Raw genomic sequence first — 56,008 nt, 5'->3', positions numbered from 1 at the left:
AATAACAAAAAATCGAACCAACGGTTTGGCTCATGGTATAATATAAATTCCGTTAAAACCGAATTGTGAACACTCATACGTAATATGTTAATTTTTTTTATATGAAAATTTATAGCAAAACCATACCCAAATTAAAGACGATAAAATGCTCATTTCTTATGGTGCAATTTTGTATAAAAAAATATTAACGTATGAAAAAGTTATGGCCTTTGAAAAATCGTTGGTGGGAAGTTATTTACAATTAAAATTAAAAGAAATATATGGGTAAAGATAAAGGTCCAAAGTAGTAATTATTTCTTAAATTTACAAAAGATGAGTAAAGTTGAGGGAACTATGTTGTAACTATTTCAAGAGATATTTTCTAATTGTCAAGTTTGTCTCTATCTTACATGCTATATAAGTTTTATCTTAGGTATTTAAAGTTGTAAATTACTTAAAAATGAGGTGTCTTAATTTGCCCATATCTCATGTATTATATACAGTACAGATATAGATAGATAATAAGCATGAAACTATGAAAGAAATTAACGACTGGGATGAGTTTATAGTTTATATGACATGATGACATATACATACATATAAGGCACTTTTACTATAATAATAATACTTATCATGAAAATATTTACTATAGTAAGTGCATTAAGTAGAAGTTATTACACTTATTATATAAACTAGATGGGGCCCGCGCGATGCAGCGGGAACACAAACCGTTGATAATGGTTTGGTTTTAACTTTAACGGTTCTGTTTTGGTTTACGATAATAAAAAACCGCTATCCAAACCAACACCGTTACGTAATGTTAATTTTTTTAACTAAAAAAAAACTAAGACAATATCATACTCAAATTAAAGAGAATAAAATTATTGTTTTTATGGTGCCGGTTTTTTAAAAAATATTAGCGTATAAAAAAATTAGGAATGGTTAAAACTCGTGGATAGAAGTTGTGTTAAATGTGAAATTATAAAGAATATATGATTAAAGAGAAAGTGTTACGGTTGTAACTACTTAAGTTTACAAAAATGAATTAAAGTTCATGGGGCAATATTGTAATTATTTTTAAAGAATTGAAGTTTACTTGATATTTTCTAATGGACTATCTTGCCCATTTTCAACATGCTATGTAAGTTGTACTATTTGTTAATTAAGTCATAATTTACTTTAAATCTAAGTGTTTTATATAGTATAGAATAGATAACATGTTTGTTTAAGCTCGCGGGCATTTATGGAAGCTAGGTATATGTAAGTCGAGCCATGTTTGTTTATTAGACAAGCTTCAATCAGTCACGAGCTCATTTACACTCTCTCTGATTTTAACTTTATGCGAGATAATATTAAGTGACCCATGCGTGACTTGGCTTGTTTACACCCCTAATCCCTTAGAATAACGATAAACTAGTTATTATGTTTTTTGAAAGGCAACAAACTCCTTAAATAAACCAACAAATAACCCTTAATTAATTACTGTTTTCCAAACTCATCATGTTAAAATATATCTATGTTCAATTCACGTGATCAAAATATTGTATAGTTAGCTGTATGTTTTAATTCTAGTTCTTTGTTCCTGTGTTGTACTGTTGTTAAGGGGCTTGGAATCTTTGTCTAGAAGCCCAGGTTAAAGTTAGAGGCTATGGGCTGCATTGAGGAAGCTTAACCGATGACCCGCTGCAGATTAACACACGCGCCATCGGTATCCGGTGGTATTATAAAAGAAGTTGTTTTCAGTAGGATAGAATTTGCCATTCAAAAGGGGGTGGCGGCGCAGCTTTTTCTAACCAATGACAGACAAGATATTATTAATTTTTAGCCTGTTCAATGTTCACCATCTCTTTTTATAACCAATTTGGCTATGCTGCAGTGTTTACTTTGAATTTTATACGCACCATGAGTCACTTCTCGCCGAATTTAAATGTTTTCATAAACATACGGACCATCAAATTAACGGTCTTATTGGTGCGCACTGGTGGGATGAAGATTTCAAAACAATGAAAATTACGAAAATGTCCCTAGCCCATCCACACCGGGCGAGTCTTTAGCCAAGGCGCATCGTCCATTGACACAGGATCGGGGTCAATTGTGTGGAGTCAAAAGTCAAATGGTGTGGCAGAGATTGATTTGGATATATTTCTCTTTTAAACCTCATTTATGTTTCAAATTGTTTTGGCTGTTGCTTGACTTGTTAATAGTCAATAGTTATATCGCGTTAAGTTATAAAAGAACACGATATGATGCATTTGACATCAAGTCATAGAAAATGGTTACCTATATAACAACAATGTTGGTTCCTACAACTCTTCACAGTGTTTCAAGTACTTAAAACACATATGCAACACCTCTAATCATTCATACATCATCAATATCTTTTGCGTTTGCATCCGATGAATGGTTTCCTTGCTGGTCAATGCATATCTGCTGACCAAATAGTCTCATATTTGATCTGTCTTTGTTTTGCTTCGACTTATAGCTAGATCAGTTTCGACATGAATCAAATCATCATGACTTTCATTCTTAGGTGGACGCAACCCATCGGGATGTTTATTGAAGAGGTTTAACTCAACTTTCTCAGTCTGCCTGGTTCCCTGTATACCTGCAGGAAAACCACTGCTGCTGGACATGTTTGACAGTACTTCAACCAGCCACGGGCTTACACGAGTCACATTTTGCAACAGATCTCGCTTATCATCCCAATTAACCTATATAATATAATTATATCATTACTTTAACTTGATGCTAATAAACTTGAATTTGCAAGGTTTTAAAATGTTAAAATGTTAAAATGTTAAATTACCTGTAGGCGACGCCATGGGGATTTAGGCCAGAGCACCGGGTCAACGTCCTGAACAGAAGATACAGTTCCTGTAAACCAGCTTATTCGCGACAAACCGTCTGTTTCAAAAGCCATTTTGAACCTCATTCCAGCACACCAGTTAACACAAAATGCAGCATTTACAGAAAGCTCCTTTACGACAAACTCTGGAGTACTCGCGTGAGGATAACAAGTAATCTCAAATGGTTGACTGTTTACCGCAGACGATAGAGCTTTAACAACATCTTCAGGCCTCACTTCTCTCCTTCCACCAGAACCAATATTCATCACCTTAGCGCGTCTAATCCCAATACAAAGACCACCATTTTCCGCTCGAGTGAACACAACCGAATCTCCTGCAACCAGACTTTTCTTGTTTACAAAAGTATTCCATCCAGTGGTCAACTTGTGTTTCCTAGGTACTACCCCTTGATGAACATGCTTAAATCTCCAAATCTCACCATGAATATCCTTAGCTAACAATGTTTGAAACGGGAGGTTTCGTGAAGAATCAAATTTAGGAAAAATCGCCTCTGCACCGTCCCAAGGCACAGAAAGACTTCCACTGTTTACATCAACATCAGACTGTGTCAATGTTTTTACAAAATAAGGGAGTTTATCAGATAACACTAGACTTTTTTGTCGACTCAACATTACGTCATCATAGACTTCGACACTGTTTCTTAACGGGCTCAGCATTATCTTAGCGTAAACTTGTTCTGGTTGAGAATCTGCCATGAACTTGACATCAATCACCTTGCAAGGAATCATAGGAACCCTAGGCGTATCACCAAAATCTACATTTGTGTGTGTGTGTTCAACATGACCTTGTGGAAAATAATAGGCATACGAATCCGGCAAAGGCATGTGAATCATATCACCAGCACACGCGTGCCATAATCCAGGGTCTACACGCTTCTCTGCCTCGGTCATACTTGTTACTTGTTTTCTAGAATCAAAACACTGAAAAATTAATCAAGTCAGATTCAAAAGTTAAATCATACACATAACTTCTTGTTTCAAACGAATATTATAAAATCACCAATATATCATCAAAATATTTTATACGAATATATATAACGAATGATATGCAGATAAGTTGTTGTTGTTTCAAACATATATAGAGAGAAATTAAAGAGAGTTAATTACCTGCAATGGAAGCTCCATTGTAATCTAATAAAGCTGAAGAACCTAATTAACCTCTCGAGAAAGTAATACGTACAGTACTGTTCAATTGCATGAGCAAGTTAATAAAACTGTGAGATAACAGCTATAAGTATATGTAGTGATTTAAAAGATGACGATTAAGAGGAAAAAATATTAAAGTGATGACAGAGAGTAGCCATGGCAATGGCAGTTACCTTAACGATATACAACTAGTCAACATTCTCTCTCTCTCTCTCTCTCTAAAACAAACGGCTTTTAACGGTTTTCTTTAACGATATACAACTAATCTTTTTTATATAATAATAATAATAATGTGTGTTTGTTTAATTGTTTTTGTTGACCGAACTAATAGCAACTAACTAATTTAAAATAACTACTTTATTTGTATATATATGTACATCTTGTGTAAACTTTTAGAACATCCTCTATGGTGGGGGCTTCGAAACCCTCTACCGTGTCACGTCAGCGCCACGTAAGTACCAAGGGCATCGAAGCCCCACCCCAAAGATGCCCCGCTATGGTTTAATGCCCCAAAGGCGCCCCTTATATATATATATATATATGTGTGTGCATATGTATGTATGTGTGTGAGAGAGATGGAGAGAGATGCTGAAAGGGGGCCCACCAAAACTCAATCAACCGCGCCGACCATTGTAACGACTGGATCTTCGTCGCCCCTCCCCCGTCCGCGCCCCACGCCGGTGTTCGGCGTTCAGAAAAAACCCCGAAGGGCGCCCCATAGCGATGGGTCTTATTGTAACATCACTGTAGTTTGTCCAAATCTATGATTTTAGTACAATAGTTTTAAATTTGCGATTGTCGTCCATGTGTTTTCATTTCACTTGCAATTAAACCCGGTCCCACTATTAAGTCTGGTCATTAAACCCGTCAGCGTGCCTCTTACGTGAGGGGCAGTTTTCTCCCTGAATAAACCCCCACCCTAATTGGCAAACACCCTCACGTGAGAGGCTGGGGTGTATTTAGAGAGAAAAAAGGACAAAAATACCCCTCATTTGAAGGTCACGTTGATGGATTTAACAACCAGACTTAACGAGGTTGGTGAAATCAGGTTTAATTGCAAGTGAAATGAAACCATAGGGACGAAAATCACAAATTTGAAACTATTGGATTAGAAACGCAGATTTAGACAAACTACATGACCAAAATCGGAGTTTACTCTAAAATCAATTATTATAATTAAATTTCATAATGAAAGAGTGTACTTTTGTTAATTGTTTGCTATCCAACTACAGGAGACTGATATTTTGGTATACACCTCTCTCGAACGTTAATATTCAATATTTTTTAATACTAATTTTATATTATAATTCTTTTGTTAATATATATTGGTTTATGTCAACTGATAGTTGCAAAGGATTAAAACAACATTAAACTTAAACAGCTAATTGGTGGTATAATATAGGTACGTATTAATTAATTAACATGTACTTTCACACACAACAATTCGACTACGTACAAGCCACTTTTGAGGTATCAATATGGCTCATACGACACGTCCCAAGTAGATGCTCCGGTAGTTCTTCTGGTGTATTTCCTTGTATTAGAAATGCCGCTTCAACTATCAAATGGTTGAAGCTACTCACAACTCTGTTGGCCACCTTCTTTGCTATCACAGATGAACCGACGTCTACATCCAGCTACAATCATAAACATACTTTAGATCTATGCATCAATATCATTGAAATACTTATATAGTGTGTTTTTACCTCTAAGTAGTTCTTTCCACGAACGTATTGAATTTTTAGAACTTGCCCGAGTAGACAAGGTCTATTTCCAACACTTTGTTTTACAATCCATGGACCCTAAAAACAAAACTTGTAATTAAATCGATTTACATTTTACGTTAAATAATAATATGGGATTAGAATATACCAACCTTAGATACATGAGGTATGAGCTTAAACCTCGCATTCCTATAAGCATCATCACCTTCTACAAAGTTCTCTAGCAATGGCACGTCTTTGATCGGAGAAGTTGTCGCATAATAGAAAGCAATATGAAAATTCGTTGTTGGACCCGGGATCTAATTTGTCAAAGATTCATAATAGTCAACTACACCATTTCTGGTTGACTAAATATCTTAAATTAAAATGAAATATTAAACTTGTTTACCTGCATATTTACAATGAAAAAGAAATCTGGCTTGTTAGCAGCTGCAAATTTCTGCAAAAATAAAAAATAAAAAAATTGAGTTAGTTTTATTAACCGTATAAGTTGTATTATATAAGTTTATATAAAGGATACTGAACCTGACAAATGCTGCCAGGTCGGCCAGCGAAATCATCTTGTTTATTAGTTGATCTCAGCATATTTGCGGCAACAAGTTGCATCAATGTGTCTTTTACCTTGACCTTTAAGGCAGACAAATTGACAAGAATTACGGTTACAAATCAACAGTTTGTTAAAGAGAACGAATAAAGTTATACCTTCTTACGGTCTTTCAAATAAGTGGCGCCACGAATTTGAAATGACGTGGCCTCTGCAGCCCCCCAACTATTATGCAGCTCACCGGTTGGATCATTTGGAAATGATAAGTCATTGTTGCTTAAGAAACTATCTTGCCACTCCATATCCTCAAAGGCTGCACCACCGTGCTTCTGCACTGTATTATGCACCAAGTGTAAATCGTTAATTTTCTCGGTCAAAATGGATAGTTTCGTGATTTTCGTTAAAGCAAAACTAGCCCAAGTGAACTAACTAACCTACTAAACCATGCAATCTTTTCAAAAAATCAACAGCAAGTGAGAACTTGGGAGGAGGAATATCTTGAAACTGTGACAACATGTCAACATATTTAAAAATAAGCCAAAAAAGAGCAAAATAATAACAAATAAATAATTTAAGTGTTAAACAATTAAGTATAACCTGAGGCGATGAATCAGACCAGCTATTTTCGGAGCGCAAATCATCGACAGAATCAGAGTAACTGTAGTAGTCATCTTCTTCATCCTTTTCTCCGTGTACCGAAATGCTTGAAGGAACCTTTTCAAACTCCCCCATTGTATCCTCCTTTCTTTGAGCTTCAACAGCCATGGTAGCTAACAATGGAACTATCTTAAATCAATCTACACATATATAATAATAATAATAATAATAATAATAATAATAATAATAATAATAATAATAATAATAATAATAATAATAATAATAATAGCTATAATGCAGTAAGAAAACATAATCAGAGTATTCATGTATGCAAATAAGTCCATCAATAAGATAATGTTTTACATATGTTTGGCTTACGAGAGCTCTTTTTCTAAAGCTCGAGTTCAACTCTTTTGGAGCTTTTTCTCTAAAGCTTGCACTCCGATGTGTTTTAATTACCAATTAATTTATTAACATTTGTAACTATTTTTATTCCTTCGAGAAACTTTAAGCGAACCTAAGCTCGAGTGGAGCTCGTGTGGAGTACCTTAAACGAGCCAAAGCTCGGCACGAGTTAGGTTGTGTAGTGTGAAATTAATATATAGAAGTCCAAATATGCTCAAATTTAAAAATACACCAATAATTAAGGCTCAACAAGCCTAACTGATCTTCCCATACAAGCTAGGCTCGAACTCAGGCTCGATAACTAAAGAGCTTTACTTGAGTCTCAGGCTTGGCTCGGGCTCGATAAGGTATAAGGCTCAACTAGTTTCGAGTTTTTTATCAATCTGATCCCAAACTTTGGTTTTACAACATCTAATTACAAACCAATTATGTATTTCACATCTATGTTGTGATATATCATCAACAACAACCACCAAACAGAATAACCTAAGGAAAATGATATATCACATAATTCATATAAACTTTGCTCATATTTCAACAAAAAAAAAACTAAATCAACTAGCTAAACAAATATTAGAAGAAGCGAAATCAATTACATATTGCGTACATGAAAGGTAAACAATAAACTTAGGGCGTATTACGAAAATACACACACGGATATTCATGTTCTAATTTATAGGTACGTGAAATCGAAAAACAAATTAAAACGATGATCCAATAACTAATAAGAAACCGTATATCGTGATCATGACAAATGAAATAAGCAAACAGCAAAGCTACATATTAATAAGAAATTTTATTGAAATAAAACAAGAATTTGGGAAAGAAAAGGAGAGAATTGATACCTCCGTGGAGTTTGTTTCGTCTCTCGTCCGGCACAAAAACGTCACCGGAGAGAGTAACCGGAGAATGTTGAGGTTGATCCTTAGAAGAAGAAAAGTTTTTTTGAGCAATGAGGAATTAATTTCATGGAAGGCATGGAGTTTGAAGTTATGCATGCGCCATATTTTTCTGTTGCCGTAAAGCGCGCTAAATTTTTGTTTTATTTCTTTAAACATTAATGGTTGGCTGTATTACTATTAACGTCACCATTTCTATTCATTAAGTTAACTGACAACCAAATTACTAACCTTTTTTAATAAATCAATATAAAATTTATAAGGTAGTGATTAAAATTGAATTAATCACATATAATGAGATAAATATAATTTGATATAAACCAACGTTTATTCCATGTTTTGAAGCATTAAATATAGCTCAAGAATAACTGTAAACATACATAAAAACAAGTCTAAGTATTCACAAGTTTCCTGAATAGTATTTTGTGTTTTCTTCTTTACTTCTTTTATTATTAGTCTTCCTTCACTCATCTACAGAAAAATCAGGCTCCTCCGGCTTTTGCAACGAGCCGCTGCCATTAGTTTTCGAGCCACCAGGCCTTCTACTCGCACCCATCCCACTAACATACACACCATAACCAGGGTCGGGTGACGCCACATTGTTCCCACCATGCAACGGTGAACTAAATCCCATCTCGTAATCAACACTCTTGAAGCTCTCATGCGCCTGAAGTTCCCGAGCACTCTTCCTCCTCTTATACCTTCGCCACGCCGCCTGCACAAAACAAGCGGCCCATGTCCGCCACTGGTGGCTGTAAAACCGGAACTTGTGCCGTAACTGCTTACTATGCAACCTTCTAAACTGTGATGCCACAAATTTCAAATCATCGGCTATAAGTGCGAATGCTTCAACTTCGGATATCGCCTTCACGGTTCGGGTGGATGATGGAAGGATGACACTCGGACTTGGGTCCAGCGCCCACGTCAGAAGCTCCTCACCACAAAAGTCACCCGGACCGATTCGACATGAGTTGAAAAATCCGGTTCGACCACCGTTAGTGGTGTAAGAATCAAGGTTTCCTCTGACTATAAACAACATTTCATTCACCGGGTCCCCCTCGCGAACTAAACATGTCCCTTGAGTACATAAAGCCGGTTTTAGCCTCTCGCATATCGCATCCAACATTCGTTGGTCCATTTGATCAAACAATGGAACCTGTCAATGAAAAAGTTTTTAGTATAATTCGAAACCTAACACGGGCCGGGCCAATGTGGCCCAGCCCATTAACTTTAAATAAAACTTAAAACGGGTCGGGCCAACCTGACCCGGCCCTTTAACTTTGAATAAGACTTAAAACGGGTCATGCCGACCTGACCTGTCCTGCTAACTTGAACAAACTTAAAACGGGTCGGTCCTGTGACTTTGAATAAACCTTGAAGCGGCTCGGGCCACCTGACCCAGCCCGTTAACTTTGAATAAAACTTGAAACGCGCCAGGCCAACTTGACCCAGCCCGTTAACTTTGAATAAAACTTGAAACGGGTCGGGTCCGATAACTTTGAATAAAAGTTGAAAGGGGTCAAGCCAACCCGACCCGTTAACTTTGAATAAAATGCTTTCACATAGAGTGTGAATTTGCAACATAATGGTAGATAAAACCACAACCCGAAAGTGAAACTTACTCGGCGAACAAGATCATAACAAAGATGACGTTTAATATCGCGACGAAGATCTAACGGAAGGCCTCTGAGAAGAGATTCTTCATCCACCCCTCGAGTTGCCACCCATTTATACTGATCATATCTTCTAACCGACTGGCGGAGTTCTGGCGGCAACTGGCGGTGATGCATCCACTGTTCTGTATCAGTTCTCCTGATTCTCCATTCCTCTAATCGAACTGTTGTCGATTGAAGATACGTCTGTCAACAAACTATAAACCGTCAACAAATATCAAAAACCCTTATAAAATAATATCACAAGCTGCATAAAATTTACCTGCATATTTCCGATCAGCAAAGCGAAAAGAACTAAACCAACAACCGCGACTACAATTGCAAACATGATTTCACCGACATAAGTGCTTGTAGACAGATTTTGCCCTAAAGAACTGCATGATTCAAACACTTAAATACTTAATCACCAATATTAATTTAATCGGTTAAGATATAAGATTAAAAATAGAATCTTTTGAACTACCTTAGATTCTTTAAACCGAACCAAAGACAATAGAAGTACTTATTGAAGAACAAGGCTGAAGTAACTTCTGATTCCAATGACTCTCCATAGATACCAAACGGATAAAAACCACTATTCGGGGCACACTCATTTGTCACGTTACTCGTTTGGAACCATGCGCGTCTAGCTGATTCGTTAACTCTTTGACAGTCGAAAAAGTCGTCTTTGCAAACTAGATTTTCAAGAACACATATGCTTCTCCAACAGGATTCTTGTCTTTCAATGGATAAAAGATACCAACTAGCACCTACAAACTGTAAAATTAAGATTAAAACAGGTACACAGGTCGTGTTCGTGTCAACCCGACAGGTACGAGGGTTGACCCGTTTAACCCATTTGTTTCAACTTTTAGCTTTATAAGATGTGTTTGTATAATAACTTCAACTGTTTGGACAATTTTTATGCCACAATTTATATAAAAAACTGTCGGTAGCAGGGGACTTATGCCAAAATTTTAATTTTTTAAAATAGATTTGCACAGTTAAACATAATTTCTTCAAAATAATAAAAATAATATATAAATGTCGAATTTTAGAGTATTAATATGTAAAACAAGTTAAACTATTACATTTTCTTTTTCGGGTTAAACAAGCCGTGTTCGTGTCAACCCGCAAATATGCGTGTCGTGCTCGGGTTCATGTAAAATTTTCAGGCTTGTGTCGGGTTCGACTCGCCTACCCACGAACACAGCCTGTTTAGCAGCCTTAGTGATCGTATCGGAAACACAACTCAATTCGCATTCAGCCCGTTTACATATAAACGGTCCTAGACCCGTATGAAAAAACACGACCCAATTAGGATTTCAGCCCGTTTACAAACGGGTCGAAATCTCCATATCAAGTTAAAAACTTTAGACTTACATGGCTTGCCAGCATGTAAAGCATCAAGTTATAAGCTGCTCCAGCCCACGCGGTTTCTGTAACAACACCCGTAGCTTCGACTATTTGCGATGTAAGGGGAAAAATAAGGTACAGCCTCGGGATGTATTGAAGAATAATAATAAACCGAAGAACATTCTTCGTGTTGGTCATTGCTGAACCGCTTAAACTTGGTATAATTATCCAAATTAGCAGCTTTAACCATCAAGAAAACAAGAAAATGTTAATTTTCTTACAAGAAACGATTTTTATAACATTTTATAACGCATGTACCTGCGGAAGCGGTAATGCAGCTACAAAATCGATCCAAAGATCACCTTTTATGTATCTTTTCGCAATCTTGGCAGAGTCTATAACAAGCTCACCTCTACCAAAAACACGAGAAGATGGCGCCACATAAGCTGTCATGAACTTAACATATATCTGAATCATGTAAAACACGTCTGCAATCGATCTCATAACCGTTAAGCTAACTTTAAGGGTGGATCCCATATCGATACAAACGCTTTTCCTTATCGACGGCAAGTAAAAGAACAACGGGTCTACAAACAAAGAAACTAAACATGCTACCAAGAAAATCTTGTTCCATTTTCTTATGGTTAAACCTCTCGGATCCAAGATTTTCTTGTTAACCCGTTCGTAATCTTCCGAGAACACTCTCGACAATACTTTCGATTTTAACGAGGGTCCCAGGTGCTTTTCGGGTTTTCTTGATTCGGGTATTTGTTTTCCATCAGTGTTGTATTTAACAACCTTGAATAAACTGTCTCCATTGATTGGCTGCAGCTTTATTTGTTCAACATCATCTTTAAATCTGCAGATTCATTTTGTAAAAAAAGATTAAAAATTTAAAACACCCATAAACCCTAAGCCTAATTTCATGCTTAACATGATCACATATTCACATATACTAATTTGACCACAAAAGTCAACACAACTGAAATTAACTAATTAAGCGATTTTAACTACCTTACTGATCTTGAATTGGGAAATGACATGATGGGTCAACAAAAAGATTGAATCTTGACTTAAAACAATTGAATTTAAACACCTTGATCTGTATGTGAAGAACAAAGATGAAAGTTAGAAGAAAATACATTGGAAAATTGACCAGAGATTAGTTGCAGACCAGCCCATTAATTAATGGTTTTGCTTCAAAAGATATAAGAATCACGTGAAGCATGAATTGAGGTCAAAACATGTGACAATCCTTAGAAAACAAACTTAATATTTTTATAAAATACAAACTTGTTTGTTGAAGTAATATAAGTGAAAAGTGATTGATCTGGCAAGAAGTCAGGTTTTCAAAAAGAATGAATTTTTAATGCAACCAACTTGAGATCTGACAGAGAGTGAGATACCCATCAAGAAAAAAGTCTAAAAGTGGAACCTTTGCTAACGACAAATCAATCTTTTTTTTGTTAGTTCACATGCACAGAAGGTGTTCGACGAAATGCTTACAAGAAAGAAAAAAAGAAAAAACATGAAGTGTGATCTTTGCAGGACTCTTAACATATATGGAAAATATTTGCTTCTCTCTTCATGTCACTTTCGGTTGATTCTAATTAATTTGTACTTTTAAAGTTTAAGTTTAAAAATGAAAACATTTCTGTTTTTTTCTTGTCTATTAACTAATTATTATAAATATTAATTAATCACGGTCAAAAAGAAAACTTGTTAATTAATTATGTTATAAAGTTGTGGATTTATTGATGTAAGTAAAGAATACATTTTATTTTTATATATTTTTTATAAGATCCACCGGCAAAACTTGAGAGAGGAATTCTCAATTAATATATTTATTTGAAAATAGAAATAAACTAATAAAATTTATTTATAGGAAATAGAATGATGCAGAATTTTTTTTATTTTTTTATCAAAACAATATTATTAAAGTGTGTATTTACATAGTCTTTTGATGTATTGATACCAGGGAGGCATGGATGTAGATAAGGTTTTGTCTTTCTAATGTCTCGTGATCGTCAAATAAAAGATCTTATTTAGAAATAGAGTAGAGATCGTAGGAGTTTATTTAAAAAGGTAAAGTTTGTATTTCTATATATCAAGAAAATATTAATTAAGAGCTTTTTTACGGTCAAAAATGACAAATTATATGAAAGAATTAGTTTGTAAACACATATTCGCTATATTATCGGTATTTGATGTTGTAATCTTGGGCTCGCAATATAGTATTTTATGTTTGGTTAAGTTATTATACCGACAACAATGTACAAGACAAAGTATAATGTATGATGATGTTTAATGCCCTTTTGAAAAAACTATTGGTATTCGATATTGTAATCTTAGGCTCACAATACGGTATGCTATATTTGGTACTTAAGCTATTATACCGACAACAATTTACAAAGACCAATTACAACGTATAATGATATTTAATTTCGTTTTTATAAAAAAAATAGAAAAATGACAAATCAAAATATCAGTGGATACTAGATATCCTATGGTTCTGGCCTTCTGGTCATGGTTTATTGGTTATGATCTATAAGATTTGCTAACCAATAAATAAAAATTTAACTTTCTGGTTATTTTTTTAGAATGTCGACTTTCTTGTATTTAGGCTATCACACTCTTCAATTTTGAAGAGCCCTGATGCGTCACTCGGGTCAGACTAGGTTGTCTTAACCGGACCCGCGTTGGCTTCAGAATTTGGCTTGGGCATTCCACCGGGAAACCATACCGCCGACTGCTACTTGACAGTCGTTGTGACACCATAAGAGCATAACTCTCTGGCGTAACACATGGTGGGACGAAAACCCGGGTGGGCTTAGGATTCGAACTGACAACCTTTGCACAAGGCCTAGCTCAAATATTTCATTGTCAATATCCGCTCAAATGTGACACAAGTGGGATCCGAACTTGAGTCTCCACTGAAAAACCCAAGCGTGCTACCACTAGGCAACAAGTGGAGGATTAACAAGAACAATTTTTCATTTTCTTTTTGTTGTCAAATAAATAAAATGAGTCTTATCTAAATTCATTAAACGGACTAAATACAACCACCCTTTGTCATTCCTAATTTGATGGGATGGTAAGATGGTTAAGAAATAGACTATAAGGTAAAGGGTTCAATCATTATAAAGTGCAACATTTAGTCGTTCAAATAAAAAAAAATACAACCCAAATCCTAACTATTTCCGTGTTATGTTAGTAGATTTTTTTAGTTGGGTTTGAAGTTGTCGATGGTATGTGAGTTGGCTAGCCTGGATAGTCCAAGCTAGAAAACCTGCCTAGGCCCGTAGTTTTGGGGGCAGAATTTGTTTTTAGATATATATATTTTAAATTTTTGTATAAAATATGTATGGATCTTAATTATCTTAAATTTATTGGTCACAAAACTTAAAAAAAAAACTAAGTTATATATTTCATTACTCGTTGTTCATTAAACCTACAAACCTTTTTATTTCGGCTCAACATGAGTATTTAACTCTTTAATGCCTACCCAATATGTGAGTATGTGTTGGCGGTGTTTGTTATCTAGATACATTAAGTCCGTATAGCAATCACATATATTTTTTTGAAAGTCAGTCTTAGATTTTAATAATCTTGTATTATTGTATTACTTTTAATCAAGACAGCCTATTAAGTAGAAATAAAAGTGGATTTACGTTGTAAAAGAGGGACTGAAAGTCAATTTTAATTCATGGCGGTGGTCGTCGGTGTTGTGTTGCCTCCACACAGCCGTCAATATCATTTTCCGTGTGGAACCAATACATAAAATAATACTATTTTTTTTAAAATAATCGAGTAAGATTTTCCAAATTGTTATAAAAAAAATTTAAATATCAATTCAAGATATAAAAATTTTAAAATCTATATAGATTGACGCTCTCACTTAATCTAGACAACTTAGACAAACATCATCGAATAAACTCTCGGGCTCAGTAAATATTTTCTACATGTTATAGGAGCAGAGTTGGCTCAACAATTTCAAAGGCCCAAAACAAAGTAAAAACTTAAAGCCCTTTTACAAAATATATTTTTTTCTTATGATTCTAACACGTTAGAATGTGATGAATTATGAGATTTTATGTAGGTCGTTGTTTATGTGTCTGATAAATAAATAATAATGATTCAATATAAATTATTTAAGAAGTAATATTAATAAAAAGTTGTCATTTCCAATGTGGTGTAGTGGTAAGTAACTTGGGTTTCTTAATGGAGACTCAAGTTCAAACCCCACTAACTCCACTTTGGAGGGGACATGGGTGACTCAATGAAGAAAGACTGGGATCTTTGTGATCTCCAGTTCGATCCTGATGGCCTTCGGGTGGGTGGGTTTTCCCTGGAACTGGAGATACTTTGGAGGCGCTTAAAGGCTCCGTACGGCTGGGTTGGGCTAGCTGACGGTGACCTTTTGCCATTTGGTCACCCCATACGGTGTACCTAAGCAATTCTATTTATTGGCCGTTAAAAAAAAAATATTACTAAAAAGCTATGAATCTGTCTATGGGTACACAATTCAACAATACATGTTTATTAATTGAAACAGGATTATCATAAATTCATAATTATTTAAAGGAATAAAAAAATGATAAAGCTAATTAGTGGGGTTGGGTGGGTAAGGGTTTTGGGTCCCAACCCAACCCATGGACAATGGGATCGGATGTAGAAGCAACAAGCCAGTCAAGCATTCCAGATTTTCAATTATTTTTTTCAAGAAAATAAGTGTCGGTCGCCCTTACTTTGACAAACTTGTCTCCTTAATGTCTTATTATCACAACTATACTTCTAGACTTAATTCTTATATAACAAACCACCGATCTCAAAATACATAGCAAATGAAAGAAAAAACTAAATAATATAATTATAGTATAAGCAAAAAGGTATTGAAACATGTTCCTTTTGATATTGTTTTTCTTATATAACGACCCAACTTATGCTACCAAACTCGCACGTTGTGGCAGATACAAAACGAAAAATAAACTCAAAAAAATATTATGTTTTTGGTTAATTGGTTAGTTAAATATGTGAGTTACTTAAATGAAGAAAAATATTTAAAAAAATAATAATAAAATTTAAAAGTAATAAAAAAGGTAAAAGGAAAACTAAAATGAAAAAATATAAATAAGTAAAAACATTGTACTAAATTGCTTTTAGGCTCAGACATTTAGATTTGTTTCAGTTATCACCCTAAAGCTAACTCCATTAATCACTTTAACGGGAGAAAATGGATGGAATTAGTCTATTTGGTCAAAATCACGAACAAATATAAATATCAGTTCATTTATCCAAAGGTTTCATTTTAAGTTGAAAAAACGATGTTACGTAAACCACATGGATCAAAAAATAAAATATACAATTTACTATGATATACGATTTTATCTCATTTAATTTTCTAATAATTTTATTTATTTTATCTAATAACTTAGCTAATTTAAAAAAACACACAAAAAAATATTGTTGTATTACCGTATAAACTATAAAAAAACGGAGTTATACTTAAAAAAAATGTATTACGGTACAAACTATACCAAGTGTCATATTTGGGGGAGGGGGGTACCAGGATGAACCGACACTGGTTGAACAACATCAATACAGTGTCGATGTTGTCGGAACTGCTACTGATATTTAATTTATCTTTTAGATCCATGTAAAACACGCATCGATATCCTATTTGACATATCAAGAACTTATTTTTTGGATTTTATTTTTTCAATTGCTATATCGCGGGTAACGGAATTACATGTGCATCATGATAAACCGAATTGATATAGATTGATGTGCGCCGCATAGTGTAAGAGTGTTTTTCGGGTTAATTTTTTGGGTTTGGGGTTTTTCAGGTTGGGTTGTTAGGATTTTTGCCCAGTAAAAGATGACCCAATACATTACCATATAAATTTGGGTTGGTCAGGTTTGAGTCACGTTTTCTGGTTTTCGAGTTTAAATGTAAATTGAAAAAAAAATCGCAAAATAACATCATGCTACTAGATAAATATCATAAAAACTCAAACATTATATGATAACATGGTATGATAATGTTCAAAAGTCCTCAAGACTAACTATAAAACATAATATTTCAAATACCATTGACTACAAACCAAAATATATCTATAAAGAAAAGACAATAAATGTCGGGTTGTCTTTGTGTTTCGGGTTTTTTGGTGAAAAGAAATGACCCGATAACTGATCCACTTAAGATTCAGGTTTTTGAGGCATTCTCTTATCAGATTAAGATGACTTTGGGTCGTATTCGGTATTTATGTACGGTTAAAAAATCATACCCCTAACATAGCGCAAGGAGTGCCACTAGTTTGGTATTAAAAGTATGTATAAATTGTAATAACTATACTGCCATCAAAGGCACACGTAATATAATAAGTAATAGAATCTAAGAACCAAAGTTGACATGAATAATCTTGAAATTTATATACATCTATACTATATATAATATACAGGCAAATTAAGAAGTTTTTTTTAAGTAATGTACAACACTTTATGCATAAGTTACAACATCAATTAGGGCCAAAAATGTCATTGTTACATTTAATCTCACTTGCATTTGCAATTTCTTTAATATATTTACAAGTTTCATCCCTTGAAATTACAATATTGGTCCTTTGTCTTTTACTTATATATTATTTTATTTTCACTTTTAACCCAACTACCCCCACGGTTTTTAAACAGTCATAACTTTTTCGTACGTTAATATTTTTTAAAATAAATGGCATCATAAAAACGATCATTTTATTATCTTTAATTTGAGTATCATATTACTATAGTTTCCGAAGTAAAAAACTTTGTGCAAAAGTGTTTACGGTTTGCTTTTGATGGTTTTAAAGTAAACCATGAGCCAACTTTACACGTTTTTTTGTCGTCGAAAATCGAAGTTAAATTGTTTCTAATTAAAACCAAACTAAACCGAACCATTGCCAATGATTAGGTTTCGATATAGTTTGTACTTTGATAAAAAAATTGAGTTTAAAATTTAAAATAAGAATTATTAATCAGCATATACCTTAACTTCAAACTAAGCATCAACTAATACGTTATTAAGAGAATCATACTATGAACAAAGATAACTTTGGTCACATAAATAATAAACCTTATTAGAATAAATAGAAGACGAAATCATAACAAGAACAAATATTATAAAAAAAACCACTGTAAATTTGGCTAAATTAAAGTTTTAATAGATGAATTTGCTGGTATTAAATAAAACTTTGGTTAACTATATTTTAACTATGTCTAATATATATTATATCTAATACTCAATAAGTAAATAATTAATATTTAAATATGTACGGTCAGCTTCGGTTTCAACCGTGAAACCAAATTGGTGAACGGTCTCACAGTTTCAAATGATATAATGAACACCTAAAAATTTGTTACATGATTATCAAAGTATGTGTTTCCAGTTTCCTGCTGCATCGCGCGGGCACTATTCTAGTATAAATAATGTCCTTTGTAACCGAAAATGATAAACAAATGCATCTATAGCAAATTGAGTAGTTATTAAGTTTACAATAATGGATAGTATTCATTTTAAAGTATTATTCTCACCAATTATTTAAAACTTTAATTAGTTTTAAAAACTTTTATCTTAAATATATATAAACGAAACTTTTAAAAGCTCTCTAGTTGTTTCCTACATTATCTCAAGCCATAGATTGCTTTATTTGCCCATAGAGATTTCTCATGCATTTGACCCAAATTCACGGGTATGAGTCTCACCAAACTCAGATAACTTTTAAACGGGTTATCACATCTCATTAAATTAAAAATTAATCTCACCAGATATTTGATATGAAAATCTTATAAAATATGGATATACTAAAAATTAATATCCGAATATATATATATATATATATTAATTATAATTAAGAAACAATTTTATAATAAAAAATAAGCGGGTAATGAGTCTCACTAAACCCAGATAGATTTTAACCGGATTATAACATCTCATTTATTTTTGAAACTCTTTCATCATCAAATTATAAGTATATTATTAACTTTCATACAATAAATAAAATTAAAATTCAAAAACTATATAGATATTAGAAACAAATAATGTAAAACAACCCCGTAAAACGGGGGATAAAAACTAGTTTGATATATAGTTTTGTTTTTACCACCTTTAGTCGTTTATGTTTTATTTATATAAATTCAAATACGGCATTGTAATTAATGCATTTAATTTTATCTAAATATTAATGTAATTTGAGTCATCCATAAAATTACGGGCTCTGTATTCATAAAATTTGTACTAAAAATGTAAATACAAATAAAAATGTTGCAATAGCATACTTTATTTATATAAACTCATATATTATAAGTTAGAAAGAAAAGTATAAATATGTTTTCAATGAAAACTAATAATAATTTTAATTTATCTGAAAAAGAAGTACATGCATTTATTTTATTGTTGGCAGCAAAAGCACGAGTATGTACGCAGATAGGGTAGACAAAGAATTAATAATGAACGTGTTTATCTAACCCATTTCTTTATTGTTTAACAATTATCCAAAAAAACAAATAAAATTAATGACATATTAATGAAAAAATATGGTTCACGTAGCATGCCAACTGTGCAAGAATCAAATCGATTGGTCGAAAGTGCATATCTCAATATTTTATAAGTTATAACTATGGGAAACTAAATACATATATTGTTTTTAAAATTGAATTTATATGACGTTGACTTTTTTTACGACCAATCAATCCTAGTCATTTGGGTACTCTATCGGCAAAAGTTACGCCCGCAATCGTAGTTTGCAGACGACGTTGGTGACCTTACACACCACCAAATTTCATGAGAAACCCATCGTCCAAAGATCCACTATAAGAAAACATCTGGCTCACACATGACATTTAGTCACAAACGAGACTCGAACACACGACATTTTATAAAGAAAACCATTGGACTATTTTATAGCTTATTCTCTAAAATGTAAATGAATTTTGAGGTCATGTTTGTACATCAAATTTATATAACTACATTTACAAGGTCAGTGGTGCATTCAAAATGAGGTTCCCTTGCTAAAGGCCTGAGCCTCCGTTATTTTCCGGTCCATGTTTTCTCAACTAAACACCTATGCACCCATGGCATTGATAAATGTGAATATGAATTTTGCCGTTCGTTTACTCTCTGCTTATTTGATTTATCCATGTTATTTAATTCCATTAGTAGTTTTGTGTTTGTACATTGTGATTGAAATACAAGCTATCAAGGGTTTAATTGTTTAAAACACCATGTAATCTGACTCGCATATGTAAACCACTATGTGCAATTTACACTCCGTTCAAGTTGCACACTTCCATAATTCATTTTCTCCCAAAAATTCCCTGCAACTATTGATGCTAAATCAAAATATTGCGGAGTTCGAACGAACTATCAAAATACATGTCTTATCATTTTCAATAACCCATACTTTATAACAATAAGATACTATAGTTCTTACAGCAAGTGATAAATAATGAATTCAAAAATTATATGCTATATCTTATCTCTATCTATAAAGGACCAAAAAGACATTGTTTATGTATTATTGGAAGTGCATTAACATAAATATTAATGAGCAGTAAGTCTAAATTGGCACGTAGATGTAAAGTACCATATGCAAATTGGTGTCTGGGTGTAAAACTCAAATCAATAAGTCACTATGTAAACACATGCTAAGAGATTTATCACGATAATCAAGCATGTTGAATGGGAAACTAATATATGATTGAAGATCAAGACGTGGTTTGGTTCATCTTAATATAGTATATATGGAGTCAATGCAAAACCGATATATGCTAAATTAATCAACATCAATTGAGATTCAATAACTTTTTTCCGAATTTTAAACAAATGGCCGATAATACTTTTTTCCAAATTCAAAAAACATAATAATAAGAACCTGACACGAGCAATTAAGACAATGAATGACAAAGATAACATGATATGAGAATGAGAATAATCTAAACCATTTTATAACATAATCCTAAGATTTAGAAAATATAATCTTTATAAAACAAAAGTCATTTCGTAAAAATCTACCTATCTAATAAAACAATGGGTTTTCTATCAACTTCTCACCAAATGTCTTCAAATTGCCGCATGTCATTTTCTAATTTTCTTTTTTCTTAATTTTTTTTTCAAAATTCAAATATAAACCACGAACCCTATTCTGCCAAACTTACTTTTCACCATCAATTTTCACTACCGACACTCGTCTATCACTCCAATTTAAAGGTATGCATCAACCTTCATACCTATCACTAACAAATCCATCAATTGAATCGATCGTTTTTGAATTGAACATCATTTTCTTTAATCAAATTCATCAACAGATGTTCAACTATCTTTTGAATTGAAGCTGTGAATTGTGTAAATATGATTGTTTAAAGAATACATATGAATTAGGTTTAAATATGATTGTTTAAATTGAAGCGGTGAACAGAATTGTTGAAATTTAAGTTGTGGATAGGATTTAATCAAATTGTCAATATACATACAGATATGAATTAGGTTTCAGTAATACATTAAATATGATTTTTTAAATTGAATCTGCTTTAAGGTCTTCTTTTATTTGTTTTTCTTTAGTTTTGATTAGACATATTTGAAGATGCAAGCTTTAAGGAAAACTTAAGAGATCTTCCAGACCTAGGGATATATTAGGTTGTTTTGGTTTTGTGTAAATTAGAAAATGCAAGCTTCAGTTATATATGAAATGCCATATGAATTCCTTTTGGTTGCAACTTTTAGGACATTGGTAGTTTTGGGTCTGCTTCTATTTTATTTTCTTTACTTTTGTGTACACCTCACCTATATGTGATGTTAACTATTATTTATATAACAATGAAAACATGACACACAACCTAGGTGATTTATATAATGCAAAATATATATGTTTCTTTTGTTTATTTTATTTAATATTTTAATTGATTTTGTTCGTTTTTAGTCAAGATTTGTATACTACTAACGTTTTTGTGTGTCGTACGGAATTTGATCGTGATTAAAAAGGGCGAAAAACGAGCTGAAACGAGCCGAAACGGAGATCCGGAACGCGTCAGGAAGGGTCAGAACAGAGAACCGACCGGTCTGACCGGCCCCCATAGAAAAGCACGCCGCGCCGGGCGAAGGGGGGAGGCCAAACCCGGCCCCGCGGCGCCTAGGCAACACTGGGCTAGAATTATTTCGTTTTTGCTTCTTGTCGGGCCTTGTTTTGGGTATTTAAACACCTTTAACTTAAACCTGACATAACCTGAAACCCTTGGCCGATTTTGGAGAGTTCTTGGAGCTATTTTACGAGTTTGTTGGTGATTTTGAAGGCAAGAGGACATCCGGTGAAGAGCTACACGTTCACATTCGAGTTTACGGGTTTTATCATCTTCGATTCCCCGTTTCTTATATTTTCACCATGTTTTCGTTATTATTCGTTTTGTTTGATTTAGACTTTATGATGCTAGGCTAAATTTCATAAACTACCTAGGTCGTGATGAACCTTAGTTCGGTTTGATTTTATTTAGATTTTCGTTTCGTTATGGATTTTATGTTCTAAGTAAACGGTTGAGCTTGATTTATAATGCGTATGATTGCTTGGTTTTGTTTACTTGAATTTATTGTTTCACATTACCCTTGTTGATTGTTTAATAGGATAGGGTTTTGTTAGGTCATTTACTGTGTGTTCTTGGCTAGTTTGTGATTAATATGCATTAAAATCATAGAAACAATAAAATCAAGTAAATAGATAAAAGGGGGCTGCCAGCCTAGAAAGCTGTAAGGTGATAGTTTGTTGATAGATCTTTGCTTGTCGGGATTGCTAGATTTAGTTTTTCGTAAGGAGTCTGTCTATGTTTGATTGTCAGCTTAGTCTATTAAATTAATTGGGTATGCTTTGCTATCTTTTGAATTCCGCGCTGTAAGGTAGGCTTTCGTCATAAAAGATACTTAGACATAAGCGATTAAATAACGGTAAGGAAGTTTAATATAAAACCGGTGAGTCTTAAAACTTGTTAGAAATCCATAGGCGTCTTCTTGAAATTCAAGGGTCCTGTTTGGGTTTTCTGTCAAGGGTCTATTTTATGATCCCAGTTCCATAGCGTGAGTTTTCCATTTAATTAATAACCATAACTTTGGGGATTCTAACCTAGGTAGTTATCTTCATCATCTGAATTAATCAAAGTTTTCTAAATTGTTTATTAGTTTAAAGTAATTAGGGTTAAATGTTTATTAATTAATTAATTGAGTTTAAGGTAATAATTATGTTTTATTATTATTATATTAATTAGGGTTAGGTTTTAATTAGTTTAATAGTTAAGTAATTATTAGTTAATCAATAGTAAGTTTTAATTATTAGTTAATTATTATTTAGAGTTTTAATTAATTAGTAAAATAAATCCCCCTCAAATATTATTAATAAATAGTCGCGTCTTGTAGTTGAGTCTAATTTGTTTGTTTCGTAATTTATAGAGTCTCGTGGGTTCGATATCCGGACTTACTTAGCTGTACTAGAGTCGACCGGTTCACTTGCCGATTAGTAGTTTAAGTTAAATTTAAGGATCTAGAGTATTACTTAGTGTCTAGATTAGTATAATTTTAATTAATAATTATTTGACTACTTCAAACACATCAGTGATGTTCTTACCAACAAACTTATTTGTAAATTGCTTGCATAAAACTTTACTCATTTATCATTAATTATACCCTATTTCTAATGTAATCCTATTATACATATTTGTTTTCGAATTATAATATTTACGCCATGTAGATATGCAATAAGCCAATGACAATGAAAATTTTGCACCAAAGATAGACGGTAATTAGGTAAAAAAAAATATTTATTTTATGTGAATTATTTTATACTATTTAATAACTTTCTTTTTCTTATTTGAAGGAGATGACGAGATTCTAATGCCTTCTACATTTACTTATACTACATTATGAATGTATGTATCAAATATTACTAATGGTATGTTTCTTTAAACGAAACATTCATATTATTGATTACATCGTACATTTACTATTACTACGTTGCGAATATGATTTATGATAACATTCTTATTTTGTTTAGCCATATGGATCACTTTTTCTTATCTTTGTTTTCAGGTCAACGAAGTGTTAACAAACGCCATGCAGTGTCGTAAAAGTCGGATTCCAAGGCCTTGGATCGGCGATTCCAAGGTCCTCGGACATCAACCTTGCCGTTTTTTCCCAACTCGGCCACCATTACTCGCCAAGGTCCAACTCGTCAAAAGTCGAAGTACTCGGGATTACTCGGCCTCCAAGGTCAACTCGGCCACAATTTTTTATTTTTTCTAATTTTTTTTTATTTTTTAGTAAAAAAATTAAAATAACAACAAAACATGAATTTTTTGAATTATGTTTTTTGTTCATATGAATTATGCTTATCTTGATATGAATTATGCTTATCTTAACATATCTATAATATGCGATAATTATTTTATGTTATATTTATCATATCCGAGTATAAGCCAAGTACTCCCTACAAGGGGGTCGGCCGCTAGGGAAACGCCTAACGAGTTTTACAACATTAACGCCATGTATCAACTGTTACTAACATATCTCCTTATGATAAGAAAATGTCAATTCTCACATATCAAGGTGTAAGTATATACATATCAACATTTTCTCAAATACTAATCGAATATATGTTATTATTATGAACATTAATTTGTTTTATTTTTCTTTTATAGGGTTTTGCTATACCAAGTGTGTTTTAACACTTTGCTACAAAGAAAGTATGCCTTTAAAATAGATACAAAGGAATACAATATTTTGGATAAAAGGCAATAAACTTTAATATTGCAAAGTATTTTGATGATTCATTCATAATGAATTGTTTGGAAAAAAAAAGTTTAACACCTACTTGGTAATATTTTTATTTTAAAACTTATGAGATTTATTTTATTTGAATTATAGTTTTATCTTTTTTTTATTACTTGAAAGGTTGAGATTTCTGAACAAAACCTTATTAGTTTGTCTTTATTTTACATGTTTTATTTTCCGGTTAAACGATTTTCTTAAACTTTGCTTTCATATTTATATAGTTTGTCTTTACAATGACCAAACTTTTTTCATGATTTAAAATATCTCATCGCCGCACGGTTTTATAACCGCGTTTCAATGTTTGATACTTCGCATTTAAAATATTTTTATTGGCTTACTAATATATGTTTACGAATTTGTGTTGGTAACGCTAATACTAACCGAATTTATACGAGTTTGCAGCTGTAATGTGTCGGTTTTTAAGTTCTACATATGATAATTTGTTGTATTTGGCATTGACTGGTTTATTTTTTTTTTGTTTAGTTTCAATGCCGAAACTTGATACAGACTGGCTTCGCGTCGACTTGCAGCGAGTTTATGGTTTAACATTTTTAGTTATGTTTTTTTTTGTTCGATTTAACAGTCCCGTCGCGAAGCGCGGGGTCGTAAAACCTAGTTATTATAATTTTTTTCAAGGAAATTATATCATTTAATGGTGAGAATAGCATAACTCCTATTTCAATTGGTGACACAAACCGTCAAAGTTGTCCACCATCCAATTTAAGAGGAATCTTTGAGATATCTATGATATTAATGCTGTTGCTGCAAATTCAACTAATAAATCCAAGGGAAAACAGGTTGTGTGTGACGTTTCTTAAGATAACAACAATCTCTTAATTCCAAAGAAGAAAAAATATACGTGTTGTCATGTGTTTAAAAACAATATTTGTGTTTCTTTTATTTTTGAGGTTTCCGGTCATGTTTTACCGCTAATACATCTACGTTTGTGGTTTTTATTTATTTATTATGTTTGATGATTGGTTGTTTGGTTGATATGACATTAGAGAAGTGTAATGGTTTATGAATAATAGTATATGGTTTGCTACGTTTGCAATAATAAAAGAAAATTTTTGTTTGTTTTATTTTGAATTTACCCATAATGTTTTGCAGGTAAACACATTTACGTCGGTAGTTGTTTTATTATTATTATTATTATTATTATTATTATGTTTGATTGGTTGGTTTGACATTTGACAAGTTTTAATTATGGTTTATGGTTTGCAATGATAAACTTTGTTATTTTTGTTTTGAAATTATCAAAAGATTTGTTTGCTTTATATTTCTTTTATTTTTTTCTCTCAACCCGTGTGCTACACGGGTTCTAACCTAGTATATTATAAAACTTGGGTAAACTTTTGTAAAAACCAAATCTTAAGTCATAAATCAACAAAGCTTAAATTGTTAAAAGATTTAAAAGCATTACTTGATGAAATCTCTCAAGAATACTACAACATGAATATGTTATGAATCCAGAAAGATTTAATAACATTAAACATAACATTTGATAGTAAATACTTAAAAGGTAAAATGATTTTTATGACTCAAAACTAAATACTATAAAAATCACATAAGTATTAAAGTTGGTAGAAAATTAAAACAAAATAGTTTGCAAAAATCAAAAATAATCTTCGAATGATTCTTCTTACACCAAGTCTTTAATGTGATCTGTGACATTCGTTATATTCGGGTCTCGAGTTATATTCGTTTGGTAAACTTTTATTATGTAACCCGAATCAACATTTTTTAGAACCTTATTTAATTATTACATAATATTATTATAGACCTCGATCATCAATAAATCGATGTTAGTCATATTATAGTGCCGTAAAGAAAAACATAAAGGGTTCAAACTGATTTTCGTAAAGTTGTTATAAGTTTTAAGAACCTTTAAACTCATTTTAAACCTTGATTGAAACTTAAGGGGGATGTTATATATATATATATATATAAAGCCTAAAGCCTTAACCCTAACCCATTACATTCAGCCGCCACGCCCTCCCCTAGCCGTTTTTCGGCCACCTCGAACTTCCGGCGAGAATCCGGCAACGACGATCTCCGGCCACCCTCCCCCCCCAAACAACTCCGACACCACCTCTCTTTCCATCTCTCGGTTTCTCCGGTAACGCCATCACCCTCAGCTACCCTCCCCTTCCCTCTCCGGTCGCTTTTTCGGCGACCGGAAAACTGGCTCTGTCACTCTCTCTCTCTCTCTCTCTCTCTCTCTCTCTCCGTCTCTCTCTCTCTCTCCGCCTCTTCTCTCCCTCTGGTTTGTTATTTTCCGCCGCGCCTCCGGCGGCCGGAATCGGCTCCGGCGACCCCTTGTTTCCTCATCTCCGGCTTCGAATTCAGGTATCGATAGGTTATGTGTGACTTTCAGTTTAACTGTAAATTAATCGAGCTAATCGGATCTGGGTTTTAATTTATTTTGGGGATGATGATGTTTAAGTGTAAGGTTTAAAACTAACTTTTCCTAAATCCTAACAATATGATTGTCTGAAGCAGTTGGTTGGTGCGTGTGCATTTAAACTTGAGGTCACGAGTTCGATCCCCTCCGTGACCAACTTTGGTTTGTTTTTGTTAACAAAGTACTCAAGTTAATATTACTATTTTTATTAACATTATATTTGTTATCTAGATTTTATTATTATTATTATTATTATTATTATCATTAACAAGATAATTTATATTATTATTATTATTATTATTATTATTATTATTATTATTATTATCACTAACAAAACAATTATTATTGTTGGGTGCAGATTTTTATCCTCGGGATTCGTTATGATTCAGGGATTCCGAGCTATCCTATCGATGCGAATATTCTGAAGATGGTATTTAACTAATTCAATTGTCCTATATTATTTTTGTTTGTTTTGCAGAAAAGACCACGTGTTAAATATGCTAATATGAACGTGGGTTTGCAACAGCTAGTGCTTAAACTTCGTCAACTCAAACGTGAGCAGCAATGGATCATGGAAGACTTAGTCTGGGGTTTATTCCGGATTTCTCGGAATTTCAGTTGTACTCTTTTGTTATTTAAACGAGCTGATAGATACGACTAGAAGACACACTTCACTTGTTTAGCTACTAGCAATTATTGTATCACTTAGCACACGATCTTTTATCAGCTCCACCAGTTGTAACCACCTTTTTGTTATTAATAAAAGTGACGGTGATGGTTTTCACCGTCCGGGGTTTTTTTGTGCCAAAGATCCACACAATCAAGGGTTTTTTCCCTCGAAATAAAATCATCGTGTTCACTTTGTTTTCAATCAAGCACTCTACCTCACGTACTAATTTGATCAAAAGTTACTTTGTTAATTTTTGACCGAAACAATTTGGCGCCCACCGTGGGGCAAACGATGCTCTGATCATTATCAACTCTCAAATTAAACCCTACTCTCAACATCCACAACATGTCTTCCCAACCGAAAATTGTTTCTTCTTCTGTCGCGGCTTCGGATTCCTCTGTGAGGCTTTCTATGCCTCCTCCTCCTACTGGTTGTATCCCGAAGAAACCTGACAACACTCAGAAGAAACCTGCTACTCCCGTGTTCTCGGGATCAAGGCCGTCTTCCCAAGATCCCATCATGGTGTCCAACAACGACCTGCTGTCTCTTTATAGACGGTTACAGAAACAGATGGATCGCCAGAATAAGACCAACCAGATGATTGTGAATGAACTGGAAGATATGAGGAAGGCCAAAAAGGCGGTGGAAGAATTTACATCACTAATCCCGAGATCTCTGGATTTCACTCCTCCAGGATCTTCAGGATTGGTGCGTCCGGAGTCTGCCATGGCGTACAACCCTGGATCCTCATCATTCCAACAGTCTGGATCCTCAGGATTGTTCCATCAGGTGGGATCCTCAGGATTGTCCCACCAGACGGGATCCTTATGTCTTTATCAGCAGGTGTTATCCTCAGGATTGTCGCAGCAGGGAGGACTCTCAGGATCGCTTCAACAGTCTGGATCCTCAGGATTGTCCCACCATACGAGATCCTTAGGTCTTTATCATCAGGCGTTATCCTCAGGATTTCAGCAACAAGCAGGATTCTCAGGAGTGCCTCCATCAGGGTCCTTCAATCCTCAGCAGCCATTTGCTCAAACTCAGTAGTTTGCAGGGTCCTCTGAGGTGCACCAGGGAGACTTCATCCCGATGCAGGCTAACTCTTCGGCCACCCCATTTGTCACTCCAGGAGACACTACGTTTGGGAATGCAAGCTACAACACCCAGACCGCTCCTCAGAATTTTAATCAGGGTAACACCTTCAATACAATTCCCGTTAATGCTAATCAAGGATTTTTGCAGGATGCAGGCATAAGTTCAAGTTTAGCCCGGAAATTACAGAAGCTCAAGGACATGATATCAAATGTTCCTGGTGTAATCCGTCCCATAGCTGAAGTTCCCACTGATAGTCACAGAATATCCCGATTTGTACCATCAATCGGTGACGTACAGATCCCCAAACGGTTTCAAACCCCAAATATGAAACTGTATGATGGTTCAACGGATCCTGAGGAACACGTTGCGCAGTATAGAGAGCGTATGGAGATCAACCCAATCCCTATGGAAATCAAGGAAGCATGTCTTTGCAAGGGGTTTGGGTCTATCTTGACTGGAGCAGCCATGAAATGGCTACTGAGTATTCCTCCTAATACTATCACTTCCTTTTCTCATTTAATTAACTTATTCAATAACCAGTTTTCTTGCAGTAGAACATTTGAGAAAATAATAGGTGATCTTTATAGGGTTACCCAGAATCCTGGGGAATCATTGAGAGATTTTATTACCAAGTTTAGAAAGGAGTCATTGTAGATTCCAAATCTAAATCCTGTTTCGACAGTGGAAGCTCTTAAGTTGGTGTTAGAGAAAAACTCCTCTTTCTATGATGATCTTGTTATGACTCAATGCAGGTCATTAGATGAAGCAAGAAGCAGAGCTCTGAGGTTTATCAGGCTAGAAGACGATAAGAAAAACTTTAAAAAGGTCGATATCCCAAAGTATGATCAGAAAAACAGGAAAGCCGAATCCCCGGGAAAATCGTATTGATCAAAACCTTACTATAAGCCTGAAAACCCCAGGATTAATGCAGTAGATGACGAAGATGGTGAAGAATATCCTAAAATATCTTAATATTGTTTTTCTATTGATATTGGTAGATTAATGTGTGCCATGCAGGATTTAGGTGAAAAAGCCAGGTGGTCAAGGAAGTTGGAGAAACAAGGAACCTACAAAGACAAATAAAATGGTGCGCCTTCCACAAAGATTTTGGGCACTTGACTGAAGATTGCATTGCACTCAGAAGGGAGATTAGCTATCTTCTCAGCAAAGGCCACTTGAAAGAGCTACTTGGCCGGAAGAAGGGAAAGGAGCAAAATTTTAAAAATATTCCTGAAAAGGCGACTCCTCCACCAACAGATGCAAGAACAATCATGTTCATATCCGGAGGATCTGACATCTGTGGAACCTCTTATTCTGGTGCAAAAAAGAAATGTTGATCAAAGAAAATTAGAAGTGGCTGACAGACCAAAAAAGACATCTATTCTCACTCAAACAAAGACCATGACCTTCGATGAAAGCGATAGAGTCGACATTCAGGATCCTCACCATGATAGTTTGGTAATAACATTATATGTGGCTAACCATTATGTGCGCAGGATCCTCGTAGATGGTGGAAGCTCTGTCAAAATAATTAAACTAGATGTGCTGAGAAAGATGAATATTCCTGAGGATGAGATCGTTCCCAGTTCCTCAGTATTGGTTGGATTCAGAGGAGAGACTAAGAGCACTATTGGGGAAATAAAACTCCCAGTATACGTCGAAGGGGTAAATAAAATACAAACATTTTGTGTTATTGACTGTTAGTCTTGTTGTAATATTATATTAGGCAGGCCCTGGATACACGACATGAAAGCAGTCCCCTCAACTTATCACCAATGTGTGAAACTCCCAAGTCCGTGGGGAGTTATCAAAATCATCAGCGATCAACAAGATGCAAAGAATTGCTACACCTCTTCTATGAAGTGCACTGCCAAATCCCAGCATGCGTAGCAATTACAGAAGCCAGCACGAGCCGTAATGGAGGCCAGGGAACAAGAAATTAAAGAAGTACTTCCTTATCCCGAGGATCCTGAAGTCAAAGTGCTGATAGGAACTAGAATTCCTGAGGATATTGAGTCAAAATTGCTTGATTTCCTCAAGTTAAGACTGTCAACATTTGCATGGAAACATGAAGATATGACAGGTATATCCAAAGATACTATAACACATAAACTTGGAATTGATAATTCTTTCAGTCCAATCCATCAAAAGAGAAGAAAGTTTGCACCTGAAAGAAACATAATCATTCAAGAAGAAGTAGAAAGACTCTTGAAGGCCAAAATGATTAGGGAAGTTCAATATCCTCGATGGTTAGCAAAGTGGTGGTTGTACAAAAAAAGAATGGAAAATGGAGGGTTTGTGTGGATTTCACAGACTTGAATAAGGCTTGTCCTAGGGATCCATTCCCTCTACCACACATAGATTCAAAGGTAGACGCTACAGCTGGCCACGAGATGCTGACATTTATGGACACATCCTCAGGATTTCAGTAAATCCAAATGGAGCCCTCAAATCAAGAAGACACAGCCTTCATGACTCCCACAGGTATTTATTGTTATATTGCTATGCCCTTTGGACCTAGAAATGCAGGTGCAACCTATCAGAGGTTAGTTAATATGATGTTCAAAGAGCAACTGGGGGACACGATGGAAGTTTATATCGATGGTATGGTGGTGAAGTCCAAAAAGGCTGAGGATCACCTACAGGATCTCAAGACTTCATTTGATATCCTCGACAAATATAACATGAAGCTGAACCCTGCAAAGTGTCATTTCGGAGTAAAGGCTGGCAAATTCTTGGGATACATGGTCACCAAAAGGGGGATATAGGCGAGTCTAGAGCAGATACAAGTTATCCTGAATCTGAAATCCCCAACATCAGTCAAGGATGTTCAAAGGCTAACTGGCAGGATAGCGACACTCAACAGATTCATATCCAAATCCTCAGAAAAGTGCAAAGAATTTTATGATATCCTGAGGAAAAATAAGAAGTTCGAATGGACCGGTAAGCATGAGGAAGCTTTGATGTCCTTAAAAACTTATCTTTCCTCTGCTCCTCTACTGGTAAAACCCGAAGAAGGTGAACCTCTATCTCTATATCTAGCTGTATCAAATAATGTTGTGAGTGCAGTTTTAGCCAAGGATCTAGAAGGTCAACAGCATCCCATCTATTATGTAAGTAAAAGTCTATTGAATGCTGAAACCAGGTATTCTTATCTTGAGAAATTAATTTTAGCACTTATTATGGCATCTTCTAAACTTAGAGACTATTTTGAAACTCATCATATTCTTGTTAAAACTAATTACACTATTAAGTCTGTTTTGAGAAAACCAGAAATCTCAGGTAGGATGGCAAAATGGGCTGTGAAGCTGAGTGCATACGATATAGCATATGAACCTGGGACTGCCATCAAATCCCAGGCATTAGCAGACTTTGTGGCTGATTTCACCAGTGAACTTAAAGAAAAGACAAACTTGGAAGTCCAACAACTTGAAGAAACCAAAGATAAGTGGACTCTATACACTGATGGTGCTTCAAATGTTAGAGGAATAGGTTTTGGGATCCTGCTGAAATCGCCACAGGGGGACATTATACCTCAATCCATATCCTGCGGATTTCAAGCCACAAATAATGAGGCAGAATATGAAGCTTTGATAGCAGGATTACAACTAGCATTCGACATGAAAATCAGGTTTATTCAAGTATATGTTGATTCATTATTATTAACTAATCATTTTAATGGTTCATATACTGTTAGAGGAGAAAAACTAATGAAATATCTAGAGCTAGTAAAAAAACTAGCAAAGTGTTTCGAAATGTTTGTTATTTCACAGGTACCTAGAGAGGAGAATGTTGAAGCAGACGCCCTAGCATATTTAGCTTCATCCTTCAGGATACCGGAAGGTGTCAAGATTCCTATCATACATATCCTGAGCCCAGCAATAGGAGAGCAATGTGTCAATGAAATATCAGAAGATGATGAAGATATGAGAGTCAAGAATCCTGAGGATAATGAAAATTCTTGGATTACCCCGATCAGGAGATATATTCAGGATGGACTTATCCCCAAGGATGAAAACCCAAGAGCATTTCGCACGAAGGTAATCCCATATACTATAATGAATTATATATTATACAGAAAATCTTTTGCAGGACCATATCTTAGGTGCTTGGAGAAGGCAGAAGCTCAAGAAGTTCTTCAGGATATCCATGAAGGAGACTGTGAGAATCACACAGGGGGCAGAGCACTATTCTCCAAAATCCTGAGGACAGGATACTTCTGGCCAACGATGAAGAGGGATGCTATGAATTATTCTCAGAAATGTGATGCATGCCAGAGACATAGCAACATTTTGCACCAGCCGGCAGAACCATTGTATCCTGTTATATCCCCTTGGCCTTTCATGAAGTGAGGTATGGATATTGTAGGGAAACTACCTAGAGCTCCAGGAGGAAAAGTCTTTATGCTGGCCATGACGGATTATTTCTCGAAGTGGATTGAAGCGGAAGCTTTTGTTCAAGTCAGAGAGAAAGAAGTTATCTCATTCATCAAGCGCAATATCCTGACAAGATTTGGAATCCCGGCAGAAATAGTGTGTGACAATGGCTCGCAGTTCATTGGCAAGAGAACCACCAACTTCTGTGCCAGTTGGGGAATCAAGATGATCACCTCAACACTTGTCCATCCTCAGGCTAATGGTCAGGCTGAGTCAAGCAACAAAATCATTATCAATAACCTGAAGAAAAAGTTGGGGTCTAAGAAGGGAAAGTGGGCCGAGAAACTACCTTTGTTCTTTGGGCAGATAGGACCACTTCAAAGAGTGCTACTGGTCAGACTCCTTTCTCATTGGTATTTGGAGCTGAAGCAGTTATCCCGACAGAGATGGTTATCCCTACAGCTAGAATCAGTCATCAGAATCCCGAAGATAATATTCAAAGTCTACTTGAAGATCTAGATGCAGTAGAAGAGCTCAGGGATTTAGCGAAGATCAGAATGGCCTCTTATTAGCAGAAGATAGCAAAGTCCTACAACAAGAATATCAGGGTTCGTAGATTTCAAGAAGGGGATTTAGTTCTCTGAAAAGTTTTCCAGAATACTACAAATCCTGCGGATGGAAAGCTCGCACCAAAATGGGAAGGTCCTTACTTGATTGAGTCAAAAGCAGGAAAGGGGGCATACAGATTGTCTACTTTGGATGGTGACTTATTACCAAAGGCTTGGAACGCTATCCACCTCATAAAATATTTTATGTAAGACTTCTATCCCCAAGATAATTGCTATCATGAGAAATTTAACAGTGATGTTAAACAACTAAGGTATGTATTCAAATCCACATTTTTATTCATTTTCAATATTATTAGTCTATTATCATGTTACTGACTTAAGCATCGGAGGGGTGTTAGCAAGGCTAACACCCACCCCTAACCTAGATTTGAGTGTTTTGTAGCCTGAAGACATGTGGAATCCCCACATGGAATGAAGTTGGTTTGGGTCTTGTCGCCAGTTTATTTGGGCCTTGTCGCCAGTTTCTTTGGGCCTTGCCGCCAGTTAAGGTATTATTCAATGCCTTCTAAGGTTTAAGGGGTTTTCACCTCTTCTTAAGATCGCCTATAACGCACGTTTATTCGGCCGTAGTTCGAGAGACGGCGCCAGCACATGAAATATAGTGACTTGTTACCTTGTTATCCTCAGTTATTGGTTTGAATCTCAAGTTTATGGTAGACGTACCATTTCCTAAGGCTTAAGGGGTTTTCACCTCTTCTAAGGGCCTTGTCGCCAGTTTATTCCTAAGGTTTAAGGAGTTTTCACCTATTCTAAGGGCCTTGTTGCCAGTTTATTCCTAAGGTTTAAGGGGTTTTCACCTCTTCTAAGGGCCTTGTCGCCAGTTTGTTTAGGCCTTATCGCCGGTTTGTTTAGGCCTTGTCGCCGGTTTGTTTGAGCCTTGTCGCCAGTTTGTTTAGGCCTTGTCGCCAATTTGTTTGGGCCTTGTCGCCAGAATTTCTGAAATTATTTTCAGGATAATGTTAATATTGCAGGTCTATCAATGTATCCTTATGATTGGAGGAGCATCTTGAAAAGTAATCTTATTACTAGGATGAAATGGTCTATACATCATCAGAGTTAGTTGCTATACGATTCTGGTATGATTTCATGTTTGTCAATATCTTATATTACATATTACTTGTCTTATTTATGAGATGAATTTTATGACTTGGTATTGGTTTATTGACTTAAACTTAAACTATTATTAAAAAATTCCATTTATAATAGATTCAATTTTTTTCTCTAAAGAATTTAATAACACAAACAGGGATAAAATATCAACACAAGTCATAAAATGTTGTTATGCTAATATTTAAGTGCAGGATAAGATGATTCAGGTTTCACTCAAAACAAGAGCCCATCCACCTAAACCATCAAATTGTTCAAAAACAGGAAATAAAAGTTAGTTTGGGCTTCGTCCTCAACCAGGATCCCTCCACCCAAACTATTATCCTAAGCATGTTATATTATCCTTACACAACCAAAATAAAAATTGTTCAAACAACCATCAGAAACACATTAAAACAACTTGGAAACAAGGTTCAAACCTTGTCACCTTCACCATGATCACCCTCCTTCTTCTTCGACTCCGTCACCTCACTAGCCTTAGTTTCCTTCATCTCCTCACTAGCATCTGTCTCCTTGATCACCTCAGAAGTATCTGCCACATCAGATTCTTCAACCTTCTCACCCCTCAGCATCTTCAGCTTCTTCCTCCAAGCCGCAGAATTCCAGGAACCCATCACATAGCCCTTCGCTTACACCTCCTCTGACATCTTGAGCATTGACTCCAGGATACTAGTGGCTGCAGATTTCTTGGCCTCTTCAATGAACTCAGTCTTCTCCAACTCAAATGAAGTTCTAAGGTCCACAATCCCTTTGTCATTCTTTTTGAGAAGCTTTTTCTTTATGTCAGCAGCATTTAGAAGATCGGCAATCTCGTCCTCAGCCTCATTCAGAGCCAATTCAACGTCTTGAGATCTCTGATGGTAACCTTCAGTTTTCTGTTATCCCCAAATTAACATAAGTTTTCCTGCAGATTACTATTTTCAGGATAAACAAAGATACTTACTGCTCCAAGAAAGTTGGCGAGAGCTTGCAACTTCTCTACAGCATCGGTAGTGCTCATGTCGGCAAAGCGCTCAGTTTCAGCTGAAGTGGTGGCCTTCCTTTTCTTCTGGGCAGCGCTCTTTTGACGAGTTGTTGGAACCCTTACTTTCGGAGAGAGGGTCTTGGAGTGTTCTTGTTTCACCATGGTCCTGTCCTCGATGAGATCGTACAGGTCAACTAAGCTGAAGGAAGACTTTGTCTTCAGCATCTCTACACAATGATCTATCAAGTTATTCTCAAGAAAGTGCAATCCTAAGTATTTTATGAAATACCCAAGATACTTACCTATAGACCTGCTTTCAAGAGACTTCGCAGCGGTCACGCTTGTTTTCCCTGTTTCTTCTTCTAACCAGAATTCCCTATCTTCTGCTGGGATTTTGAACAACACCTTGAGCCTTCGATTCCTATCTTTCCTGTACCTTATTATATCCTCAAACACAACTGCAAAAAAGAAGCCGTATTAATACAAACTATTTGCAAAAATAAATTCTATCCTAAGAATTTCCTACCCTTGTGAACCCATTTAACTGGCAAGCTTACTCCATCGGGAATAGAGTCACGACGAACGAAAAGAATTTTTTTCTTCCAATCGGGGTCACTACCGGACACCTTGGGAACCATGTAAAGGCGGCTGGATTTGGATTGAAGGCAATAGCGGTAAGATCCGTGTGTACGGAGGTTATAGGTTGCGGCTATCTCAGGGACACCTATGGACAGTTCGTGGGTTTTATTCAATCGATATACTGTAGCTAAGACTCTCCACACCATTTGCATGACTTGGGAGTAAGAGAAACCGATGACATCAAAGAATTCCTTAATGAGCGGAGAAAATGGATACGAAAGGCCGATCGAAAAGGGGTAATGGAAAAAGCAAACCCAGGTTTTAGAAGAGAAGTCAGCTTTGACTTTAGGGTCATATGGTCTAATGATGGCCTCGGCGGGTAATAAGCCTGAATCTTTCAGAAACCTAATGTCGAGATCTTTAAAAAGACACTGGTCTTCATCAGTGGCAGGGATGTAACCCTGGTCGACGAAATCTTCTGAGGTTACGAATGAGTAAGGATTAGGCGAACGAGGGGTTCTTTTTCTCATTGTTGATCGAATTCAAAGCTTCAGAAAAATTAAGAGACAAGAGAAAGAGGAACTGACCTGATTATGAACCGGTGGAGAGATTATTATTTTGAGATTGGGAAATGGCTTGATTATAACCTAAAATGACGGTTATAGGGTCCCCTCAATCCGCGTGCATGTCCTTTCAAATAACAGAAGATATTTTTACTTTTTTGAAATTTGAAATTTTTACAGCTGTCACGCGCTATCTCTAAAAATTGGGGGCAATTGTTGGGTGCAGATTTTTTATCCTCGGGATTCGTTATGATAAAGGGATTTCGAGCTATCCTATCGATGCGAATATTCTGAGGATGGTATTTGACTAATTCAATTGTCCTATATTATTTTTGTTTGTTTTACAGATAAGACCACGTGTTAAATATGCTAATATGAACGTGGGTTTGCAATGACTAGTGCTTAAACTTCGTCAACTCAAACGTGGGCAGCAATGGATCATGGAAGACTTAGTCTAGGGTTTATTCCGGATTTCTCGGAATTTCAGTTGTACTCTTTTGTTATTTAAACGAGCTGATAGATACGACTAGAAGACACACTTCACTTGTTTAGCTACTAGCAACTATTGTATCATTTAGCACACGATCATTTATCAGCTACACTAGTTGTAACCACCTTTTTGATATTAATAAAAGTGACGGTGATAGTTTTCACCGTTCGGGGTTTTTTGTGCCGGAGATCCACACGATCAAGGGTTTTTTTCCTCGAAATCAAATCATCGTGTTCACTTTGTTTTCAATCAAGCACTCTATCTCACGTACTAATTTTATCAAAAGTTACCTAGTTAATTTTTGACGGAAACAATTATTATCATTATTTTCATAATTAATAGATTATTATTATTATTATTATCATTTTTATTATGATTATTAAGTAATATTATTAAATTCTATTATTGTTAATATTATCCACTTGTTTTATTGAACCGAAACCAATGTCGGGCCTAGTTGCCATTTAACGTCATCGTTACTCGAATTATATTTTTATCACTAATACTATTATTATTAAAATGTTATAAGTATTAGTTATTATCTTTAATATGGCGCATATAATTATTATTATAATAATTATTATTATTAGTAAAATTTATAAACCTATTATTAACGTATTCAACAACAAAATTATTATTATACTTATTACTATTATTAGTTGTAGCAACAATTCTCGATTGGTAGTATAGTTATATATTATTATCATCATTATCTTATATATCTGTATATGTATATATATATATAACATATTTTAAAATTATTATTATCATTTCTATCTTTATCATTAATAATATCGTTATAAGCTTTATTATCAATTCATTTTTATAAAACTGAGCTCTTGATTTAAACCCGTCTTGTTTCTGTTTAATATTGGTTTAGTTATTTAAAAGCCCAATAAAATAATAATATTTTATTTTAATTATCAATTAAGTATGAGTCCTTAATCGTTAACAAATTAACCGGTAACCTGATTAACAACCGAACCTTCCCGTTCAATGTTTCAAATGTAGTTTCAACTAAAGTTCAAGTTCATTAATATATTATTTATTCGTTTTCATTTAGTTTTCAAGTCGGATTCGTTCGTTTCATTCGCAAGCTTTCTAAATTTCGATCATTTATTATTTCTCGATTCATCAATCGAGGTGAGTACATTTCATCCCCCGTTTTTCCCTTTTATGTTTTGGGGGTAGCATGCATACTTATTCAAAACAAGAATGATTTATTATACACTTTTCTCAAACCACAAACTTTAGGGTGTATGATACTTAGAATACTTGCTCTTTTGTGTGTTATATGCCTTATACCAACATCACCATCATCTTCACCGCCATCTCCATCTCCAACAACGTCTTCACCATCATCTCAAATCATCATCTTCCCTTAACCATGGATCTCATCTTCATCACAAATTCTCATCTCTTCATATCCATCCTTCTTTCATCACTGGGACTGTCACCGCCACCACCGACCTTAACAAAACCCCAGCACCGTCACCACCACATCTCAGTCACCGTCACCACCGGAGATTTTGGGATTTAGTGTGTCAAATTTTAGATTTTGCTCTTACACACCAGGTGTTTTTGTTATTGTCTCAGAGAAAAAAAAAATTTGACTTAATTGTCGGTGTTATTGGGTTCAGGCTCCTTATTCGTATTTCGGAAAAATCGATTTTCCGGCAACCAAACTAGGGTTCCGGCGAGGTCTCTCTTTGTTGTTGTAAATTTGATTTAAGATTATTGGTGAACATGAAGATGGATGGATTTTCGGGTTTAGATTTTAGGGTTGTTCACTAATCTTGAAGATAGGATGATGATGATGAAGATGAAGATAGAAAGGTAAAAAGGTCATTTCAACAATTTTTAACGGGTCAAAGCAAAGTCAACTAACGAAATGGGGCATACTGAGCCCGCCGGAAAACTCCAATGGTTCAACACGCGCAATTTAAGAATCAATTGTTCAAACTGCGCCCACCCATATTACACAGGAAGGCAAATCATAAATTTTTCTATTTATTATTAGTATACGCAAATGTTTTCCTATATATAAGTTCATACATACTATTCAAGCTCTCTAGTTTTCAATAATATCAGTTAATATTTGCTATCTAGATACAATTTATAGCAATTATCTTTATAGTTGGTGTTAGAATAGTCTTCATTATAATCTCTTTTATCGTACTTCCAAACATAGTTATTCGATAATATATCATACTTAAAGGATGCCACTGGAGCATTCACATATGATTCTCATATCAACCTCATCCCTATAATTTAGAGAGATCTCTTTTATAAGATTTTAAATTGAAATAATGATCAACTTTATGAACCCACTTAAAGTATTCACATTGAAACATGTGTACCCCTATAATTAACAAAAAGATGCATTTAAATCTAAACTTTATGCAAAAATTAAAAACTCCACACCTCATATTCTCAATATCTATATCTATTCAATGAAATAATTTTATCTTTATCAATTTTGCTATCTTTTTAGTTTTCAATATTTTATATATTACAAGTAATTTAAAATTTAGAGCCCAACAAAATTTAGGATTACAAAACATGTACGGTTTTATTTCCACTTGGTTGTGCCTCCTTCGGTTGGGTTATCACTATCAACTCATTCTTGGGCCGTACCCACGTGTATCCTTCTCAAAATACTTAAAGCGTACCCAATTATGTACTTTTGACATTTACTTTAGAGCATTATTATGATATTTTATATTAATTTATTTATAAAGGTTTTATAACTCTGAGTGTATTTTTGACGTGTGTTTTAATCATTATTAATTGAAATGTAGGTAATCCAACGGTAATCATGCCATGTTGTATATGAATCAATTAGATATAAAAACAAATTATCCGAAGAGACAAGACATGCAACTTTTAATTCATTTGGATATGTAGGGGACTATAATCGGTTGGATTATGATTAATGACGGAATCAGGAATTTTTTTATCTGTTCAAGACTTTTTGGTGTTTGAATTTTCTCATGCATCAAGGTCTTTGAGCCCGATTGGATACGGTCAGATTTGATTATTTGAAAATCAAAATCAAAGAAAAATGTATGGACAAGTAAAATCACGAAGATTTTCCTATTTAGGTCGGACGCCAGATCATGTTGTCATTCGTCATGAGGTCTGGATTGAAGTGTCGCTAGGGCTAGAGCCGCTGGATTGAAGTGTCGTGGGTTGATTACAGAAGCTCGATGTAGTTGATTGTTTTTTTTAATTAAATTTATGTTTAGGTATTGTGTGTTAGCATGATATCAAGTAGTTTAATACCGAATCACAAACATGTTCAAATTAAAACAAATTAAACCACAAATCACATTTAACAATTCGGTCTTGGCTAAATACCAAACAAAAAACGGAATTTGTATTCAATTACAGAAACGTGTTAATATATTAGACGTTTGTACCAAACTACATCATTGTTTAGCCTGCTTTTATTTGATTTTATTGTAAAACTAGTTTATTGTGGATAATATCTAACCTATTCAAAATCCAATTCAATTTATTACCTCCCAAATTTAGATTCAATCTATCAAAAACGTTAATTTAGGGGGTGTTTGAGATTCCTTATTTTAGCCTCCTTATGAATTATAACTTCTCCAAAAAGTCATAAGACGTTTTCAATGTTGAGAGAGAAATAAGTCATAAGTTACTTTTATAACTTATGACTTATAACAGTAAGTTATAAGAAGGCTAAAATAAAGAATCCCAAACACTCCCTTATGAAAATGTAGAATGTATGTTACTAATAATACCTCGTACGTAATAATTTACTATAAGAGGAAAGTGATTCCTAGATTTTGAAACTTACAAAATCATGGATTAGGGTTTTTACAGAACCAACAAAAACCCTGGAAATAACCAATAATATGACATCTACCACTACCGTAATTCTGATTAAATTCCTGAAAAATAAAATATTTTTCCATGTTATAATACCATTTTCTTGATGCTACATGTACCATTTCACCATTACAAAACTACCCCACAAAATCATGAACCAACTGACCTCCATACCGCTGCCGAAGCTGTTGTTCGTGTTGTTGTAGCTGTTGCACTTGTTCTGCGTTCTGTCTGAGTCCTAACGTGAGTGAAACAGGCCCCATTCCACCGGCCTCGAATGTGGTTCGTGGGTAGGGCATGATGTTTGTAAAGGACCGGTCCATGGTGGGTTCGGGAATATGGTAATCGGACCTTGACCGTTTCTCATGGTCCCATAGTTGCTCATTTTGACTGTTGACCATGGTCAGGGTTTCAGAAGTCCTTAAACCATCGGCTTGTTGCTTGTTCGTCAATGAGCCTATGTCCATGTGGCTAGTGTCTTGACCGTCGGTTGGAGGGTTGTTCGAGTTCGAGTTTGCTAAGCCTTTTATTTCAAGGGTGTGGATTTCTTCAACCATAGGCTTCCATATGCGCACTCTCGCGTTTATGAACCAGTTCGAAACCTAATTCAACAGCCATGAAATGTATATTATATTGAACTCGAAACAAATTGTGATGCCCCAGGATCACATGCCTAGTTATGGTGTCCCTGGATCACGCTTCTAGCTCTAAGTGATTTGCATTTGTCGGCTCAAACAGATTCAATTTTTTTGGATTTTTGAAAACCGTTTATTTTCGGTTTTCACGATTGTTTTGTTTTTTTTTTGGTTTTGTCATTTGGGCTTAAAACTATCTGGGAGAAAAAATGTCCCAAACAATTGAATTTGAGCTTATAACCTTTTGTTGATATATGATTAATTGATTATTATAAGTTTGAATCATAAGTTTTTTGGCGTCATCATTTATTATTTTCGTTCTTGTATAAATTACTCAACATTGAAAAGTAAAAATTATAATCCATAACTTCAATAACAAAAATTGATTATCTCGGGTTTACAGTTCCAATTCAGTAATGAACGCCGGATATCTTTTTTCGATTTTCCGTACATGCAAAACCGAAATGGAAACCTGCTTTTTGAAAAAAACATAAAACCAAACAGTCAATTTTCATTCTCTTATTTCACTTTCATGCATACCCCTGGTTCTAGCAATATTAAATGCTTAAACATGAGCATATCCATATCAATAAATAATGATTGAATAGATGAATCTTGTGCATACAAATCAATGTTTTTATTTAATGATAAGGGGGCACACTTGTTACTCAACCAATAAAATAATATGTTGATAACCACAGTAACTGCATAACACGTTGAAAATAATGCATTTACATAACCATGTTTATCACATTTAAAGTAAATTGTAAAATTGCATTATGTGACCTTGAGATTTCTCGACATATTATTGGTTTTAAAATGTTTAAAGCAAATTGTAAAATTGCATTATGCAACCTTGAGATTTCTCAACATATTATTGGTTTTATAATGAACGTTGGCATAGAGGTTAGAGTTCTAACCTGATTTCTAGTTTAATCCAGTTTGAGTAGCCAACATATGCTTGTCCGCATCCGAAGGATACCTAAACAAAATCGAATTTCAAAAGAGTTACATCATATAAACATAAATGTAAATTACATCATATAAATAAAAAGCATAGAGCATTACGGGTGAAGAAAATGATCGAAGAGCCAAGCCTTTAGAACCGCGACTGCACGTTCAGGAAGACCACGTTGAGGCCGCCATATCGGTTGTTGGTTCGCATAAGATCCCATTCCGCCACTAGATTTCCCGTGTCTTTGAAGGCTATGATCCATCGACTTCAATTGAGATAACGAATCGTTTGCATTATTAGCATCAGAAGTTCTACTTGGAGAACACAAATCCTCAAACGTTTTCTTCATTTGTGTGAGTTGCTCAGAAATCGCATTCTTCACAAAGTGAAACTGTCGAGAAACCGACTTCAAAGCCAACGACACGAATGGTGTCGCTGAAGTAAGTCCCGCGACTGTTTCAAAAGACGAAATCACCATTTGCATTTGTTGATGATATTGTCTGTACCTTCTGCATACCTTTAAGAAACATAGTAACAAACAACATTAACATAAAACATTTGAAGGTAAAAAAAATAAATAACTAAACGGTCACTAAACGTTAGTTTTAGTGACAGTGATCAGTGGGAAGACTGTCGCTGTTTGGATTATAGTTGTAATGGGGCGGGAAAACATAGCATGTGAAACCTCAATTATGAAAGGATTAAGGACTTTAATAGTGACGAGATAGTGGGGTAACTACAGTTTAAAGTAGGCTTAATTATATATATTGGTTGGTTTATAAGAGTTTTCAACTTGCTTTATTTTGGACCATCAATTTCAAATATCTATAAACAAATATTATTAATTAATCAATCATTTATTTAATAGATCATATTATCAAAATATGATAAATTGAATCCGAATAAATAAACATTACCTAAAATATTACTTTTTTATAGAAAAAAATCGATCTAATTATTTGAAAGTAACTTGCTATAATCACAAAACACCTTTAAATCAAGAACATTTTGAGCTAATTATTGCACAAGTTTACTAGTTATTATAGAAAGTTTATTTTGCTAATCCAAAATATGATCCAATAGCCAAAAAATGAAACATACTTCAATTGTAACTTGACCGATAACACGTATAACTTCTACTTTTGTTAAGGATAATCCCACTCTAACTGAAAAATAACCCGTGTGCACCATTGCACTTAACTTTTATTCAAGTTGTTTCAAAACAATTTACAACAATTTCATTAGGATAAAAACAACCCATTGTTCATACGCCTTCAAAGCTAGTGGAATTGCTCATTGCAACGAAAATTAAAGTTAGAAATGTCACAGGACACGTTATAACAAGTATGGATTATTATTAGTCAATCGATCATAGTTTGGATTATAAAGATGAAATTAACTAATCAAGATTAATAGATAATAATACCTCTTCTTGCATATACAATAACTTGGCTTTCTTATGATGAAACTCCGGCCTATACGATTCCGAAAGCGAAACATGATCATTCGAACCGTAACCAGTCAATGACGAAGCACCCGAATCACCCGAAACCCGACTCATTTCTTCCTCAAGAATCTTTCTCGTATTATCACACGCTTGAACCAAATCTTGACCTCCAACTATACAACTATCACTCAACAACTCTTGTGCAGGCTTCAAATACTTCGAGTTCTTAAGAATCGTCGCGTAACCCGTAAACGGACCCAACGGCCCAACGTTGCTCCGGTGTGCAAAAGATGACATATCCATCAACTGTTTCGGGTGGTCCGAACCCGTTGGAAACTCATGTTTGGCTTGAGGAACTGATGATGATAATGATAAGGATAACCCTTGTGTAAACCCTAACTGATCTGAACCGCTCATCCAGTTTTGTGATGATCCAACGGTGGCGGATGTCACAACTTCTTGTAGTGTGTTTGGGTAATTAATATTATACGGTGGTGGTGGTGCACAGGCAAACGCCGTAAGCTCTACACTGCTTGTTTGCACATAAGTTTGATCAATGTTCATGGAACCACCACCACCAACAACAACGTTTTTGTTGTTCCAGTGATCATTGCCTGCTTGCATCTGTGTTTGATTTTGATCCATCAGTTTACACGAACCCGAAACCGAACCCGAATGATCTTGTTCGGTGAAAGTGTGACTTGGAGGTAGCGTAAGGACAATGATTGCAAAGGTGATAATTAAGTGCAGTTAGCTTTTTAGACTTCAAGAGTAACCTAGATATTTAACGGCGTTAAGATTTGACGGCGGATGTTGGATAGCGGAGTTGACGGGAGTTGGAGGATAAGGAAGTGACCCTAGTCGGCCACTTAATTACGGAAAGGCCATTTGGTTAAATACTTAATACCAGTATACTACTACCTGTCTGTGTGTTTGTGGAGGCCACAAGGATTTGACGTCCATTAATTGGATGTACCCGAATCTCTACTTCGATATTGTTTTCTCCTCCACCATACAAAATGTTGGACGCCTTTACAACATTTATTTCTTTACCTTGGTTGCTTGCTTTTTTAAAAAAATCAATATATCTGATTGATTAAGTTTTCTTTTTAGTTTCTTCATTTCTTGTTACATATATACAAAGTTATGTCTATGGAAATCCAACTTATATATCTTTAAATGTAATCCATGAACGACTTCTTCAAAATCAACTCCTTCGTTAAAATTGAGTTTGTTGCCTCGGATTCATCTTTATAGGCTGAATTTGACGAAACTTAGTTTTTGTCTCCAGTATATGTTTGTAAAAATATTCAAGTTGGCATAAACTTCAGTTCACAAACCCTGGCAAACTTCTTTAATACATCGATCCTACATATATCATATGTGTAATTTACTTTAAAAATAGACAGTTTGATTTTTTAGTTGATAAATAAAAATAAAATCTATGTATATATACCTAACCCTAAATATATCACGTTAATTTGTTAAGTTTTAGTTTTGAAGTTGGGGCTTTAACAACTTATCTCATGAAAGCATTTCCTTTTTTTTCAGCATTAAAATATATAAACTGAATCGGATTAACACACATAATGATTATCATATATTGATAAAAGGTTTGTAGTTTATTTTTGTTACTACTTCGATCTATCTTCATACAATCAAATAAAAAAAATAAATTATTATTATTATTATTATTAAAGATACTACAAATATTTAAAATATATAAGATGTCACCATAATTATCTATAATATATATATATATATATATAAACGAAAACATAAAAATCATACGTGTCGCGATTTGGTCGCTCCCCATTTTTTTGGAGTCACCGGATTTGCTTAATTTTTAAATTGAGGCTTCTCATGCATTTGACCCGAATTTACGGGTATGAACTTTATCAAACCTAGATATTTCTTAAACGAGTCATAACATCTCATTAAATTAAAAACTAATCTCATCAAATATTTGATATAAAAATCCTATAAAGTAGGGATATACCAAAAAATAATATATGATTTATTTAACAAAATATATATGATTTAATAATTAATAAACCAATTTTATAGTTAAAAAAATAAACGGGTCTTGAGTCTTATCAAACTCATATAGTTTTTGAGCTGGGTTATAACATCTCATTTATTTGTGAAACAATTTATCAAGCCATAAGTATATTATTAACTTTCTTATAAAAAAATAAAAATTTAAAAAATAAATAAATAATAGAAACAAATACTATAAAACAACCTCGTAATACGGGGATAAAACTAGTTTAATTATATTTGTTAAGTATATATATTAAAGCATTAAAGCATCATTATCATATTAATCGTTAAAAGCTATTTTTATGGTATAATGGTATAAAATACTAACCTTAATGATGAAAAAGATTCAACCTTTAGCCATAGTTCCACTAAAAGTCGATTCCCTCAAATAAGAACTTATCCCATAAGATCAGATGTTTTACACCTTTAAGGTGAACAAGTGCATGATTCATCCAATTATAGAGTTAAAAAGAGAAACTATAAACTAAAATAAAATACAAAATACACACACATATATGGGGCGAATCTTCATTGGGGCCAGGGGTGGACCGGGCCCCCCTGTTTTTTTGCGCAATAATGTAAATTTACTCATTTTCGACTGAAAAATTTTATACATAGTGCAAGTTTAGCCTTTTTTGGCCGAAAATTTGAGTCCCCCCCACTCGTTTGTGAAATTTTGTATATATTTTGAGCTCCCCCCCCCCCCCCCCCCGGTGCCTCATTCCAAACTTCGTCACTATATATATATATATATATATATATATATATATATATATATATATATATATATATATATAGGGGAGAGATATTTTGAGAACCATGTTGAGTTTTAAGAACTTAAGAACTCAATTCTATGCCACACATTTAATTAAATGGATTGAAATATGTGGTTGAGATTAAATTTGACAAAAAAAACAAAGTAGGAGAGAGAATAAATATATGTGGTTACACTAATTTTTACGTCCGTTACACATGTGTAAAAAGTCGACTCGGTGCGTAAAAAATTCTGTAATTTTTTTACGTGTATGTAACTTACATATATACGCATGTTTAAAAAAATTCGAAAAAAAATCGTTACACTGAGTTCTTTCGAGTTCTTAAAACTCAAAGGGGTTCTTAATTGAAATCTCCCCTATATATATATATATATATAAACTTTGAGTAGGTATATGTGTGTGTGGTGGTGGTGGTGGTGGTGGTGTGGGGTGGGGGAACTATTTTTTGGGTTTAGTTATGAACCGTAACAAACATAGTCGATAGTCCGATATTGACAAAATTCGTGTTGAGTTGCCGCTGCAACAATCGTGTTTTACCAACTGAATAAACATTGTTATAAATATGTTAATTTGTTTTTCGTATCATATGTTATATGAGTGTTATGGGTGGTTACTAATTTGTGTTTTGGGTTTAATGTTTGTAACGGTACAAATCTAACCGCTATCAAGCAAATTTGTGTTCGTCGCCGCAACACGACGAGTTTGCTACCTAGTTAATTGTAATATCCCTTTTTAACATCTATGTGTTAGGTATTCAATTGTTTATGAGATATACTATAGTATTTCCACTTAACATCTATCTAGATGCTTTTCATAAGTGATAGTCCCTAGCAAAAATTAGGGGGGGAAATGTAAGAGTTGTTGAAGGGGTAATCATTATCCATTTAATGAAATTTTGAAGGGTGATCACCATATTAGCTAGTGAGATGTTGAAAGGTGATCACTATTCTATTAGTGATATTATAAAAGGTGATCGATACCTATTTAGAGAAGATATTAAAGGAACTATCACTACCCAATTAGCGAGACGATGTAATAACGATCACTAGCGTGAGTGAAAATACTCTTAGTGAAGCTAAACTTTTAATTGATACGAACGAGTGGATTATGATGAGTTAGTTAACACTCTCCTAACAATTATAAATCTTTGTCTTTTCTTTTACTCTTGAGTTTAAACTTATAAATTATCAAGTTCCCTTTGGTTTACTCTTTGAGTTTGATTTTAATAAACTTATAAAATCATCAAAAGCTTTTATAAGAAATATATATTTAACAATTGAAGATTTTAAAATTTTGTTACTAAATTTTAAAACATATTCACCCCATATGTACGTGAAAGTTTCTTTTTCGATCAAACGGGTCCTAATTTCTAGTAAGACGATCTTTGTGTTTCCTTTTGTTTACTCTTAAATTTTAAACTTACAAAACTAACTAGAAAAAAAAAAGTAAAGATTTTAAGAAGTTGTTCCTAAATTTTAAAACATACACTACACCCCATGTGGCATTTTTCAAATGGAACCAAATTTTTAATAGGAGGATCGCCTTGATTTGTGTTTAAGAGTTTTCTTTATGCACACATTTAAAAAATTTGTGGTTCGTAACTCGCTCAATAAAAGTTTGAATAAAACTAGCTAAGAAAACTCGATTTGAATTGACCTAAATCGGGTTGACTCGTTTCTGTAACCAAACTGAGCTTGATCCATACTCGGCTCGGGTTATGGCTCGAGCCTATGCTTGTTTAACTTCAAGCTCAGCCTCGAGCCAAGCCAAGTTTCCTCGTTTAATTTCTAGCTCGAGTTCGAACCCACCATAGCTTGACTTGGGCTCGACTCATGGTCAGTCCAAGTTGGAACCACACCTTCAAGAGATGGGATTTTAACCCTAGTGAGTCTTCCTGAGATGGGATTTTAACCTTCCATACTGATTTTAACGCTAATGGTCGGATTCACCCTGGAATACCATAAAGAAGGAAACTCACGTGGGAAAACCCTCTTTATTTAGGGCTAGACTCATGCAGGGGCATAGCCAGCCTTAGGGGAATGGGTTCGGCCAAACCCGTACAAAATTTTGTTTTAGTGTTATATATTAGTGTATTTTGACATCGAACCCGTAGAAATTTCAACATTGAACCCGTAGAAAACCCAAATATAAGTGGTAAACAGTCGGTCTTTTATCCCTAAAAAATTTTCGAACCCGTTGGAAAAAATTTCTAGCTACGCTACTGGACTCATGGTCAGTCCAAGTTGGAACCACACCTTCAATACCCTAATGAGTCTTCTTAAGATGGGATTTTAACCGTCCATACTGATTTTAACGCTAATGGTCAGATTCACCCTGGAACACCATAAAGAAGGAAACTCACGTGAGAAAACCCTCTTTATTTAGGTTTTGAATCTGAGACCTTAATTAAATCTCATGCCTTAACAATCATTGAATCAAATAACAACTACTAAATAAATAAATAAATAAATAAATACCTAATTAGGCCTCCCAACCTTTATTACTAAATTCTTAGATAAGAAGAATACAAAGTAAATAGTTTTTAATCAAAATTATGAAATCAGCAAAAATCTCACGATGAAAGCATGCAAGTTTAATGTGGTGCCATCTGTTGTAATATGAGCTTCTAGGTTCAAATCTTTACAAGTTAGAAACAGTATTATTTTCATGATTAATTGTTATATATTATATTATGTGAATTTAATAAATATAGATAATATTCAATAAATCATGAAAAGTTGTTAGCAAAACTGTTCGGTCAAATCTCATGCTAAAATCATGTTAAAAACAGTATGATTTTCAAATTTACTTTAATAATTGATGTAAAAGTAGATTCATTATAATGTTCTTAAGAAAAAGAACAAGTAGTAAATAATGTAACAGTTTTAATTCACGTGTCGAATCCCACAACCCCACCAAAGTAAAAATAAAAATAAAAAAATAAATATAAATTTCCCATCTAATATTTTATGAAAAAGTATGTTAAATCAACTTAAAATCCAAAAGCACCATATGTCCATATCAGCATCCAAGTGCAATAAACAGTATATATGTTCCAGTAATCTATTAGAGATATCCTAAGTGGTTGTTTGACAACTTCTTAATGGTCATTAAAAGACTATCTCGTAATGGCTCATAAATTGAATACAAAGATTCTCTGTTTAATTCAATTGTGTCGGTTTCTTATTTGTGGTTCTCGTCTCGCAATTGTAATTTTCGTATGAATTGGATATCGTGGCTTAAAACTCCGTTACTTATCATGTAAATTTGGTCTTGTCCCTGGTTAGGCTTTTCTAACCGGGTGTGTGTTTTTTATTCAAGTCTGCTTTTCAATAAAAAAAATATATGTGTAATATCCTAAGTGGTTGTTTGGTAGTCTCTTAATGGTCATCTGAATGGTTAAGAGCCTACTGTAATAAATAGTATATATATGTTCCGGTAATCACATGAGATATCCTAAGTGGTTGTTTGATAGTCTCTTAATGGTCATTAAAAGGCTATCTCATAATAGTTAAGAAGTAACCTTAAGGTTGAATGGTTTGTCTCTTAACCATTCAGACTTAAGGTAACCTATTAACCATCAAGAAAATATGAATCATTAAGATGTAACATCCTAATGACTATTAATAGACTACCAAACAACCCTTAAGTCAAAACAATATACTTAAGGACCGTTTCTGATTATTTATTTTTTATAGTTATATGTTCGCTGGTTTTCGGTTAGGGGGTTCCATTTTAATTTTTATATATTCTGCTGTTAAAAAGAAGTAGTGTTGTTTGCCTTCAATGGTAAAGACACAAAAAAAATATAAACTAGTTAATGGTTATAAAAAACTAAAACAAAAGATAAGTTATCTGGATCTCTGGATTTGATTGGATGTGACAATGGGCCCCAATCATCAAGACTATGAATAACCCTCAATGGTTATTAACCTCCCGGTACTTGAACCGGTCATACACTTCATATTTTATACACAGCCCCTCATCTTTCCCTTTTGATAATCTCTCACCTCCTATTTCTCATCTTCTTTCCTTTCACCATTTTCAATCTATTGTAAACTATTATTGTATATTAAAATACTCTAAACATCCCAATTATACACTCCATAATGCATATCCTTGACAAAGCACTTTTACCTTGCAGAGCCTCGACTTTTAATTCCGTATTTATTACCTCTAAAGCTTAGGGTCCAGCCTATATTTGAGGGCTAAAATAACATCTTTCTTCTCGAGCATAGGTTCTGAAATATAGCTTTCTTTCCGGAGCTTAAAGTCTCTTCGAGGCATAAGCTCCTAAATACATAATCTCTTCCAAGATAACGGTTTAGATCACATCTTTCTCCCACAAGATTGTAATTCCGATTAAAGATATCTCTAAAGCTCAAGATTAACCATTTTTCTTCGGAGCTCAACCTCCAGATCAAATCTTCCACTCTAGAGCATGAGCTTCTAACACCACCTCATACATACGTGGACACTAGTCCAAACCCATATTATGGTTTGGAGCGTAAGATAAGAGACACAATCATGACAAATCTACTTGTACGTAGTGTTGCTAGCACGTGGTGCCTTATTGCTGACATTTCATATCACGAAACGCCACAATAACCACAAGGATGCGACATACATTATCAACGACCAATACCCAAGGCCTATTGTATGCCAAAGCAAAAAATTTTGAGTACCGCATGTTTGCTTGCATTCACACAAGCCACATGACAAAAACAAACTAAAATTAATGTAAGTATGGATACCCTCTCCCTCACAAGAAAAAGGGTGCATTACTATCTCCTAATATACATGCCTCTCTATTTTATCTCTATAGATATAACTACCCTCACATTGAAGTCTGGGTATAGAGAAAAATCTCATTTGATTGTAACAAGTCTAACACAACATTACCATGCAAGTCCACTCACATTGTCACATTGTTTTTTCTTGGTATTGCAACTCTCCATACACTGATACATAACCCAAGTCCAGATGATCATGTCTTTTGTTTTAACATATGCATACGACATATCGTATTTGTAATTTTATTCGCTTTAATGTTTCCCGTCATTTGTTAAAATCACATATATTAAAACTAAAACTTTGATTTTCAAATCGATTTTCCTATGTCTTTAAGGACATGCTTAGAGGTTGTTCCAATGGTACAAGGACTGTAGGGTGTTTAATGAAAAGTGAAAGGTAGTAACAGTAGTGAAGTGAAAAATGAGTTAGGGCCAGGAATAAATGCAGGCAACCCATAGAAAACGGGGGAAAAGTGATGGAAAGACATATACCACTGATTATGCTTTTGCTCTACACCCCAAGGCCTGAATTCTATACTAATTGAAGTAAACCCTACCCCCCCCCCCCCACCCCCACCCATCACACACTAAAGAAACACTTCCATCAATACAATCCAATGATCCACAAAACATGTCACTCAAAGTTGATTATAATACACATTAAAACAACAAAATGATCTTATGAAAGAAAAGCAGAAGCTTACACTTTTATCAAAGATATAGTTCTCACCCTTTTTTAGAATGTGCTCTTTATCTTTTGGTTTAAAATGTCTTTAAAGTAATAACTTTCTAATTAGACGAATAGATTAGTATTATAAAAATCAACTTACTATTTATTCCATGAAAAAGTCACTTATAAAAGTACTTACGAATATATATTTAGAATAATAGCTTGTTATCACTTAAATTCATCAAAAAGAGAATATATCATACTTTTTTTCCCAACAAACAATTTGAATGTCGCTTCATGAAATTTTCACAAATACAAGAGGTAATGAATTGTTATTTTAATTTTTTTCTTCACAAGTATACGCATTCTTTATATTTCATGGACTTTAATATAGCAAACGTGGGTTGCGTGACTTTTTCGTTATTCTTTCATATGTGCAAAGACCTTTATATGCCCAAATATGTTGAATGACTTTTTCCTTTAAAATGAGAAAGTGTATTGTTTTTATTATATTAATCCTAGGTTATATATATAAAAATACTGTTTAATTTTTTTTACGGTCTTAAGACAATTCGTGATATATCGTTTTTAATTTCTTTCTAAAGTTCATCAAATGTTCACGTAAAAGAATTAGTGATAACTACGACATATTTCAAAACGTGTCACAAACATAACACATATCTTAAACATATTATAACAAATAGTAAAAGAAAGTGCAAATAACGACACTTTAACAATGACCCCTTTCATGATATTTCATGAAAGCTCCGTGACAACTTGCAACATGAAAAGTCATTGAATTGTGAGCAGACTTTCATAAACACAATTGTTTCTTTAACTTTTTTTATATCAACTAAATGGTTATACAATTAACCCTTTGAGATAAAACTTAATAATCTGTTCGATAATTAAAAATGGTAATATGAAGAATGAAGGGGGGCCCATGGGCTAATAAAACAGTGACGCGGTACAGCACACATCAAAAAGTATGATGGAACCATTCATGACCAATCAAATCAAATCAAATAAACCAAACACAATCTACTTATTATTTAATTAAATAACTTATTTAATGTCAGTTCGAAGTTGCAGTGCAAATAAAATCTCCCACAAATACATTTTGGAATTTGTGACATGACATCATCCACACCTTTCTCTAAAACGTCCGTATACGATATATTTGACTAAGGCTGCAACAATCCAGCCAATATTTAATGGGTTAATTTCTTCCATTTATTCACATATTAAGAAAACAATATAATATTATAAACATATAAAGTATTTTCATAACTTACGGATCATCAAACCAATGGTCTTACTGGTTAACTAGAATTCAAATCATTTGGTGATATGCAATGTTTTCTATGGTGAAGAAACACTAAGTTAATTAACCTTTAATAGGTTTAACCTAATATCTCGATCGTAGATAGATTAATACCCAAACCACCCCTTAATAGGTTAGGTTCGGTATTTTCCGGTGGTATTACTGTTAAATGGTTTCGAGTTCTGACTATCGTGACATGCAAAACCGAACACCATTAGCTCATTACGAGAAGGGGAATAGGGGGCTTTCTCGTAACCACCTTTCGGCGTGAGAAGTAGTATGGTAAGTAGTGAAAATAGTTATCGGAAAGTGAGAGAGTGGATCCCTTAACGTTAATCCTCATGTTGTATTTATAGCCGAATGAAAGGAGAAGAATTAGACAACCTGTCTCACACAAATGAAACATTCTATTCTCATGGTTGTGCGTTATAATGGCTCCTGATTGGTTCAGACAGTCTGGGTGTATAAGGTTCTTGGTCGTGGGCAGGTACCACGTTGGCCTTTCCTCATTGGTCCAACGTGTGTCCGTACACAGTGCCAGTATCATAGCCAGTGGTTGGTATTTTCCTCGCCAGGTGTCCGTTTATGCCTTGTCACGATGAGTCTTTCGCTATGACTGTCATATCTTGACAAGTCTTTCTTCCGCGGAAGATATGTGTCTTACCGCGGAGGGTATTATATCCGTGAGGAATCCTTCTGCCTCGCGGAGAACATATTATTTACATGGTGTATCTGGTACCCTACCTTCACATCTGGCATGTTGACACCTAGTCTCCAGGAGATCCAAATTACATGGACATAGGTGCTAGCTCTCTCGTTACACGTAACACGTAACACCCACATGTACGTAGTATATGGTTTCAAACGTATTATTGTATATGAAAGTTTATTACAATTGCTAAAGTTAACGAACTCCCTAACACTGATATTGGTTGGTCACTTGGTCATATTTCCAATTTCATAATGTACTTAGCACTTAATGTTATTCTCTCAAATTAAATTATCAAAAGCTAGTGTTTCTTTTTTTTCTCTTTGTATATTCACTATGTTTTGTCTCATTTGACTCGTTCCTTTGATTTTTTTTGTAAACATGTTTTCGAATGGTTCGCATGATACTATTGATCTTATCTTCCTCCTACATTCACAATCATGTCCCTTTTGTCATCTCACTCTTATGACATCATCCACTTTGGAAAACATGACATTTTAGTTACTAAAAAAAATCGTTTCTTGTTCTAGTAAAACATTGTATGCGTTTATGCCATGCTTCACAATTAGGTAAAAACCAATAAACCATCACTTTCCTCTTTCTTACTCAAACCACTCAAAATGGTTGTAAGTTTCTACATTTGTAGGTGTGGACTTCACATGTTTTAAGTAGTAATAGTTTTAAATATTTGTAATCATCTGATTGTGATTAATGATCATTTTGTTTCATGAAAGACTACTAATTATTGTTTCAATTGTTTGATTGGTGTAAGAGTTACTTTTTAATATAGTTTATATTCGTTATACTTTTGTTGGACTAGCAGCTAGGTTCGGATGGAAAGGAAGATATTCCAATTAATGGGAAATGAAAAGTCCTACGGGTAGGCTCAGATGAAAAGGAGAAAACTAGTTAGCTG

At 34.3% G+C, this 56,008-nt stretch overlaps 2 protein-coding genes and 1 pseudogene across 3 annotated transcripts; all 3 read right to left on the bottom strand.

Moving 5' to 3' along the window:
• Positions 1-2,423: 2,423 nt before the first annotated feature.
• On the bottom strand, positions 2,424-4,005 carry LOC143533538 (auxin response factor 18-like). Its single transcript, XM_077028293.1, has 2 exons — positions 2,786-4,005; positions 2,424-2,690 (listed from the first exon to the last, which is right to left on the bottom strand). The coding sequence occupies exons 1-2, from the start codon at positions 3,734-3,736 to the stop codon at positions 2,424-2,426; spliced, it is 1,218 nt and encodes a 405-aa protein (XP_076884408.1). The 5' UTR covers positions 3,737-4,005.
• Positions 4,006-8,571: 4,566 nt separating this feature from the next.
• Positions 8,572-12,377, bottom strand: LOC143533518 (protein CNGC15b-like). The gene is made up of 7 exons (XM_077028277.1): positions 12,183-12,377; positions 11,487-12,027; positions 11,196-11,408; positions 10,297-10,589; positions 10,096-10,207; positions 9,783-10,019; positions 8,572-9,316 (listed from the first exon to the last, which is right to left on the bottom strand). The coding sequence occupies exons 1-7, from the start codon at positions 12,209-12,211 to the stop codon at positions 8,624-8,626; spliced, it is 2,118 nt and encodes a 705-aa protein (XP_076884392.1). The 5' UTR covers positions 12,212-12,377; the 3' UTR covers positions 8,572-8,623.
• A 29,239-nt stretch (positions 12,378-41,616) lies between these two features.
• On the bottom strand, positions 41,617-45,422 carry LOC143533537 (BEL1-like homeodomain protein 8; annotated as a pseudogene). The gene is made up of 5 exons (XR_013135374.1): positions 44,757-45,422; positions 43,444-43,847; positions 43,296-43,357; positions 41,907-42,342; positions 41,617-41,802 (listed from the first exon to the last, which is right to left on the bottom strand). The product of XR_013135374.1 is annotated as a BEL1-like homeodomain protein 8 (transcript).
• Between the last annotated feature and the right edge of the window lie 10,586 nt (positions 45,423-56,008).

This window comes from Bidens hawaiensis, unplaced genomic scaffold (assembly GCF_021521415.1).
Source record: "Bidens hawaiensis isolate Kalapana, Puna unplaced genomic scaffold, B.hawaiensis_p1.1 tig00009774_1, whole genome shotgun sequence".
Classification (NCBI taxonomy): Eukaryota; Viridiplantae; Streptophyta; class Magnoliopsida; order Asterales; family Asteraceae; genus Bidens; species Bidens hawaiensis.
Note: the sequence above shows the minus strand (reverse complement) of the source record. Positions and strands in the feature narration are given on the sequence as shown.

What these genes read in the sequence shown, in the direction of transcription:
- LOC143533538 (XM_077028293.1), bottom strand. Translation starts at nt 3,736, where the DNA reads ATGACCGAGGCAGAGAAGCGTGTAGACCCTGGATTATGGCACGCGTGT. An exon ending in CCCCATGGCGTCGCCTACAG is followed by an intron (nt 2,691 to 2,785) that starts GTAATTTAACAT and finishes TATATTATATAG; the next exon opens with GTTAATTGGGATGATAAGCG.
- LOC143533518 (XM_077028277.1), bottom strand. Translation starts at nt 12,211, where the DNA reads ATGTCATTTCCCAATTCAAGATCAGTAAG. An exon ending in CCCAATTCAAGATCAGTAAG is followed by an intron (nt 12,028 to 12,182) that starts GTAGTTAAAATC and finishes ATGAATCTGCAG; the next exon opens with ATTTAAAGATGATGTTGAAC. An exon ending in TTCGGTTTAAAGAATCTAAG is followed by an intron (nt 10,208 to 10,296) that starts GTAGTTCAAAAG and finishes TGAATCATGCAG; the next exon opens with TTCTTTAGGGCAAAATCTGT.